The sequence below is a fragment of the Manis pentadactyla genome, chromosome 3 (genome assembly GCF_030020395.1).
Source record: "Manis pentadactyla isolate mManPen7 chromosome 3, mManPen7.hap1, whole genome shotgun sequence".
Lineage (NCBI taxonomy): Eukaryota > Metazoa > Chordata > Mammalia > Pholidota > Manidae > Manis > Manis pentadactyla.
In genome coordinates, this window is record NC_080021.1 from 96,577,196 (window position 1) to 96,649,284 (window position 72,089).

A 72,089-nucleotide genomic window follows, 5' to 3' on the forward strand; every position below is an offset into this window, starting at 1 on the left:
AAAGTTAAGTTCAATGATACAGTATAGCATTAGACAGTGTTCCATGAATATGCCTATCTTATAAAGTGATCTGTTTTAAGAAATAATATACAGAAAATATCTTTACAAGTGATGAATGAAATAGTTTTAAACCACAGTGGTAATCTAGAATACAGTTTGAGGCAATGTTACCAACCTGAATTTTATTTTGAACCAGAATTCCCCAATTATTGATCTTAATCAGAGAAATGAGAACAGATTTCATTGGCTATAATGTTAATAATTTATACTTTTTAAATATTTACAGTGTATTCAGAAACATTGTATCATTTAACAGATGTAAAGAAAACTATTGTAACTGGTCCACTGTCATAATTTTCTAATTACTGATATTCTTACTGAGAACTATAAAAACTTTTATCAAATACTCTGAGTGACAAATGTATGTAAGCTTCTGGTGTATTTAGATCATTATCATAGTTGTCAAGTAGAAAAATATCCAAAGCTTAAACGTATGCTAAACTGCTAGAAAACTCCCTGTTTTTCCTTCATCAAAACTCCTTCTACAATCCTATCCATGTCTGGTGTCCTCTATCAGAATCTGTGTGACAGCTCCTGAGAGCTGCCAAAATAACCTGTTGGCTGTAAATCACCTCTGGTCGAGGAAAAAAAGTGCAAAGGGGACTCATGGCTCTGTCTTTGGGTGCTAGAATCTTTCTAAAATGCTGAAGAATCAAACTATGCTGTAAAAATCATATGTTATAAATAGTGATAACTTGTAAAGATCCTGAGTAGGTCATCTCTCCTTTCCCACCTTTCCCTGTTTCCCCTGGAGAATACACAGGGCTCTCTGCTCAGTGATCTCCCCAACACATAAGGAAAGACAGGGTGCATGGCTTCCATTCAAAGAACAGTTGACGGGCATTGGGATAGTTTATGATTTCCAGTTACATCTTTGTAGCACACTTTCTATGTTTTTAATAAATCTGTTTTATGTTTCTGCTATGCTTTTCTCTGTCCTAGTGCCTATAGGGAAGTTTGCTACACAGAAAATCAGAGAATTTAAAACAATGAGATTACTGTATTTTTAGTTTTGAAATAGAGATCAGTCATAAAATGAAAATAATTGGAAGAGTAGTGTTTCTTCTTTCAGACTGGTTAGAGATTTCCCAGGTAGGGAAGAAGGAAGGGGAGATATGCATACTGAGGTAGATGCCAGGGTCTGAGAAGGGCTTTTGTGTCTATTCCTGTCCACTCAGCCAAGCTCAGCATGGCAAAGGAGTGAATAGTAGCATCCCAAGGGTATTAGTCAGGGTTTCCAGAGAAACAGAATAATAGGATATATATATATTAGAGGAGATTTATGATGGGAATTGGCTCCTGTGTTTATAGAGACTGCAATAATCCATGATATGTCATCTGCAGGCTGGAGATCAGGAGAGCCAGTGGTATAGTGACAATCAGGAGCTCTAAGGTGCCAGGACAAAAGATCGATGCCCAGCTCGAGAGAATATCTCCTTCCAAAATTTGAAATTATGGTTTGACCATGTGAGCTGCAGCAGCGATTTGTTTCTTGATGATGGGACCAGCCCCAGGGCAGAGAGGGACATACGGAGAGACATGGACCAAATGGATGGAGAGAATTTTGCTCTTGACTGACGCTACTCAGCTATCGCCTTTACCAGTGCTGGGAGCCTCCCTGACTCTGGATGCCTCCATGTGTGAGCTGAAGCATTTTCTTTATTGTTTAGTCCAGCTGAGTCAGGTGTTCTGTTCATTGTAGCCAAAGAGATGATAACTCGTACACACAGTCAGAGGAAGGATCTATTAGTCCATTAAATGTTCAGTGTGGTTTCGGGGCAATTAACTCTCTCAAGAGCCTTTGTATTTGAGATCAACTGTGAATGAAGTACATGTGCCTTGTTATAGGCATTGGAAGCATCAGAAGAGGAGTGGGTGATTATGTGGTAGCAACTGTATGTCCACTGATGTGCAGAGTGCAGGGAGGGGTGGCGTGCACTGGCCATTTGGGCAGTTCTAGAGCTATCACCTGGCTCAGAGACTTCTTAAACATGAACTCTACACGTAGGGCTCAAGCAGAAGCTTGTATTCCCAAGGCACCAAACTGTTTATCATGTTTCTTATTGAAAATAAAAGATAATTCAGTTGTTTGAAAAATGATTGTTCCTGTCATTTTGGCAGAAAAAGAGCAGAACAAAAAGCATGTGGAAGATTAACACCCTTCCAGGAAGAAAGCATTTAAAAAAATATCTTCATATATCATGGGAGTCAAACTGGGTGTCCCATTATACTGATCCAAGGCAGACTCAGAGGGACCACCCACTGACGGGAAGGTAAACATGACCCCCCACAGGAGTAAGGATGGATGAGCAAGACGGCACTGGTGGCAAGTGGTGTGTTTCCCTCAGCCCCAGGCAGGGGAGGCGGGAGCACTTAGAAGTGCTTGGCTCCCAGAAGAGGTCTGTGACAGCACAACATAATTTACAAAATAATTAGGCATATGTTTGGACTGGTATTTTGGGGAATATAAGTCTGTCACCTGTTGAAAAAAAGACACTTAAAAAAAATTTGTTAACTACAGAATAACCTAATTTTCTAGAAAGGGCATGGGCATATGTGCGGTTGGAAGATGCACCAGTGTTGCCTACTCCAGGTGCTGGGCACCGCTGGTCCCATATCCCAAGCAGTACAAATAAAGAACTTCTGACAAAAGGGACATGTTGTTGTCCTGTAGTTGCTCATAGCACAGAATAGTCAATAGTCAACATACTTTGGCGACTTAACTTTGTGAGCATTTCATCTCTTTCCTTACCTTCAGTCCAAACCTTGGACACTAAGAATTGATCCAAAATGTCCAGGACAGATTTAGAACTCTACCACCACTTTTAAAGGGCCAAATGCCTTGAGGATATTTGCAGATGATCTAAAATAAAGGCTTGAAAGGGATAAAGAAGTACAAACTTCAAATTATAAAATAAATTAGTCACAGGAATGGAAGTGCAGCATGGAGAATATTCCCAATAACACTGTACTATCACACTATGGTAACTGGCGTAACTACACTGACTGTGGTGAGCATGTAGTGATGTATATAATTATCAAATCACAATGTTGTACATTTGAAACCAATATAATATACTGTATATCAACTACAGCTCTGCAAAATTTCAAAATAAAATAAAGGCTTGTTTTCCTCTTAATACGTCTATCATCTGCTTTGCAACAATATTGCAAGTCTCTCTTTACTTGTTGCTCCAAGACTGTTACTACATCCCCCTGGGGGGGATGCCAATATATGGGGGGGCGCAGCATGCCAGTGGGTTTGCGCAGCTTCAGGGACAGACATGTTGGAGTTCTCGGAGCTTTCAATTTTTGTCAAATTTTGTCGAAAAACATCTTTAAGATGAATACAGATATTTTATAGAATAGCATATAAATTCTACATGAATTTTTAAAATAAAATATGAAACTTCCAAGATATAGCTTGGTTTCAGGTGGCTGAAGTACTTTTATGTCAGAATAAAACTCCTAATAGCTCATTCTTCTCTGCTCTGAGGAGTAGAAAACATTGAAAATACTTCTTCGGAGAACTGCATTCCATTAGCTAAGCATGGCCACAAGTGGGTCCGGATGGATTATCCCTGAAAAGCAGTTATGCACCCAGGATTCACTTAGTTATTTGCCCATGAACTTTTTGGCTTTTACATTTGCTTAACTCTTTAGTTGTGCTCCACCAGCTTTTTATGCAATTGTTTCTGGATTTCTCCACATTATTTTCTATAATTGCCTTCTTTCCTGTTTACATAACTATTCTTATCTTTGCCACTGTGCTTCACAGCCACTACTGCCATCTCCAAAACCATTTACAACCTAAGTTAACTTCTTTTTCACTTTGGTGATATTGAAGCAATCTTTTTACTGGTTTTACAATGTGCTGGGCATTGTGCTTTTTGCTTGATGCCCTGTATTTCATTTATTACTTATAACTAATCTGTGAGCAGGTCCTGGGAGACGTGTTTCAGGGCTCCAGAGCTAGGGAGTGGTAAATGAATAAGTGGAATCCAAGTCTTTCCAAAGCTGACCCTGAGGCCTAGTTATATGGGTTGATGGGGAGCAGAGGGGAAGGGTGGAAAAGAATACTGGTTAGTTTATTTACTGTGGTGAAGAAATGAAAACATGTCAAATTGACTGACATTGTATAAGTTCAACAAACTAATTGAATTTATCACTTTTAACAAGATGTCTGACATGCTAGGGAAACTTGACAGTGTGAGCTTGATGGGTCTCTGCCGTGATGCTAAAGCTAAAAGATGCTTGTGTACAATGTGCAAATGTCAACGGAAAGCTACAACTGGGCCCCTCTGTTCAGTGTGAAATTCCATTCCATATGACTTCGTGGTGATTTCAGAATAAGTGACCTTGAGCTAAGTCAACTGGGTGCAATGTTAGAGAAATCCAAATAATATGGTCATCACAATATTTGAACAAAGTAAGCTTCAGCTTTCCCTGCTCAGGAATAATAGTGACACTGGGGGCATTTGGACATTTTCTAAGCAATTAGGAAGAAAAATAGTTGCTTGTTTCATGTGTTATTTAACATTTTAAATATTTTGTATAAATTGAAGTCTTAGATCTGAATGTCTAGAACCTATCGTGATACAGATTAATAGAGTTGACCCCAATGTTGTCCAAACAAAACTTAATAAAATATTTCTTAAGCTCCAAGTGAGTGCTAAGTACCTGAGGCATACAAATCGTACAAGTCCTCTTCTTTACTTGACTGGATTATGTCAATTAGCCAGGTGTACACGCACAGTTGTGTGAGTGTCCAGAAGAGCATAACTCTAATTTAGGGGAGCACAAATGATGTTCCCAGAGCTTCTGTTGGTAAGTGGGGGAAGAAGTGGCCTGTCTTGTATGTATGGGATATTCACAAGAAGGATGTTCATAGTCAGAAGCTTAGCTCTATCATCATGTGTTAAGTTATGTAAAGCAATCACTAAATTCAGAGGGAAGAATCCAGTATCACTGTGAGTTATCTGGAGCTACCCATTGAAGTAGACTTTGTAGGATGGGCAAACTTCTGGTGGTTTTCCGTGTGATGATGATGATAATGAGAGTGAAGTGGCTACCTGTTTTTTTTGAGACTTGCCGTGTACCTCGGATACTTCTAATTACTTTATAGGCACTAACTCATTTACTTCTCACAAAAATCCTCCTTGACACACAAGGCAGCGTTTTGGTCACTAGTCCCAGAGATGGTAACTTCAGGCCCGAGGTCAGGATCATAGCCACTCAGATCGAGTTCTTTTTTAGGCTATGTGAAAATCCCTCAGACCTGTAAAACTGTTCTTGTTGCTTTCTTAACTTAAAAATCAACTCTATATCTGGACATTTTTCATGATTAGATAAGGGGAACTGTTCATGAATTTCATTTGGTAGACTCAGCATGGGAAGTATTTTATTTTTTATACAGTGAAAATGTTAAGATTGATTGGAAGTATTCATGATTCATAGACTTTTAAATACCCTGTACCAAAATATCCCAGGATTATTTGTAGTGTATTTTAGGAATAATAATACTGATAAAAATACAGGCACTCCCCTCGCCCAAGCTTTTTCTTCCAACATTGCTAGTGTCCCCATAATTTCTGCACTATGGAAATACAAATAAATTCACCACTGATTTCCACTGGGGTTTCTCTCCTCACTCCCCGACCCCAGAGCAAAAGGCTAATTTTGACTCTCGATCTTTTATCTGACCCCAGTGATAAAGTAAACAGTGGAAAAAGTTTTTAAATGTAATGAAATTCTGTTCCAATGCAAGAGCCCATATGCTTTAAGGAGAAGAGCAGGCTCTTTAGCTCTAAACTTTGTATTGCAAAAGGAACAATTTTACAGTAGTATCATATTGAGTAACAGGCAATAAGTCTAATTGAATTTCAGTCATTATGGGTTGAAAGAGGAACAGGGGGTAACTTGTTTTACCAAATGCTATGCAATTTACTCCATGTCTATTTAGACTTGATGTATAGACCTGGGTCAATTACTATGATTCTTAAGTGGCTTACAGCCTCCTCCTGGAGAAAAGGGTGCGCTCTGGAAATGGGACCTGTCTGGTTAACCAGATGTTGAACTTGTCTCTGGTAACATACTAATACAAAATAGTTAACTTCATCAATAACCATCTAACAGACATGTGAAACAAGGTGTATGTTTACTGTGAATATTTCTCTTTACCCGGGAATGTGCAGAGAAGTAGGAACATATTTCATAGCATATGTCTTTATTTTTCATAGATACACATTCAATGAAAGGGGAAGAAATAATGAGACCCCTGGTTGTGCAAGCACCTTTCTCTCAGAAATTAAAAAATAAAAATGATCATTTATGAAACCCAGCAAAGTCAAATGCTCCAAAAGAGAAAGAATGAAGTCTGAGAACTTTGTAGATGAACATGCTAACATACCAAAGAAAAACAGTCAAAAGCTACAACTTGATTGCATCATTAAACAAGAGTCTATACATTTTATCAAAAAGGAATAATTGGTTAAAGAAATAATCCAGACAGTGGATCAATATACAAAAAATCAAACAGTTTTTTGATTTTGTATAGTAAACCAGATATCCATTTGATTGGTTTATATTTATTGTTTATGTATTTTCATTTTCTAGGTTGTGCTAGCATCCTAAATAAGCACGGGCAGCCTTCCAGGAACAGGGCTGCCCCCCAAAAGTTTATTTGTAAGTCAGTGAGGTATTTGGGGTGATGAAGCCCAGAGAAACCATGTGATAAGCAGTAAGGAGCCCCCAGCATGGCCTGCAAGGGTTGTTTTGTGCAAGCACCTTTCTCTCAGAAATTAAAAAAGAAAAATAAAATGTTCCGGAAGAGAAAAAGAAGTCCAGCACTCCTGAGTTGCACTACAATCACTAATTTTGGTCTGGCTCCAGCTGTGAACACCTCTGACCCCAAGGTCCAGATTCTTTGGAGTCCCTGCTGCATGTCTCTGGGTCCCAAGGGTGGAAATGCCTTAAAAAGTTCTGGGGCTGGAGAGTAGGCAGGAAGAGTCTGGACAGTTTTGAGGCTGGAGAAGTGGAATGTGGGGCGAGGGCTACAGGGCACCCGAGGCTGTCACAGGAGGAAGGCAAGGGCCCATCACTCTGGGCTGCTCTGGCCACTCTGGCATCCAAGGAGACAGGAAAGGCATGCCGGGCATCCCTGCCGTGCACTTAGGAGAACAGCCTTGCACATTCTGAAACAGGTAGAAACAGTCACACAAGTTTTGCAGGAAAGAAATAAGGCTAGGTAGGAGGCTGTTTATTTGGGGATGGGTCAAGAGTCTATTTCGGGAATGTTCTGAGATCTTTAGTATCAATTAAATTTTTTAAAAAATGAAGAGGAAGGGGAAGAGGAGGGGGAAAGGAGGGAGAAAGGAGGGTAAACTTTTCAAAGGGTTGTATTATTTTAAAACTCATTGGGACCCAGGGAGGTTTCATTTGGGGAATCAGAGATGTAACTGAATTCCCCAAAGATGTTGGCAGGTCAGGATTTAAACCAGTGCCTCTGAGCAGTCTTTAATATGTGCAGTGCAGAGTTAAACATGATCAAAAGCCTTGGCTATGCCTTTTGACTATACCTGGAAATGTCAGTCCCAGAGCATCAACTGTTGAAAACTCATGGTGAGAAATCAGAACAAGCTGACATTTGCCACATCCAACTATGCCTGTGCTGATTAAACCATAGGGACAAAAAAAGAAAGTGTTTTTTTAATGTTATGTTTCTCATCATCAGCAAAAAGTACTTACTAAGTTCTAGTTGTGCAGTGCAAGATTTTAAGTGTTTTAACAAATAAGGTATCCAGTCTCTCCTGGTGAACCCTGAATCATAGACACAGGCACCTGTCTGAATGAAGCATGACATCTTCCTGACTGGCTTAAAACAAACAAACAAACAGAAATCTAAGGCATGGAATTAAAGAAATAAAAATAGCATATACGACATACATGTTGTGACCACAAGTCTCGGGTTTTTGGGGAAGAGTTCAATTTTCAAATTTTATGTTCCATTGTCCCCATAGTTACCTCGATCAGACCAAAGGGGCACATAAGTACGTCCCAAATAATGTCATATTAGCAAGGTTAGCATTACCTACATGCATATGTTTAAGTGCTGTAAGAAGGGCACTGTCTCTCAAAATAACTTCCCCCCAACTCTGCATCTCTAGAATAGACAATGTGGCAATGCTTTAATCTCAGGACTGTTAGGAGGACTGAATTCATGCTTAACTGTGGCACACAGTGCTCACCAACTCTCTTGTGTGAGAGGCCAAACCCTTCTAGGCTAAGAGGATCAGAAACCTACTTGGTCTTGGAGAGAAATGAACTGCCAAAAAAACTGAGCATGGGCAAAAATAAACCTCTGATGCAATTTAAAACACCTCTTGTGTCATCAAAGATCTTCAAAGTTGGAAGTGAATAGTCCTCAAAGAAGAACTGTCCTCCAGTTCTCACCTCATGTTGTAGCCAAGCTGGAAAATGGACAAGAAGCCCCAAAGGTGGCTGGTTTGCAGCAAGGGACCAGACAGGTACTTTTCAGCTCCCAGGGTGGGGGCCTTACAGGCTCAGCTGGCAGCGCTTCAGAGCTGCCTCAGCCCATGCTGCTGGCTGGCTTTGGGTCTTCCTCTTTCTGGATAGGAGTCTCCGTTGGTGTTTTTCTATCCTTGTTTCATTGTGGCTTCTGGGTGGGAGTGTGTGGGGAAAACATACATGTTTTATTCATAAGCCTCCAGATCAAGAAGAGTCATATCCAGTTTCATGAAGAAACCCCAGAGCATTGTCTTGACTTTGAGTCAGGAGCAGTGTCTGGCCAGGATTTGGGGTTATCTCCTCTGAGAAGAGGTTGGGTGTGTTTTCTAGGTAGGAAGAAGGGAGCAAAGGGCAGCCAAAGAAGCCGAGATCATTTTTGCTCAGCAAACAGCCACATGCTTTCCACATTTCCTGACTTTCCTGGTAATTGGGTCAAGCACCACGACTTGTCCTGGCCAATGGACTGGGAGGGGAAGGGGTGACTGTGGGGATGATATGAACCAGTGCCAATGTCTTTGTCCCTGTGTCACTGACGTTGGACACTCCATGGTCCAGATCTTGTAGCTACATGGTGAGAAGTCTTTGAAATTCTTTCCCAAGGACATATCCTTCCATTTAATGGTAAAGAGAAGGTTTACAAGACAAATTCCTTGGTGAGAGAATGCCAACTATCAATAACAAACACAGATTACTTCTTGGTATCAGGTTTTGTTCCTAGATGGGCGGTGGATATTTTAAAATGAGAAAGAAAGAATAGAGACAACATCAGAGAAGAAAGGAAAGGAAGCCAGCCGTGTTGATGGGACATTAGCACACATTTTGCCTATTTAACAGCTTTGGATGGTCCAGAGTGTGGGCCCAGTGGAAAGAAGTTCTAATTGGACTTGTTATAATTGGGAAGGAGAACAGCTATCATACACAAAAATGTCCTAAACCTCAGTAGGGATTTTTTTGAAATGAAGTACAGTTGATATACAACCTTATATTGGTTTCAAGTGTACAACACAGTGGTTCACCAGGTACCCACATTATTAAATCCTCACCCCCACTGGGGTAGTTTACTGTCTGTCAACATAGGAAGATGTTACAGAATCATTGACTACATTCTCCATGCTGTATTACCATCCCCATGACCAACTTATACCATGATTGAGAATTTCTGTGCCCCTTTATCCCCCTCCCCACCCATGCACCCACACCAAACCCTCCCCCATGGTAACCACCAGTCACCGTGCAGTGTCTTAGTAGGGTTATTTTTAAAGGATGATCTCAAATAGCCTTGTAAACTGCACACACAGTACTGAAGATCAGAATGCTTGCTTGACTAATTCTATCATGCTGTGTTAAATACATAGAGGAAATATCTAACATTTTATGGGGAAAAAGAAAATAAACATGAATCCAAAATTAAAATAATTGAGGTGTAGGTGGGAAAGTGAAAAATTACTGAGTTAGAGAACAGTGTTTAAGTTTGTTCTGTAAAAACAAACCTGACAAATGTGTAACTTTTGAACCTCTTAGGATGCATGCAGTTATTTTAGTATTGTGCATAATGAAAGTTTAGTTGCACAGAATTGAATATAGTGAAGTGTTAAGATATTTCACCAGGATTAAGCTAATCCTTCTCTAACACAAGGAAAAATAGTTGCCAATAAACTCTCTATTTTTAACAGCCACTTGAGAGAGAGACAAGATGAGACTTATAAAAATCCCTTTCAAGAAGTTTTCCAGTACAATAACAGTTTACACCCAACACACACATAAATACATTTCAAAACCTTTGCCAAGTTACAAAGTCTGACTTGTCAGAGTTACATCATGTTTTTAAAGCATGTTTGAAATTAAGTTTGCCATACATCAGACTTCAGTGAATCTAGAAAGGATTGTCCTTTTTTTAGAAACTTAATGGACTGCATTCCCTTTGGATTTTTCAAAGAATTGTTGTAGTATCAAAGTTCCACACATGGAATGGAAAGCAATGGATTTTGTTGCATTTTTTGGAATACACTCCTTTCCCTTACTTCTTAGGTATAATGGGGACCTCCTCTGCTAGTTCTTTTATGTTGATGTCAGTACCCAGAGATAAAACCACACACGGAGAAAACACTATGAATCTGCTCCCGTCAGAGTGGACCTTCTGTATTATAGGGGCAAAGCTGGGTCATGAACCAGCATGGCTATAGCAGGAGAATCTGACCCTGGGTTTCAGGATTTGCTTGTGGCAAAGAAATTCAAACAAATGAGGAAGGTCAAGGACAGGGATCAGAGACTAACAACTATGTAAGAGATGGCTTAAGAGTAAGAATTAGTTTGAAAATAAAAGAGCTGTGTGAAAACAGGCCGAAGTTGCATTCTGTGCACTTTTGCTTTGTGGACACGTACGTAATTTACAAAGGTGGGCTCTGGAGATAGAAGGGTTGGGATCACATTCCAGCCTGCTAAGAAGAGTGTGATCTTGAGGTGTCTGTCCAAACCTCCCTAAGCCCACTTCTTAATATTTTTTATAATCTCCTCAACAGTTCCTTCATTGATTTTATCAATTCCTATAATTATATGCCAGTTGAGGATTCAGTTACTGCTGATCATCCCTATTACAATGCAAGCTTAATGAATGTGGGTTCTGTCCTTTTAGCTCACCTCCATAGTATCACCCTTTTGCCCTGTATCTGAATTTTGTTGGCACTTAGTAGAAGGTTAACTAAATGAATGGGTGAATGATGAATGAGATTTTCTCATAGACCCATACCATTACAGTGGGAATCTACTTGACATTAGGGGGGGTCTTAACGGTTATGGCCCTGGTCTACCTAAGGGACCATTGTAAAGTGCAGTCTTTCCTGAAATCAAATCTTTTTTTTTTTTTTGCTTAAAACCTTGCCCAATTTGAAGGGACACTGCTCAGGTTTGCTTTTGTGAGTCACTTTCTTTTGCTTAGGAGCTAAGCAAGACCTGTCTGTCCATACATTCTCTCTACAAGCATATTAAGATATACAATCCATTTACTATCTAATCTTGCTGGCCTGAAATTAACTTTGTCCTTTTAAGGTGACTTTGCATGTTTTTTATTGGATTCATTGAATTTTAACTTTAAAGTTTGCTTCTCAAATGCCATTTCCAATAACTTAAGAGTAGAAATAGTTGTTTCAGTGTACTGCTATGGGCAAACAATACTAGTGCATCTATCTTTTTTATGACTGTTTGTAGTGAGAAATACAATAATTGAGTATAATTGCATAAATAATGTGTACTGTTATAGTAGGGGTTTATGAATGATGAAGAAATATTTTTTTAATTAAAGTATTATTGATATACAATCTGATGAAGATTTCACATGAACAATATTATGGTTACAATATTCACCTAAATTATCAAGTCCTCACCCCCCCATGCAGTCACTGTCTATCAGTGTAGTCAGATGCTATAGAGTCATTACTTGTGATGAAGGGGAATTTAAAGGGAGGTTTGTTTCACAAAAAGAGATACAATTTTATGTACTGGGTCATATTTCAGATATAATAAATGGCAAATTTCTAGATACTATAATCCTATACTAGATACTAGAATTAACTACATAAAGACTAACTTGAGACTGGTTGAAGTCTCTTAAATTAGCAAGAAAAGGATGGCCTGGTGAACGTTTTCATAGGCTCATCCTCTTTTGTCAACTTTTCAACACTTACCTTCCAATTCTTAAGCTCCAGAATTGACTGTCATTCCTGGATTACAAATTCTATGAGTGCACATGAATAAGCATGTTTATTATTTCAAAATTTCCTCCTATTGATAGGTATTTCTGTATGACCAATTTCTTAACCTTTACTGGTAAGCATATCAGGAAAACAAGATGGTTGGAACTCATGAATTCTGGTTTATCTTTACAAGATATCTGTAACAGATGCGGTTTAAGACTCACAATGCCTAAATTAGCCATGGTGATTACCACCCAGTGTTAGTAATGATTGGGTTTTTATGACAAATCAATTTGAAATCACAAAATGATTCTCTAGTGTTTGAAGATCTGTAACTTTTTTATGGGAATTCTCTGTAGTAGGCAAAGATTTTTCATTTTTAGTAAAAAGAAGATATTGAGGGAATCTTCACTTTGATTATCTTGGCAAACTTCAAAATATTATATTAATAGTGCAATTTTGACTTTATGACCTTCAAATCTGGAGTTCTGCTTTTGTTTATAGCCAAGTAAGCTCCAATTGAATTAGCCCTCTTACAGATAGCTACATACTTTGGATAAAACATAAAAAATAACTGTGTGAGGGCGCTGGAAGGAGATCCACAGCAGGGAGACCCAGGAGGTATGCTGTCAGGGGGAGAAGCATGATGAGGATTTCCTCTTTTTTATGGCTTTGACACTGTTGGCAGGCCCCAGTCTACACCATACTCAGCAGTTAAAACTCAATGCAAAACCTGCAGATGTTCTTACTTAAGAGTTTGGAGCAACCAGAGTTGCTGGAAAGTGAGAAGGTAAAGGAGAGAGCCAGATCTTTGTGTACAACTTTACAGTTTGTTGTAATGACTAATAGATGCCTAATAAATCAGTGTTGCATAAGACTTGAAGGAGGAGATATTTCAAATAACCCACCTCTCTTTTTCTTTGCATTCCTAATATTAATATACTGATTCTGGTTGAGAAACTTGGTTTACATTTCTATCACGATTTCCCTTAATGGGGTTTGAATTTTTCATCCACCCTCTAACTTGTCCAAAGGATTAGTCAGATGTCCCCTATCTCTCTAATTGAGCTGCTACTCTGTTTCACAACTTGACTTAATTGCCTTTCTGTCAAAGCTTCTCTGCTTCTCAATCAACTTGGAATTTATACCTTTGGTGTGATAAAGTCAGCCTCCTTTGTAGACTGCATCCTCATGGAGCTTAGTCCTGGTAGAGTCTAGTAGATGCTTATTGGTTGTTGATGAATGAATGAATGAACAAAGGCATAGTTAAATTTCCTTGAGAAAAGCAGGTCAGTGTTGAAGAGAACTGAAAGGACATTATCTCGTTGGTCAGAACTTCCTTTGCTAGACCCAGGCATCAGACTTAGCTTGGAGACAGTCTATCAGAAGAATCAAGGAGTATGGGGTTTCTCTCCTCGTGTTATCTGGAATACCATATTTTTTTGGCCTGCAGGGAAATAACAAACTGCAGTCCTTCTACCTTGCTGGATGGGAAACGGTTTGAGGGCAGAAAGGCTGGAGTTTAAATCGTGGTTCTGTAAGTTACTGACTTGCTGAGTCTGTCTCTCTCATCTGTAAAGTGAATGGACTTTCTGGGGGCTAACTGAGACAAAAATGAAACATTTTTAGAAAAATAATGCATGGTACACAATGATAATTATAACTTATTTTACCAAGTTTTCTTATGTGTTAGGCACTAAGCACACATTTAGATAATGCTCACAGCTGCTAGGCCCTATTTTTAGGTTCATTTTACAGAAAACAAACAAACAATGATTTAAAGAGCTGTTCTTTGCCAACTCTAAGTAGTTGGGATTCCCACCCCGACTTCTATAATGGGATTGCAAAGTCTTTGCTCATCACCACCTCTCCAAGCTGCCTTCTTAGAAGGTAGTTGAAAGCAGCCATCATCATCATCAATAACTAAATATCTTATTTATGAAACAGTATAGCACCATTTATTCTTGTTTTAAAAGGTGACTATAATCATCTTCATAGGATTTGGGAGATTGAGCATTGAGAAACTATAAGGGGTGCTATTAATCCAAAGTTTGTAATGATTTTCTTTGCAACTACATCTCCTTCATGGAGTCCACAAAAACTGCATTTTCAAAATACACAAATCAGAGGATTATTTTGTTATCCCCAGAGGGCTGTTTTTTAAACTGTCTGCTAACTCTATAATCAAAGAATATATATCTCTATGTGTCATAAAGATGTTGAGAATATGTTTAAATCAAGAAAGATAAACGTTTCCTGCAGTAACCATATTCATAACATGGCTTGTTTTTTAAGATCTCATCAAAAAAAAAAGAGAAAGAAAAGAAAAGAAAAAACTCATAGCGTTAACTACAGGGCACTGTCAACTTGGAAACCTTAGGGGTTGGGTCAATCATACTAATATTTGGGATCCTGGTTCCAGGAAGTCTAATTTTATCTGACAGACTGGCCGCTCCAATAAAGGGTTGCCCTCGTATGTCACCCTTGCTTGGCAAATGCATGTAAAAAGGGATATCCTGAAAAGTGGTATTTTTTAGGGACATAACAGTTCATTGGCTTTAAGGATTGCTGGATAGAATACAAGCCCATGCCCCTTGCCTCCACCTCCATGTTCCAAGGTTGCATCCATCGATTTTCTGTTTCTGTAAAGGTGCCTCAGCTGTCTCTAGAACTAATTTATACTTCTTATTTGGCAATTTACCTTCCTGGTTTAACATTCCAAACAAACAAAAACAGCTCTTCTGGAAATTCTTCACTATCCTTTATTCATACAATTTCTTAAGTTTACATTACAGTTCTAAATATTTCGTACTTCTTTATCGAGTGATCAAATGCTTTCTTAATTTTGAACATGCTGTGGGTGGAACATTTCCTGTTATTAAAAGCTCGGTAAGATTTTGTTTGAGTGTTAAATAGGGAAATTGAAAATAATAAAGTTAGAAAAGAAGACTTCAAAAGGCTTGGATTTCTAAAAATAAATACTATTAACTAAAATTCAGTAAATCATTTTCAAATGCAGAAGGAAGTTTGTGACTGATTTCTGAGAGGTAGGGTTCTATTTTCACTATATTGGTGATTATGTTCTCCCCATCCCTATATGTTAACTTTACAGTATTAGTTACCTACTCGTGTTTAGTACCAGCTAGTCCAGGGAAGTAAAAAATGTAAAAAATTTCTGAATTGTAATTTTACAATTTGCATCTGACATGGTTAAAAATGTGAGAAAGTTAAGCAATGTTTTCATTGTTCTAGTTTTTACCTCTGCAGCATGATTTTATTGTAGTATAGACACGCCTTAATAGGTTGTTATGAAGAAAGTGTATAAATTAAACTATTGCAAACATTAAAATGAATACACCCTGAGGTTTACTTCTAAGGCATTTTATTTTATTTGACTATGGAAGAATTATTTTAGACTTTATTTGTTAGATTTTAGGATGTTGACCTCCATGTCCTAAGGCTAACAACAGGATGTATCTAGCAGTCTTTGTGGATAAAAGAAGGTTTCTTTATTTCTTCCCTCAGTCTGACTGAAATTGTGAGGAAGGCTTATTGCCAAGGCTGAAAGACATGCAAAGTGATGTAATAGGCCAGGTTTCCTAAAACAGTGGAGACCAGGTTTGGCACAGGGAGGATTTATGAACCTGGACCCTTACCATCCATTTCTTGGGAATCCACTCTTTTCACTACTTGTCTTCCTAAATAACATGGAAACTGTATATCCTTGGCTGTAGTTGACTGGCCTAGCACTGGACCCTGACTTTAGCTAGTCCAACTAGCATCTTTCCTTAGCTTTGTCCCAACTGGTATCAATGAAAAGGACCCACTCTTCTCCAGCTGCAGGAGCTAAAAGGTGTACAGTTCTCAGGCTGTTAGAGGCTGTGGTGGACAGACTTCAAGGTGGTCCCACAACCCTAGTTCCAGTGCTCATATGCATGTATAATTCCCTTTGAGAGTGAGGATTTGTGGCTTGCTGTTAACTCATGGAGTACTAGCAAAGGTGACAGACATCACCCTTGAGATTATATTAATTATATAAGATTCCATCTTGGGTTGTCCATAATCCCTCAAGTTGGCTACTCACAATTATACTGGTTTAGCCAGGCTTATTAGAGTCTTTCCCTAGTTTAATTGATGTTTTGATGTCAAATACAGACTGAATTTAAAAGTTACTACAAAACATAGGCTGCACCCATTTGACTTAATGTCGTTTAATTTCATTACTTTTGGTAATTAACATATGGCAGAATCATGGAAAGCCCTGTGGCCCTTTTTGTTTTCTTTGCCCAGATCTTTCTTCTATTTTCTAAAGTTTTAGTTGAACAAAATTCACCTCAATTATTGAAATTACTGCATCCTCCCCACTGAACATACAGCAGTAATTCTTTGGTTAAAAAACTCCTGAAAGTCTTTCCATACACAGTGAATAAAAGAAATATTGTGAAACACAAAGTCATAATACCAGCATAAACTGTGAATTTAGCTTGATTCTCTGAGATTACTGCTAACATTATAAGTTTGTATTAAATGTTATTAAAAAAAGACAAGTCTTGGTGGAAAACGAAGAAATGAACAAAATCTCATCCACAAGTGTGTCATATGGAGTGCACCAGGGTGGCAGATGTAAGACCAGGAAGGGTGGAGCAGGGAAGGCTTCCCAAGTGTGTCCTTCATTGGGGTGCACTTTCTGTTGTGAGGTTTGGTCTTAAAGGCAGTGAGAGAAAGACATAACTCATTGAAGATCGTCATCTATTCATTTCAAGATTGTTTTCTTAACTATTAAACACAGATATATGAGTCACATGCTTAGTAAATACTATTTGATGACAAACAAATGGGAATCTGGAAATTTGTAGAAGAATTGAATTTCCCTTCCTTCATTCAAGAACTATTTCCCCTCCGTGTAGTGTCAGGCAAGCCCTTACCGTGCAACAGATGGATGAGACCCACAGAGACAGATTTAGAATAACGTATTTGTAGCTCCTATCAGATCATCGCAGACAATTTTTATTCCCGTTGTATGGATGTAGAGATAAGTGTAACATCACAGAGAGGGTTTACCCAGGACACATCCCAATCGCATTCCCTGAGCACACAGATCTACACCTTAGCAGGTACTCTAAGAATAAAATGTCCAATGAGCCAATAAGCTGAGAAAACGCCCTTCATGGAATTTAATGATAAACGTTAGCCTAAGTTAACAGGCTTCAGGAAGCTCTAATACACAACATTAGGCAAAGAAAGGATAAAGGAGAAAAGGCGGAGGAAAGAAACTTGTGTCAAGATTAAATGATTAAACTTAATTGTAGCAAGGACATCTCCTGATATGCTTTGGCCCTTGCCTGCAAACTTGCCATCTCTACCCCTCCCCAAAGCTTTGCCCTGGACAGCACTATGAGAAGCCAGGCCTAGAGTAATTCACCAGCAAAGCCAGTATCTACCAGGCTCATGCTCTGTGCCAGTCACTGCGGTAGGTATTTAACAGTGATGCTGAACTGGAACGGTGGCTCCTGCCTACCCTCTATGAAAAGAGATTAGCAGAGAAATGAGCAAGCAGCTGAAATGAAATATGAGTCAGATGACAATCAGGGAAAAGTAAAGGATATTGAGAGAGTCCATCGGTAGTGAGTAATCTAAGACAGTTAGGGGAGGGGTCATGGAAGGCTCCCTGGAAGAGGAGATATTTAAGCTAAAACTTGAATGGTAGGTTTCTGTTTATCAGGTAAAGAGACAGAGAATAGGCGTCTATTAGAAAAAAGTGATCTCATGCTGGAGAGAAAGCCTGGGGGAGAGTCTTCCAGCACGGCTGTCGCTGTGGCTGTTGCTGTCACTGAGAGTATTATTGGACAGACTTGAGAGATTGGCAGGAACCAAATTTTGAAGGGCCTTGAAGAAATATTTTTTTTAATAAGAATTATTTTTTCCTTGTGTTTCCTTGTTTTCCTGTAGATGAGAATTATGCATGTGCATAATTAATGGACCTATTAACATCAGAGACTTGGGACAGCCTCAGTGGTATTCAATATTCCAAATGGGCTTGGAGCCACTGGAAGGTTGACACTGCCTGGTTCTACTGAGGAGGGGATCATCAGGTTATTTTTAATGGTTCCATTTCCTCCCAAAATTTTACAAAACTTTTACTAATTATCTTTGCATTTAAAACAACTGGTAGGTTTCAGTGTTACCAAACACCAGAGCCTGAGATGCCCTAACGTTTGCTAGACTTGCAAATATAATATGATAGGTCATTTAGCAGCAGTCTCTAAATAAGAAAATATTGCAACACATGCTTGAGTTTTTTTCAATTAAATTTTAAATGAATGCAGAAATCTGGGTGCTTACTCCCTTTAAATGGTTTAAATTTTAACAATACATTTTGCACTGTGCAATAAAGAACCAGTTGTAAATGCAATGAATATTTGTTTATGATGTCTTGATGGTAATTGAGTTGAGCAAGGCATGCAAAGAGCAGTTTTCTTCAAGTGACTTATTGGAAATGTTAAAGGAGGACAAGTTTCCTTTCTATGGGCAAGCTTCCTTTTTCCAATCCCAGTGATGGTGTTATGAATAAATTGTAGTGCAGATTTAATACCAGGCATAAAAGACCCTTGTCCCAGATGCATGGACATAACTTATAATCACTATACTATGTAAAGTATGCTATTACTATTTGACTTACATTTGCTATAATTACTGGGTATTATTCTCCAAGTAGCTAGGAATAAATGATCATTAACAGATGATGTCCTCTGTAATTCTGATATATGATAACCAGCACAAATTTATTCTTCCCTCTGGACATAAAATGCTTAGCTTATAATAACAATTTAAGAATTGGGGGCACAGGGGGAGTTGGAACTGGCTTCCTGAAGCATCACTGAAAATGTCTTACTGTTTCTATAAAATTCCACCCATTTATTTATTTTCCTTTAACATGTTTATTTTCAACCAGTCTCTGTTTCTCTAGTTAAGAATCATGGTCCGTCAGAACCTACTCTGTCCCAGCTGTGGTTCAGCTATTTGTTATTGCTGGGGAGAGGCATTCACAAGATGACACACAATTGTCTTTAAGGTTAGAGACTTCATCCATGACAACTGGGGTGCCTTTTTTTCCAGTCACTGAATTTTCACCTTCAAATCCCAGAGGTCACACAAAGGTAATGTTTTCCTTAAAACATACCTATTAAAGGGACCTAAGCCTTAACATAAACAAAATCTTAAAATGCAGACACCCGAAAAATCCAGGATTTCAATCCTGGCTCCAATGTTTGAATATGAAAAGGAGAACAAGGCATAATGCAATTCCTTTTGAATCAAGACTTCTCATCCTGATGTTAAAGCAGCAGCATGATTTAATCATGTTCTCACCTCCCCATCACCAAATGTATCCTCTGCCTGGGCTTTCTTCTTCTATCAGGAAAAAAATAATCACTAGTCAAGTATAAACACTAACTCTTATCATATCTTATCTTTCCATATTGTCCCATGTGATGTTTCTTCCATGTTGACCATTATAGGTCATTAAGAAGGAAAAAAATCCCAACCTTCCACAGCCTACACTTTCCCCAACACTGTTACAGAGGCAGTGAAACCATACCTTCCATTCTTCTGACAATTTGACGCAGCTATGAAAGTTTATAGATTCATGTTGTTTTAAAATATGATTAAAATAAATAAGGAAGGAGCATAGCAACTTATGTTTATTAAATGCCTACTATGTGCTGAGCATGTTTATAGACATAGCTTACTTAGCTCTTAGTCACTAAGCTTTTAAAAAGAAGGTTTAGCTGTCACTCTTTTCTCAGCCCTGTTTCTTATGTGACTTGTGGTTTCCTGAACTTTGCAAGGTTCTCACAATCCACCTTGTAAATTCACTGAAGGGCTATTTGTCTCTTGAGCTGGAACTGCCCAGACATGATGGACATGGAACCGTAAAAGCTGCATGGCCTGATTCATTGCTGGTTATCTTAGAGGCGGATCCTGTGCTTCCAGTTTCTGGATATGAGACCAACCAAGAAATGGAGTTAACTCAATCTTATCATGCAAAATAATTCTGCTATACTGTCCTAGCATGGGCTTTGATCCACAAACAAGAACTCATACTCTGAAGACACTTGAGGGAGGTGTCCAGTGTAAGGAAATATCACAGTTATTTATTCTAATGCCATTTGAAAGAAGGGCAACAGATTATGTGGGATAGGTTGCCTTTATTCTTGCTCTTATTTCATTTCCCCAAATTTTTTTTTTCTGGTTATAAAAACAAAACCTGGACATTTTTAGAAAACATAGACATATAAACAAGAAAATACAAATGGAATGCAATGCTGCCACCAGGAATAACCACATTCATTTAGGCACAGCTGTAATATGTCTTTAAAACTGGAATACTATCACATGTATTTTGAAAATGGGGGTCATAACATAAGCAGGACTACTTAAAAACTTACTTGGCCTGAATGTCTCTTAGATTTTTTAGTCCCACTGCAATTAGAGAAGCCCTAAATTGGACCTGGCAAGCTACACACACCCAGAGGGAAAGATTTGTTTTTTGCTGTATATTACTATGAACGTTCTCCCAGTGCTCTTACATATACTTGAAAACATGATTTTTCATGGCTGCTTAGTGTTCAGTCCTGTGGACATAAAATAGTTTATTTAAACATTTATTTAAGCATTCCCCCATTGTTGGACATTGAGTTTGAAACCAAATTGTTACCATGAGAAATGCTTCAATGAACAGTCTCGGAAACTCCAGCGGGACTTCCTGGTGTGGCTCACTGTCATGACACGGGGCCTAGAGCCCTGGCCAGCACACATAATTGCTCAGTAAACATGTATCCATAATGTTCTTCCTGAATTTCTTCTTATTTCTTTGGGAAAGATTTCTAGAAAGGGAGTTACAGGGTCAAAGTTAATGAATTTTAGTAAGGCTCCGTACAGGAAACTACATTGCCCACTTCCATTAACATCCATGGCAAGTGTGACTTACTTCCATTGAAGCTGTTTATTAAATGGAAGTGTATACATTGTATAATATAAACATGACCTCCAGATCCTCTGTACAACACCGGAAACCTTTCTGATCTTCCAATTCTACATGCCAGACAAAAACGGACTCAATTTTACCACTCTTGTTTAAAATGTAGTTCAATGATTTTTAAAAATTTTCTTCCTTGAACTCCTCAAAAATCTTTGTAATGGCAAAGCTATACTTCCCTTCCAGTATATTATTTAGTAGTTATGTTGTTTTTTTTCTTTATGTGTTCATGTTTTGTTTAGGGGGCTTTTTTCATGTGGCAAAAATTATTTCTTCAGCTAGACTGTAGAGACATAGAAGACAGTTTTGCCTTTGAGAACGCAAGTGTTAGGGCTCTAATGCTTAACGGCTGTGTCTCTGTGCAAGTAACTTAACTGTTTCCTCACCTGTCAATGGGACAAATGATACTTCCCTCTCATTAGCATTGCAAGGATTAAATGCAAAGATGTATGTAAAGTGCATAACACAAAGCCCAGCATATATTAAGGGCTCAATAAATCCTGGGTGTGTTATAATCTTGTGCTTGTCTGGAAGTACTTGGACATCATTTTGGAGATTATTGCTCCACCTAATGAACTGGAAATATCATCTCTGGAATCAGCATTTGTTGTCCTGTCAGGACAAACTGTACACAAGAGGATGATTAAATGATTCCTGGGTTATGTGTTTGTACCTCTACGATGTGCACTGCTACGATGGACACACTATTTCATGATTCTTTTAGGGGCCTCAGTACTGTTGTGTAGTCAGAAAAATTGGAAGACAGGATAGCGTTTTCAATTAAGTTCTCACAGTATCTTGACTGAAAACTTCAGATCAAAGATCCTACCTGAAACAAAGCTGAATAATGAGACCATTTTTGTTGGGGGAAATAGTGTGTTGGCATTTCACCTGGCATTTTTAAAAAACCATTGGTAATAACATATTTCCTCACATTGTATTCTGGTGATATTTATGGCTTAATCCTGTTTGCCAAGATCCCTTTTGATGAAATGTTTGGGAAAGATTTATTAAGCAAGAATATCCTGTTTTCCACTCTGCATTTGCTGTCAAAGTATACTACTGCTGAAGAACCATGTCTTCTTTAAAAGCTCACTTAGCTGGGATCCTGTCAGGCTTTTATCCCCGCCCCAATCACAGAAGCCCAAGGTGTGACTTGGAGAGCCACACAGATGTCTAGGGAAAGACTACAGTTCTCCTGGTCTCATTGATTTTTCAGTGACATTTGGGAGGTGGAAGAGTTTTTTGATACAATAAAACAGGTGGTTCTTTGGAAGTCTTCAAGAATTGTACTTTAATCATAAAAATAGTAATTTTAGGAAAAGTCTGCAGAAAGCTTTGACACAAAAATGATAGGAAACAAGGGATAGAGAAACAATAAAAGCATCTATAAGTAAGTTCTTACAATTAGGATCCATATGATAATAAAGATTTAGAGGTCAAACCTTGGATTTTACATTTTTGTAGTTTGCCTTAGAGCAAGAACAGAAAGCTTGAACTAGAAAATGTTTCCAACAGGCTTGATTCAACTGATTCCACTGATTCAATTTGATTCAACTAATAGGAAAATTTAGTTTCAAGAAATTGTTTGCCAGTGGAAAATTTGTGAATGAACAGGAGTATGTATCTGTTCAACATTCATACGATGGAGCAACTGTTAAAATCTCTAAGATTTACAGATTGAAAGATGTAGGAGGTCGCTTAAGAGCCCCTGGAGAAAAACACACATAGACCTTTAAGATGCAGTGTTCAGAGTGCCATCAGCGACCCTCTTGTGGTTCCTGTATTCCCCATTCCACCCCTTTTAATTTTATTCTTCTTCTATGAAAAGTGGCATCACAAGGCAAACAGGTTTGTTAGGAACAGGCCGGACACTATTGGGAACAACAAAGGTGGGAATGCAGAATGGCAAGGAAAACTTCAAACTTGCTCTTTTTAAAAATGGGTAGGCTGGCTATTGTTGACAAAAGGCTGTTTTCCAGAAGGAGAAATTTGGGGCCTTTTTAAAACAGCTATGGGAACAGGCACTGTGTGACTACCCTTCCTTCTGTTTGGAGAGTCATTTCGTAAGTACGCAGATAAAAGGAGGGTGTGTTGTGTAGTCTTCTTGAGCCTTGTGTGCAGGGACACAGCTTCCACCTAGTTTATGGCCAAGTTTAAAATTCTAGGCATTAGAATGTTATAAGCAGCAGTGACAATGATTGCATATAATGTTTGACCCCACTCAGTGATTAAATGGTTCCTTTGCTGATACTTGGAAGAACTTTGGGGTAGTGGTTCTCTACTTGCACCTACTTTTCAGTTAGGACTCGAGGCCTACAGATGCAAAGACTACCACCAGAAGTTGACTGTTCTTAGTGATGGAGGATTAATCTGGGTTCTCTGCAAACCTGCTTTGGAGTTTGAGGGGTCTAGGCTGGAACCCCTTCTCTGCCACTTCTCTGTGCGACCCTATGCAAGTCACTGAAGGCTGCAAACCTGTTCCCTTTTCTGTAAGATGAAGATAGTAGTGCTTCCCATAAGAGTCAAGGAGTGAATGAAGCATACTGGAAATGTATGTAAGGTGTTTATCCAAGTGCCAAGTATGTGATGGACACTTAGAGAGATGGTGGCAATGAGTGTATCTCCCTGACAGAGGCCTTTCCTCCGGATAAATGGGCCGGTTGGTGGGTTGCAAGCCTCAGGAAACATGTTCTTGTTCCTTCCATTATATCAAGTTTTTGGAAAACAGGACATCTTTATTACAATATTAAGCATCCTAGCATGACCTTCAGAATCTGCAGCCATTTTTTTGCATTTTGATCATGAAGAATTTGCTCATGTAGGAGCTGAAATGAGACCTTTGTGGTGGTATTGGCTGATCCCGAGTCCTGGGGGGATGGGTGATGTATGATAATCACAGCTACTGCTGTGGTTATGGAACCTGTCTGCACAGTATTTATCAAAAAGACTTCTGTGAATGCAGCATGCTGATCAGAGGGCCAGGAATCATAGATTATACTACTTGGGATGCTCAATTTGCAACTCATGGATAGAGAGGCTAGACACTGCTAAAATCAACTCAAAATGGTGTTCATTTGAAATAGCAGGGATATCTGCTTATACAATTGTCAAAAGGGAAAGCTGCAGACAGAGCTTTTGGTGAGAAACCAGGAGAGGACCCTCAGGGGGTGATTTCTATGTGGCTTTGGCTCAGTTAGAGACACTGACTGACAGCCTAACTCTTGGTTTTCATTCTACACTTCCTTTAAAATTTTCATTTGGTAAAACATAATAGAAACAGAAGTATCTTATTTTCCTGGGCTTTGTTATTATTATTTTGTGAAATCACAGGAATTGTTTATACTGAGACACTGAATCAATTTCTCTATCACTTTACTCTTAGGCTTTTTAATTGACTTTGATTATTGTGAACACTCATAGAGTTAATATTTTAAGTGGACATTTTTTATCTTGTTTAGTTTACAACTTCAAATAAAGCTTAGGAAGACTCTAACAGCTGCTATTTATTTTGCAGGGTAGAAATAATATCACTTGAACTAGTGTGATGAAAAGTCAATGGCATTTATTTTCTCTGCATCATGGACGAGAGAAAAAGGAGATTGGCCTTTCTGGGTTAGAGACTTACCATTGTCCATGGGATTAAGTACACATTTCCTGAACCTTCTCTTGCTCCATAGAATTGACTATATTGTCCTTTATAACTACATCACACCCTGCAAAGATGTTTATATTGCATATGTGCAATTTTATCATGCTTATTTGCTTGTCTATTTCTATCACCTATTTACCTGTTTATCATCTATCTGTATCTATCTGTCATCTATCTATCATCTACCTACCTGTTCATCCACTCTTACAGAAGCCTATATATTCCTGTGTCCTAAATGCTTTCATATCTTTAGAGAAAAGTACGATGTCTGGTTCTTGATCAGGGTGGAAATCATTATGTGCCCAGTGAATGAATTCTCTGGCTCTCACCACACTGTGAGTCTGTTGAGGATAGGGACTGAATAGTACCCCTCTTTATGCTCCACAGGTCTAGCATAGCACTGATACACAGTAGGTCCAGAATGTGCATTTGGGCTAAATAAATAAGTAAATACGTTCAAAAATAGAAATGAAGCACAGAACTGAATTGTCATAACAGCTTTTGGAAGCTTTTAATCTTTCAATATTTCTAGTTCTTCTTTTTCTGATTATTATTATTGTTCTGAGTGTGTCTGATGCAATGTTGGAGTTGGTGGAATGACAGACATCTATGTGCATGAGTTCATTTCCAAGGTGGACTTTTGTTGCTGTTATTTGGATAAAAGGGAGCAGGATTTTGCACTGGTATTTGAGGAGAAGACAGAAACAATACTTTAAAAATGGGATATGATGCTATCTGGTCCCTTGTCAAAGACTATTGAGCACCAATGTAAGGATTTATTTCTGGACTCTCAATTCTACTCCATTGATCTATATCCTATCTTTCTGCCAGTACCAGTGTAATAATTGGTAATTTTAGCTTTTGTGTTACAATTTTTTATTTTTCTTAATTTCATTTTTGGATTGTATATTGCTACTGCATAGAAATGCAATTGAATTTTGTATATTGATCTTGCATTCTGCAACCTCGCCGAGCTGATGTATTAGCTCTAATAGCTTTGGATGGATTCTTAAGAATAATCTGGAGACATAAATGTATACATACATCAGTGAACAGATAGTTTTACTTTTCCCTTTGCAATCTGTGTTCCTTTCATTTTCTAGTCTAATTACTAGAAATAACTTAGAAAAGTATGCTCAGTGTTGAAAACTTTTCATGCTTTGTTCTCTGAACACATCGAAAACAACTCATTTATTTATTTATTTAAAGGTAAGACATTATCTTAATTTAAACAATGTCCAGTCCTGAAGAATATTTTTATGTGCCTATTTGTACTTCTGTAGTAAATTCCTTTTTATATCATTTCTCCACTTGTTATTATATTTTTGTATTAACTTGTTAGAATTTATATATTAAGAATAACAACTATTCTGTGGTGACATAATTTAAACATGTATTTCCTCCATTTGTTGTAATTTCATTTAAATTGTTTTCTGATATGTAGATGTGTCTACGTAATCATATGTGTCAGTCATTGGATCTTTAGATTCTGCTTTGGTGTCAGGCCTAGAAAAGCCCCTGAACCTCCAAAATTATGTAAATTATTCATCCATTTTTAATGACCTTTTGTTAAATATGTTACTTTTCAGAATGTGTATTTGAGCACTAAGAAGATATTTCTGCTATTTGAGTTTGTCAGCCATTATGGTAAATGCAATGGACTGGTACTGTTCAGGAAGACGCATGGTGGGGTGACTCCCTAGGCAGTCTTCCCTGAGGTGTCTTTTGTGGGAACTTTCTCCTAGATGGGGTCTCAGCAGTTAGCTTCGCAGTCCATTTGCTTTGAGACAGGCCACCATTGCTGACTCTATCGCAGATACAATCCAATTAGAAGCTATTATGTTAATGTGAATAGAGAGGGAGATAAAACAAGACAGTGAAGTGTTTCGTTTAGATCCAAACGAGCTGCCTTCTCAGGGCATAAAGAGTCCCCGTTAAGGTGGTTGCTGCAGCGACATGAGAAACACACAAAACCAAGCTGCTGATAAAAATCTGGGAAAGAGAGATAAAAGATTTATCAATGTGATGAGGGCTGCTTGATGGACTATAAGATGACACATTTGTCTGTTTGCTTTAAAACCTTTTGGCTTCTGTCACACATTGTCATTGAAAAAACTGCTCTTTCCTGTTAAGTTCATATAAGCGCTTATCTGGAAAACAAAACTGATGCACAGCTCTGGGAAGAAGACAGCATCATTTCTCTGTGCACATAACATTTTGTATGTTTGATGTAGGTGGCCTAATGGAGGAGGTTATAACAATAAACGAAGTTGATTCCTTTCCCAGCATTACTGAGCTCAGTGCTGTAATATTAGTTGTGGAGAGTAAAAATCTGCATTGAAGAAGAAATGGACTTTAGAAGATAACTTTTTTTTCCTATAAATTTCGTATCACAGAGCTATTGGTTTGGAAGAAACATTCAAGGTTTTTCATAACCAAGGCCTATGGGTAAAAATTAAAATGGATTATGTAAATTCTTAAATGGTCTGTTTTTTAGGCTGTATATCATGTTAATTCCATATAAGATTATAATTTCCGGGAGGTTAATGATTTGTCATGTGAAATTTATTTTATTATTTTCTATTTGTTTTCATCTTCTTATCTGCTCTTCAGAGTAAGATAAGTATCATAAGATACCATAAGTATGGCAGTTCTGGCGGGGACTCCAAATGCCAACCAAATCCAATTTACTTTCCCATGTGAAACAGAAGGGGCAGGCAAGGCAAGAATATGCTTTCCAGCTTTCCTTGATTCAAGTGAGATCACATGAAACTAGACCGTCCAAGGGTAAAGGGAAGGATGTGGTAAGAGCTGGTGATCCTGGGAATTCTGTTGAAGAAAAGGACTGATAATGATTTCTGACTAGAGGTAAAGGAACAAAATCAGAAACATACTGAAGAAGGACAAGAATTGATTATAATAAGAGCAACAAGGACAGGTACACAGTGACGATTGTTAAAGAGTTATATCACACAAACATAACTCATTTAAAAAATACATTTTCCATCAAAGGCTATTGTGTAGTTTGTTTCTACATTACAGATTGAATGAAAATGAGAAATGCTTCCTGTTGATTGATAGATGAGCGATAGCTAAAAAGGTTTTTATTTAAAGACACTACTCATTTTGTGTTTCAAAGTCACATAGGACCTTCAGGAAAACAAAACACCCTCAAGTCTTACATATTATAGGAAGATCTCACTGCCCTTGAGTTTCTTGCTATTCTTGTACTTTAATTAATTTTGAAAGGTAAAGCCAAATTGGCAGGTGGCATTTCTACTTGAAGCATCACAGAGTGGCCCCAGAGAATGGAGTCCTTTTATTTCTCATTTCCAGAGTCTACCCAAACCTTTAGACCTTCTGCTAGAATGAAGATGTTGTCATACACCTTTTGGGTTTGAAATAAAAATTTCATTTACTGTAAAAAACCTGTGAGTACTGGTTTCTTTTAAGAACCTTAGGGATTTGGAGTGTATTCAATCCTGTGAGTTTCTCTTGTGGACCTGGGACAGAGGACAGTGTATGTCTGATGTTTTCTCAGCACTGAGCTCATGTCTGTCATAGAGAAGACACTGAAAAGATTTTTCTTGACCAACTGCTTTAATATATAAAACAACAAAACCATCATCTGATCTTGCCTTTCTCCATAGTCATGGGAGAATAAGCCAAATACTGAAGAGAAAAACCCAGAAGAGGCAACCTCATATTTGAAGGGGATGAATGGGACTTTAGATTTGCCTTCAGTGTGCTGTCAGAAATGAGCAGCTTTGCGAGAGTTTGCTGGGAAAGGCACGAGTACTAATTCTAAGGTGGATGCCCCCTATCAGAAACGGCCACCCAGCTTCTGCTTTTGATTTAGGTTTGACGATACCCACTCTTTCCACTACGATTTAAAACACACACCTGCGTTGTGTACTAGCACACTGATGGATCCACGCTGAGGGCTCCTTAGCATAAAATGCAGGACAAAGCAGAGAGGGGTCTAGCACGCATCCAACCTACTGAAGTGTCACCTGGGAGCATTTGTCTTTAGCTTTGTTGGCATATTAGCTGTCGGTGTTCGACATGAGGACTTCAGGTGTGGGAGCCAGCCACAGACACATTGAGTGAAGCACAGTAACAGCTGGAGTAAAGCTCACTGGGTAGTTCTGGTCTCCATGTCAGCTCATTCATTCATTAACCTGCTCATTCAAAAATAGTTATTGGGCAAGAAATGCTTGCAATGAATTTTGTTAGACACACTACATTGAAAAATATTCGCTAAGTTGAAGAGTCAAATGTCATTGCACTCAAGTTGCTTCCAACCAGGTAGAGGAATAGCTCTACTACTAGAGGGAATTCCTAAGGGCCAGAAAATCTGTATAAAAAGGAGCCAAAGAGGTCTGGAGAAGAGAAGTAGTATACAGTTTACTGTAATTATAGTCACTATTTATTGCATAAACCATACCCTAAGGTGCTGGTGGATGCTGTAGGTACTGGTCATGGTGATGCTCTGTATTGCACCACTGGGCCCTTTCTAACTGATTATCTTGAGGAACTGCTACCATTTCAGAACCACATGCAAAGCCTGATTTGTGATGTCCTAAAAAAAATATGAGCTAGGTAAAAGTACAGCTGCTGTTGACTCTACTAATCACATAATAACAGGGCATAGGAAGTTTTAAGTGTGCAATGCGATACTTGCAAATTGCTTCACAAAAGGCCAATTGTCTCTTTTGGGATTTGGGCCACTGTTTTAACAAGTTTGAGTGGATCTGCATTCCTAACACCCTGCCACAAAGTGGTAATTCCACTTCATCATGAAAGAATATGCAGTTTAGTAATTTGTATCAAAAATGGGAAGGTACCACGTGTCTGTAAGTCATCTTTATGTGACTCACTGCACTGCCAAAGGAATGGGGGAGTAGGTGGATTTCCTTAAGAAGCTAGGTGTGGAAAAAAAAAGTGAAAGCTTCAAACTGCCAACTAAGGAGTGTTGCAATATACTGGATGTCAGTATAAAGGATAAAACACAGGGCATGCAGGTAAAGAAATCTACACCATTAAATCCCCATGGTGTGTTTCAGACAAGAAGTGAACAGCTAAGAGCCACCGCAGGGTGCTGCATGCCATGGAATTGAAGAGGAGGATCTGATCTTTGTCTTAGCCACCCAGCTTTAACTTTTGGTTCCATTTTAGACCTTGCTGAGCATGTCTGTTGTGGAGTCATGGAATAGACCCAGCACAGGCTTTGGGGATCACCTGGAGACAAAAGGCTAGTAAGTCCTTGGATGCAGCGAGTCCCGTTTTCCTTTGTGCATGAAATATTTGGGGAGCTTTAAATTATCCAGGAAACGTGGGATTCTCTCAGGTGCATGCTTGTTTCTGCTCTCCTGCTGCCGCATCACACAGATGGGGAGAGCCTCTATTGGACATTTTCCCCTCCCTCTCCCCTCCCCCAAAGATCATCCTAGGCAGTGAATCACAGCTGGATTTCTGCTTGTTCCAAAACCTCTTGGGGAAGCCTAGTATTTGCTTCTCTTGGTTGGAGACCCTGCTTGGGGAGGGGGCAGCTCAAAGCACTTTTGGCACTTCAGCTGCATGCTCTTTGTTGACTATCTCCTGAGATCATGAAATAATTATGGCTAGGGCAGAAAAACTGGCTCTTCTGTCCTCAAATATAATTCCCACATCTATTATTTCTAGCATAAACATCAGTTTTCATGCTAAAATAAAATCCAGGAAATTTTGATTCATAATACTGACCCTCAAATTACTGTTCTTGCCATTAAGTTTTTGAAAGCTCAGGTTGACATTTAATTGCTGAGAATTGGCTCTTTTTCTGTGCTGCTCTGAGACAGGAAGTCCAGGATGCCTTGACTAAAATGGGGAGACCAAAAGCACATGGGCTCAGGTTTCACAATCTTATCTACCAGGATTTATTGTGTCATACAAATGGTTAAAGCACATACTCTCTTCCTTCCATACAGAAGACTATATTGGCTCTAGGGGTAAAGGCAGGGAAGGGATGCAGACTGGAAGGCTTCATTCCCTAAGTTGATCAAATATTTGCCTGCACCACTTATTGCCTATCCACTCTGGATTGATTTTCTATTGCTGCATAAGAAATCAGCACAAATCTTAGCAGATCATAACAACACAAATTTATTACTTCAAAGTTTCCATTGCTCTGGAGTCTAGGTACAGCTTAGCTGGATCCTCTCTACACTATCCCAAGGGGTGAAATCAAGGTATCAGCCTGGGCCATGGTCTTAAATTGAGAGTGGAGTCCTCTTTTAAGCTTGGAAAATCCAATTCCTTGTAGCTATAAGACTGAGGCTCTTGGCAATTAGAGTTCACCCATATTCCCTGCCCTGTGACCCTCCCCACGATATGGCAGATTGCTTCTTCCAGGCCAGCAACTCTGCTGCTTCAGATATTTCTGACTTCTTCTATCTTTGGCCTTTGGATCCCCTAGATCCCCTGATTAAGTCAGGCCCACCCAGGATAACCTTCCATTTGATTAATGTAAACTCAACTGATTAGGGACTTTAGTTATACCTGAAAAGTTTCTTCCCCTTCGTCATGTAACATAAACTAATCCTGGGCATTATGATGGTTTATTTTAGGCATCATGTTGACTGGACTAAGGGAGGCCCCAATAGCTGGTAAAACATTTCTGGGTGGACTTTGAGGCTGTTTGTGGAAGAGATCAGCTTTTGATTTGGTAGACTGAGTAAAAATAAGATCTGCCCTCATCAATGTGGGTGGGCCTCAGCCAATCCCTGGGGGTCTGAATAGAACAAAAAAACAAGCAAATATGAATTATCTCTCTCTTCCAGAGCTGAGGCATCTATCTTCTCCTGCCCTGACATCAAAGCTCCCGGTTCTTGGGTCTTTGCACTCTGGGACTTATATCATTGGTGCCCATGGTTCTCAGGCTTTTGGACTCAGATGGAATTCCCCTGGTTCTCCAGCTTGCAGACAGTACATTGTGAGACTTCCTAGCCTCCATTATCACATAAGCCAATTCCCAGAACAAATCTCCTATTACACCCATACCTATGTCTATGTCTACATCTATGTCTATGTCTGAGTCTATGTCTATCCTATTGGTTCTGTTTCTGGAGGGCTCCAATATAGAAGTTATATCTCATACTCACAGGTCCTGCCCATACTCCCAAAGGAGGAAAGTATACAGGATGTGTTTATCAGGGGCAGAAATCTTGAAGGACATCTTAAAAAAAAAGTCCTATCCTTTCTGGAGGCATTTTAATTCTGTACTTCATCTTCCTCCTTAACATCCATCCCACCCATGGCTCAGCAGAAAAAGCTGTATAGGAAACTCTTCCTTGGAGACACCTAAATGTGACTGATTCTTTTCTTGATTACATATATTCCCTATCTAGAGAACTGTAATAAAATGAGAGAAAGTGTTTCACTGCTTTTGTGGATACCAGTTCTTGAGATTAGAGAAGAGACTGTATTTAGCTAAACGCCTGACCTGAACTTCAAAAGTGAGGAAGGACGTTAACTTACAAAAGATAAAATAGTTTTGCATATGATCTTGTTTTACTTCACATGGGCAATTGCATTAAGCTTAGTTGGCATTATATTTTTCCTTTATTTGTTCATTTTCAGTTGCATAGTGACTAAGCTAATGAGAGCATGTCAGAAAGTCAGCCTGTTCACCACCCTTGGAGGTCAAGCTCTTCACACTGTTCAAAGTTCATGACCTATTCTCAGCAAAAATTTCCCAGTAGAAACCTTCTGAACTCATGAAACTAATTCTTGAGAAATGTAAATGTTTTGTAAAATAGCTTTGGATTGGGTCATGGTTGTCGATGGCTATTGAAATTCATCCAGTATGGTTATTTTATAACATTCTCTGCTTCACCTGTTTCTGACTAAAATGGTTTAGGATGGTGTCACAGAGAGATCTGATACATCTTAAAGCTGGAAAACAATACATTCTCATAGAACTGAGTGTGTGGATAAATGAGATTAACCTTACATTTCTTTTGAGACCTAACAGTTTTAGAGTTATGCCCTTGCAGATAGAAAACTGTTTGTATCCTGAAAGAAATTATGGTTGTGTCATGTCACACTAAGCCATCTGGTGTAGAAAAAAAATAAGTTAATTGTCTGTTGAATATTCTACTTACTTGGCAGCAAATACCTAAATATTGCAAGATATCTTTAGCTACATGTACATCTGTATCTGTATCTATCTATCGATCTAAAATGTCTTATAGACAAAGCATCTCTTGAGTTGCAGTTTGGATGGCAACTAGCAGTTTGTTCAGGGCCAAGAAGATTTCAAGGAAAATAATGGCTCCTAATGCTCACATGTGGTCTCCCAAACATATTTTTTCCTTTATCAGCTAAGAACATGATTACTGCCAGAAAAAGGGCTCTTTGCTGCCAAGGTAAGTTCAACAAATGTAGTTACTCTGCTCATTCTTTCCTTTGAGATTACACTGGTGGTGAAATATATGAATGTAACATCTATTAATTCTCCAGCCTTAAAATAGTCACTTACCTACTTTCAAGATTAATATGTTTCCTTTTTTCAATGCAAAAGAACTTGGATATTGTGACTGTGTGTGGCTGACATGGAAACCAAACAAATGATCAACAAAAATCCCAACCCTCTGAACAAGATGTTCTTGTCTTTGTTAACAAGAATGTGACCTGGACAATACCTAAAACCTGGACCAAATTCTCACCATTAAAATTATTAACTCAGATTTTTAAAGATTTCTAAACTTCCCTCTAATACCCATGAAGGGTGATAGATATTTTTTCAAAGCATGATTTTTCAAATATGGTGATACATTTTTCAAAATATTATATTTATCTATGTCTGTAGATTCACGAATGATTTTGTTACTATAAAAACAATGCATGCTCAAGAAAAAATTTTCAAATAGTAAGATGCAAAATAAAAATGTTCTTTACCTCTCAGAATCCTCTATCCACTACCTAGAGACATAATGGTTAGCATATTTTATGTTTCCTTGAAGAAATAAATGTCTCTCTCGCATATTCAAACACCATACACATAAATAGGATTATATTTTTATATGTCAAAACTCATCAGATAAGTTGTCCCTATATACAGTCTTTTGTATGTGTCACAAAATTAGATTCTACAAAATCCTAGGACTTCTCAATTTCATTCTATCATGGTCTAGAGTATATATTTGCTCATTACAAAAAAAGAAAATCATTGGAAGATATACCCTTCAGGCTGAGGTATTACAAAGCACATTTGTAAACCTTCAAAGATTAATAGTGTATCCAGTTTAGTTCTGAACACCTATCTCTTCCTGTTTACAAATATTATTATCAATAATTGCAGTTTGCTAAAATCTTCAGAAGTTGAATTATTTTGTTGCTCTATTGCTTAAAGATTTCCAACTGATTTTGGACAACATGCAACCAAAATTTGGACAACTCATTTACAAAAAGTTCAGTATAATTGTAGAGCCCTTATGTTGATTTATAAAGTGGTTCTTCAAAGATATAAACACTTTGAGAATCCTATGATGAGGGAAGCCAGAAAGATCAAGAGTTTACAACCATCGTAAATTGTGTGTGTGTGTGTGTGTGTCTGTGTGTAACATCATCTTCATCAGAAAAAATTATAGTATGATAAAAGTACTTGCCAATGTTAGGAAACATGGCTTACATTTGCTAGAATAGATTTTTTATTAGTAAGGGCATTACTTTTGCTATGTTTATGTGCTTCACCCAAATTTATTTTGTATTACCACCTTAAAACAAATAACTTGATCTTTGGTGTTGAACTTTTCAATGGAATTTGGGATATCATGTATAATATCCAATGTTGTGTCATAAATAAAAGAAACTTCCCTCTATAAGTGGGATGAAAATTTGAATTAATTTTGGAAGTAGCTGACTTTTTAACTTTTTAATTTTGGTATCATTAATATACAATCACATGAGCAACACTGTGGTTACTAGATTCCCCCCATTATCAAGTCCCCCCGACATGCCCCATTACAGTCACTGTCCATCAGTGCAGTAAGATGCTATAGAGTCACTACTTGTCTGCTCTGTGCTATACTGCCTTCCCCGTGCCCCCACCGCATGTTATGTGTGCTAATCATAATACCCCTTATTCCCCTTCTCCCTCCCTTCCCACCCAGCCTCCCCAGTCCCTTTCCCCTTGGTAACTGTTAGTCCATTCTTGGGTTCTGTGAGTCTGCTGCTGTTTTGTTCCTTCAGTTTTTTCTTTGTTCTTATACTCCACAGATGAGTGAAATCATTTGGTATTTGTCTTTCTCCGCTTGGCTTATTTCACTGAACATAATACCCTCTAGCTCCATCTATGTTGTTGCAAATGGTAGGATTTCTTTCTTTCTTATGGCTGAATAATATTCCATTGTGTATATGTACCACATCTTCTTTATCCATTCATCTACTGATGGACACTTAGGTTGCTTCCATATCTTGGCTATTGTAAATAGTGCAGTGATAAACATAGATAAACATAGGAGTGCATCTGTCTTTTTCAAACTGGGCTCCTGCATTCTTAGGGTAAATTCCTAGGAGTGGAATACTTGGGTCAAATGGTATTTCTATTTTTAGATTTTTAAGGAACCTCCACACTGCTTTCCACAATGGTTGAACTAGTTTACATTACATCCAGCAGTGTAGGAGGATTGAAAGTAGCTGACTTTCATATGAATCACTTGATGGCATCAGTATAAAGTTTTTATCACTTAACTTTTTTTCAAATTTCCTTTTAGTTTTTTTGCAAACAGAGCCAAAATATGAACAGTTATCACTTTTACATGTGTACAAGAAAACTTGGCATTCAGAGCATAATTTAGAAAAAATAGTTATTTGATCTAAATGAAAAGTCATGTTGCTCAGGCAGATTTAAACACACAGTTTTTGCAATAGCACATTTAAAGCTTCTCTCCTTAGGCACAATCTTTTGCACATAACTGTTCCACATAACTGTTTCTACTTCTGAAAGATGAGATTATGGGTGATTTTTGTTTTGGGGATTACCGCTTTTATATATTTCAAATTTTCCATAATAATAAGAAAAACAAATATTTATAAATTATCTCATGAAGTCTTGTTAAATGTCTCTAAAGAAGAGTACTTAATTATCTTCTTCAGAGCTCATTCCAAGTGCCTTACAATACTTTGATACTTCTATGCCAGTGGGTAGGAGGCAACAGGAAATTTCAGAATATTTTTAAATGCAAAATGAAGAGACAAATCAAGACCATACTGAGGATTAATCAGGCTACAAATGGTTACTATCTGAGTTATGGAGCACATTGCCACTTAAAGTGTGATTCAGGGACCAGTAGCATTGGTCTCACCTGGGAGCCTGTTAGAAATGCTGAAACTCTGGTCCTGTTTTAGACATGATGAATTAGAATCTGCAGTTTAACATGGTTCCTAGGTGATTTGTGAAACATTACAGTTTGAGACCACTGATGGAGAACTTTGGATTATGGAAATTTCACTTGGTTTGTTTTAGGCTGCATTGTTGGGGTGGGCACTGAAAGTCAGAGCTGTTTTATTTTTCTGTATCCATTAATGAAGATTTTTAAAAATGACCGTTTCTCAGTCTTTTCTGTGTTTTGAGTTATTCCCAATTGAATGTTCATAACTTCGGATTACAAAGCTTCAAATGTTACATAAGAGAAGAATTTTGCTTGTCATTTACAGTCTTCATTCCAAACACATCTTTTATCTTTCTAGTTTTAATGTACTAAATAAAAACTTCATTTAAAGCAAAGCAAAGCAACAAAACTGATTGCAAAATTAGTTTGTTTCTAGCTATTGTTGTGGCTAGTCTCGGAGAACTGAAATTCCTGTGGTGCTGTCTTCATCATTTTGTGTGTACAGGGGCATGCCATTTTTGCTTTTTGTTTTGTTTTGTTTTGTTTTGTTTTTGCTCCAACCTAAACACAAGGTCAGGTTATATTGGCAATTGGTATAATAGCTAATTACACCCCTATTTGGCCAAGGATGCGGGTTGTGGAATAAATCAAGGTCTTGATGGTTCAGTTCAAGCCACTCCTGGTTATTAGATGTGTGTCAGTGAGCAAAGTTCTGATCAAAGCCGGTGGTGAGGCAGTGAGGGGTCACGGAGCATGCCCATGCCTAATTGCTGGGCTGCGTACTAAAGGAAGTTTGTAATAAAAGGCCATTAACTACTAGCTTTTCCGATCAGTGGAGCAAAAATGCAGAGAAATTATGTTGATCAACTGACAGTTTGAAGGAAAAGCCTCAATGTAAATGTTTTGTTCCCTCTCCCCAGTTTTTACCTTAAAAAGAAAAAAGGGATCAACAGGATATGCAATCTTATCTTAAATTAGATAGTATAGAATTCACAAAACATACTTTGTAGAGGGGAGGGAGAAGGGTATTGTTTTCTCTGAATCATTAAAATTTTCTTCCCTAAAGGACCTTATATAGCTCACCTAATTTCTTCAAAACACAAATTTGTGGAGGAAAATTTGTTGTTGTATAAAATATATGTATTATAGAAGAAATTAATTCTATAAATCAACTCTCACAAACCATTTAATGTGTGAAATATCTCCAAAATAGTTCTCTTTTTCAACATCCTCACTCTATTGATTACCAGCCACCCTCCACTCCCCCTAACTGTTTGGAGCAAAAATAGATAGAATCTTAGCTTCAGACAATCTTGTATCTATTGTCATAGTTATTAAATGTGAGCTCACTGCTATCACAGATATGAACTCAGGCCCATTATGTAGGCAGCTCAGCTCTGTGTGGTCATCTGCAGGTGGAGTAAAGGCACCTCTTACAGAAGCTCGATTAAATGGTGGCTGTCATTTTGTCCTTTGACATAAGAAAGGTCTACGTTATAACTCACTCATGGGTTAATCTTACTAACGATTTTATTAATTTTATTAATACTTATTAGCCTTAATACTCTTATAATAATTTTATTTATCAATTACCCAAATTATAGTAGTTATTTTTTTCTGTCAATGTTTATTAGTGAATTATAATAGGGTTTTGTGTGATGGATTAAAATTATAGGCCTCCTTCCTAAAAAAGGAAAAATTTGAGAGCACAGACCTGCCAAGTTTTATTTTCAATTCTAGGGCTTGCCCTCCTAGAGCCCTCCTGTGACCTTCCGGGGGTCCGTGAACTGGAGGGGAACAGCCTCTCCGCTGAAGGGAAGGACAAATGGGACTTGGGGTCCTAGGAAGAGTACCTGCAGACATATTTTCCTATTCATACAACTCCATTTTGAAGGACATAGTTTTTGAAAATTATTACCACTTAAAAATAAGTAACTGATTCATATTGATTTTTAGCCAATTTAACACTTAGCCTCTGTTAAGAGAGCATCCTAGGACTTTGACATCAGATGATGAGAACATCATCCTAGGACATTGTATCCTAGGATACAATGACGGGCGTCTAACAAACCTGAAACATTTGCCTTAATTGCAATCCTAGTTTGATTTTACAGAGATGATTTATTACAGGACATTTAACCAATAACACCAGCATCTGAAAAGTTAAAGCATTGCTCAGCAGTGAAAGCAGTTTGACACAAGTATGTACACAATCTAAAAACACTTAATTCCTTTCTGCCTTAATTCTTTTCACTGATGTTAGTTTTGAGTACTTACATGATGGATGCACTGAAAGAGTCTTTTCTCATTTGGAAATTAACTTGCATCCCCACCATGTGAGACCGTAGAAGGTAAGAAACTTTATGGACACATTGGCCGGAATATCATTAGCATACTTATAAAATGTAATGTGTATGATTGCTTCAAAATAAGTTCTTATTACAAGTCAATCAAACTAACCTCACTGATACTTCTTCTCCTGCTTTGTTTACATTTCTTTCCAAGCCTCAAATTAGAAAGGAAAGAGCACCAAAGAAGAAATAGGAAAACTATTTTGGTCTTCAGGAGGTGTTCTGCTCATCTCTTTTAGGAGTGTTACGGACATTTAAACATTTGTATAAATGAATGAATCTCTCACTTTGATCCAGAAAGAATTTCTGGTGACAGTTTATAGATATATGTGTCTTCAAGAAAGTAACTATATTTTTCAATTGAAGAGAAGAATTATCATGGATACATGTTAAATAATAATTAAAAGAAAACCATTTCTATTCTATAGATAACAACAACAGAGAGTACTTACTGAGAACCACACACTGAATACTTGATGTACATAGTACAGCAAATGCAAACTGAGAGTCAGCCCATCAAATACAAAGGAATGTTGGCTTTCAGAAAGGGAGGTGTTCAGGGGAGAACATCAGATCTTGCTGGGCCTTGCAAATCAAATCAAAGAATCTGAACTTAATCTTGGCAATTCTGGAAGTATTTTAAGTAGGGAAGTGAAGTGAGAGTCTGGGTCTGGCAGAAGGGAGAGGAAAGTGTGGATGGAGGAAAAGTAATTCAGGTGTGGGTGTTGTGCTGTTATTTTTCACTTCCAGCTTGTTCATTTGCAGATAATCGTTATGAATCCACTTTGGAACACTTTGCCTGAGGGCCACCAGAAACAATTAGAGAATGTGGCAAGGATGTTGGATTTATATTGACCAGGGTTCAGGCCAGCACTGTGCTTTACTAGCTACATGGTCTTGAGCAAGACACTTAAATGTGGTAGGTCTTGATCGTCATCTAGTAATGAGATTAATCATGCCACCTCACAGGGTTGTAGAGACTAGAGTTTAGAAACAGTGAGTGTGCATGGCTTAAAACATCAGTCATGATCAGCTAATGATACTCATCCCTATTATTGTCGTCTTTAAGATCTAGAGACTGTCCCTTTAGATGCCCATTAAACACTTTCTTGGTAATTAATATATTGTATCTGACAGGTGCTTCTGTGAATGGTTTTCAGAATTTACAACTCTAAGAACCATCTTTAAAAATAAGAGATACGGCTTTTGCGTGTTTTTGTATCTTGATTTTTTGTTGTTTTATTTGTTCTGTTTACTTTTATGTATTAGGTTTTTTAAATAACTGCACAAGTTGTAAGATCAAAGAACTGGTCCCTCTTTTGTGGACATGTGAGTCTGACTGTTAACAAGCATGGGAGTGGACATAGAGATTAAATCTCCATTTTACTGTTTCACAGGTGACTTATAAGAAGGTTACATTACTGAGGAAACCAACAGGGTGAGAAAGAGCCTCCCAACACTTGCAAAAGTGAAGAGAAAGGTTGGTTTTCATCCTACTGGAAAATATGTAAATTGTGATCTCTCCAAATCCATACTATTCTACTTTCTATACATTTGCTTCAACAACTTTATATGTAACATGATTTCAGTCAAATCATGTCAAATATTTATGCTAATATTTGATTATTCAAAGGAGGGATATTTGCTCATGTACCGAAAAGCTAATTACTAGTTTAAAAAGACAGTTATTTTTTACTTAAATGGTACACAGAATAATAAAGTTCATATGTGCAAAACTATAGTCAATTACAGTGTCAGAACCATCTGGTTTAAATAAAGAGTAATTAGAGATACTTTTCTATTTCTACAAATTGGCATCCATGTATTTAATTTCTCACATTCTTAACTGACATTTCTACATAGGCTACTGATGCTCTATTGCCACACTTAACAATGTGCAACAAGTTACACTATTGTGGTTATTTGTAAGCAACTTCTGGGTCAAAGCTTGACCTCAGTTTCTCCCAGATGACTCCCTAGAGAATTTTACTATCTGAGGGTAGCATCATTTTGGCCTTGGAGCAACATCAAACTAAGTGTGTTTTATTATAGCATGAAAGGTATGTCTTTATACTTCAAGAATACATACTCTAACAGAGTCAGTGGTAAAGACGAATTACTTATTCTGGATCTCCTTTCTTCTGAGAAGATAGCATTTCAGAAAAACTGAAATAAGTGATAGCAAATTTCTTGATTTTGACTTCATTATAATTAACTCAGTTGATTACATGGCAGCTTCCATTGACTTATCAAAGAAGCAACCTGAAAAAGGAAAATTCTATTTTAAATGAAATTCATAGATATAGCATTAAAATATCCTAGATTTGTTTTTCTTTATTGGTATCCAAATGAGAATACTTAATGTATATGATCATATTTTTGTGAACTCACAGGTATTAAATTCATAGTTAGAATTTAATTCTATGGATAAATTTTAAAATAGTTTTCTACCGTGAGTTTTCAGTAATAGAATGAAGAAGGAAAAAAGAAAGAGAGGAAGGAAGGAAAGAATGAAGAAAAGACTAGTCTTATTTTAATCATTCAGTCATGCATTATCATTAGATAATTTCAAATTATCTAATGGGTCATTTCAAATAAATTAGGCATTTCAAATAAAAAAGTCATTTAGTGGAATTACCTAGAGACACATGCACAGGGTTGAAAGGAAGGAAACTGGACAATATGGGCAGGTTAATACTGTTATTGCAAATTATTTTTTAGCCTTTATAAGTTTCAAATGATTTATTAGTATTATTTTTAAATGAATAACTCAGAAGGGCATTTTCTCTGAAATGAAAAATTTTTGTTGAAGTATTATAGTAAATAATTCTTATAGTCCATGTTTGAAAATGCTCTGAAATAATGCAAATAACAAATTTATGTGTACTATAAATGTTACTTTATAATTGATAGCTGTAGTTATTATCTTCTGGGCATTTAATATAAAGGTGTGAGTGTATATATGCGTTATAAATGTTCATTAGCTTTGTGTCTAGTAGGGCTTGTGGGAAAGTATGGTACATACAATAAGACACATTTAATTCAGGTTTAGAAGTGGTTTCAGCACCTGGGGCAGAAAGTGACCTAAAAAAGAAAGGAAAAAAAAATCAGCAAAAGTTAAAAAAACCAAAACATGAATTAACTAAGGCTGGGAGCAAGCAGAGAGTACTAGTAACTGCTAGTTAATAGGAGAGCTAGCAGAAATTTCCACAAGGGGACCACCCAGAGAGTGTTTCTCCTCAGAGGTCTGGAGTCTGCAAAAGGTGAGACTTTCTTCTATTCCTCGCTTGAGGAATGCCCTAAGGAAACTAGGAAGAAAAGATTTTCATGGCAAGAGAGCAGAGAGATAATCAGTGATTTCTGAGGAACCACTTAAAGAAGGGCGAGAAAGAGCTGGAAAGTGGGGAGCTCTCTAGAAAATGATGCCCAGCATCAAGTGCATGCCTGACTTTAATTACTGAGGTGGAGTCTGCTCCCTAAACTGTCCTCTTACATGTCCCTGTAACTGGCCTGGCAGTAGCTCCAAGTCACTCTCGCTGAAGCTAGTTTTCACATGCCTTTTGCAATGAAGTTGCTGTCTTAACTGTGCAGAAGTGGTGCACAGGAGATCAGGGGTAAAAATTTATCTCAAAGTCAGTTTTAAGAGATGCTTCTGCCTTGCCACCTGGCAGCAGCAGAAATGACGCATGGCAAAAAGCCTTTTTCCCTGGGGGCATCTGTGATTTTTTTCTTACAGGAATAACTATTTAGCAAGGCTGGTTAAATTAATGATTGACTTACATTCTGTGACTGGTGCTTTCTGAGGCTTGATTTTATAGTGCTTATTTTTTTATTAGGGCTTAGAAAACCAATGGGGATATCTATGACTTACAATACCAGTTAAGTTTGTAAAGTACTATTGGGAGGTTTTCTAGCTTTTTGCTATGAATTACCTTTATTATTTATTTTGTGTAACATATCTGGGATCTAGTTTCTCATATATAAAATGGGAATAATATTTAACTTGTAGAGATGCAGGAATTAGTGAGATAAGCAATGTGTCTGTCTTAATTTCTAGCATATGGTGGATAGACAGCCTATAAATGATACTAATGATTATTATCCAGCATTGAGTAAACAACAAATGATTGATTTTTCTCCCATTCATCCTGTACTCATAAATAAATTGTTTAATTGGGAATATCAGATAAATTTATCTGTATATAATCCAGAAGCTTCTCTGTAACAGGACATCATCCTATACTGGATAGATACCAAAATTTTTAAAAGATGAAAAGTAACATCTTAGAAAGTACATATAGTCTACTGGTGACATTCATGGTTGTTGTCTTATTTAGAAATGATCTGTTACTACAAATAGGGCTTGTAACACTGCTCAACATGAAAGTATACGGAAGACAGGGCAGATTTTAATAAATTAAAAATGGAGTTTGGAAGCCATTTTGAAACAAAGGAAAAAAGAATTGTCCAGGAATATAAAGTTGAGATTCTTACTATAACTAAAAACTAAAGAAAATTCAAATTTTCCACATTATGGTTATTTTGTGAAGCATCGGAGAACTTCTCTTTGAAATATGTAGGCACTGAGATCTGGCTGCAAACTTCATTCTGCCCTTCTCTATAATAATGTCAAATAGCATGTGGCCGAGGTGCCTATGGATTACATATACATGGAGTCTGAAGACCAATGTTGGTTTAGATTATTTTTCTGCTGTTGTTAAGATAACTGTCTCTCAGAAGGAGAGCCCGCCATCACCCTCTTCCCACTTGGCTGCTGGCGTGAGCTCAGAGGGACTCAAGTACCACCACGCAGTTTACCTTGGAAGTTCCTGCTCAAAGTCACTGGGCACAGGCCTTACAGATAGCAGATGGCTGAAAAAATGTGTTTAACTGAATTGAAAAATGTGAGAAAATGTGATTAAATGATTCAATGCTACTTAGAAATATTTTTGTTGATGTGGCCTCAGGAACTGCAAGTTCTCATAGTGATAACAAAAGTTTCCCTTTGAGAGCTCAGACCCTGGAGTAATGGAAGCATATGCAGACTTTGCCTCTGTGAAGTACAAGCTGTGTGACCTTGGGAAAGTTCCTGAATGTTGCTAAGTCTAGTTTCCTCATCTGTAAGACCTGAAAAATAGTATTACCTTCCTCAGAGTCAAGTTAGGAGCCTGAATTCCTAGTTTGTGCTCTAAACACACATGGCACTTGATGCCATGGGAACATGGAAATCACCAGGGGTAAGGGGCAATTATTATGAAATGAGGGCTCAAAAGGAAAAATTAGGAAATATGCACAGTTAAGACAAACTTAGTGGAAGAGAAGTCAACCAAAGAACCTGGGGGTAAGAAGGAAGCAGTGTCAGGAAACTAAAAACGTGAATGTCCAAGGTTGCAGAAAGGTCTAGCAAAATACAGAATTAAGAACAAATCCAGTGATTTAACAGCTGGAGGATTATCAGGGAATTCCGGAGAGAAGTGGAGCAGCAGCCATGTTTGTAGAGGTTAAGCAGGGCTGATGATAGGGAAGGAGACGCCTCTGCACCGAAGGAAAAGAGATGGGCTGGAAACCAGAGGGGCTGAAGTCAAGATTTCTATTTGTTTTTCTAATAGAGGAGGACTTGAGAATGCATTTAGATTATAGAGCAGGAGACAGGAGACAGGGAGGCTGAAGGTAAAGACAGGGCAGGGACAGAGAAAAGGGTGGAGAGCTGCAGAGTCACCTGAGTCTATTAAATAGCTCCTCTGCTGGAGCACGCTGAGATCAACTTGTTCAGGCCACTTTCAGGATTCTGTGTTGGGTGCTCAGGGCTCCTGGAGCAGCCTTGTGATCAGAACAGGAGCAGCCATGAAGCAGGGAGCAGGTCACACAGGGAGACAATGTATAGTGTCTCCTACAGATGGACAGGAGTGACAGAAAGATGGTAGAAAATACACACTTACACTCAGGTAGCGTAACAAAGCATTACTTTGTGCATTAGTAAAGCATTCAATTTTATCCATTTAAACCTGAATGTAAGCCTGCAATTATGGGAATTAATGCAACTTTTCTCTATTTTACAAGCACCAACCCCTTGTTTAGAAATAATTATGATGAAACTGGGTCAAAAGTCATGTTCACACATGATCAGACACTCAGTACTTTCATCACAAATCTATGTGAATTTTTTGACCACCTGTTCTTTCTGGTAATGAGATGATGTGAAAAGGTGTCATAGGAACAACATTTCTTTCCATATTTCAATCTAAACCACCTTTGAGAATAGGCTAAAATGATCCATATTGCTGCCGAAAACTAATTTTGCCAGATTAACTCAAGACACAGTTAAATTTGAATTTCAATTTTTTTTAGTTTAAGCATGCCCCAAATATTGTATAAGACATGCTTATACTAAGATATATTTGTTCTTTATCTTAAATGCAAATTTGAATGGTTAGCATGTATATTTGTCAGCTAAATATGGCAACCCTAGAATCATTGTTGCTCACAGACTGGGTTTCATGGATTCAGAGCTGTTGTTGAGAAGTGTTTGGCCAAAGTGGTAATACTAATGTCTAACTGAACATTTTCCTGAAAGCAAAGTGTGACAGTTTTATCGGCTTACTGATACATGAACCCATCACAGTGACTTTCCTTTTCAAAAGATTCCACTGTGAGCAGAGCATTGAATTGGAATATTTCAGATTCCCATTCTGTTTCTGAGGTTACTACCAGCATTTGTTTGGACCATCTCCAACCTGAGATACCCAAGGAAACTGATTCTGTCAAATGGAGAATTCACAGCATCAGTGGCAAACATGGTCATCTGCTCAGATGTTTTGTTGTGCCACCACTCAAGCCACAGACACCTATTAAGAGGAATGTTCAGTCCTCTTTTCTTGCCTTTCTACTCAAGAACATGCTTGTTTTAAAGTGAGAGCGTTCTAGGAGTTTATGTTCTGCTAGCCCCTCCTTGCCTTGCCCCACAGCATGCACACACAAAGTCACAGAGCTGGAGGACTCTGACTTGTTGGAATCCATTTTTGGGGGGTATATAATCTAGGCCTATGTCCTAGAGGAATATGCCCCCAAGATTTACAGATGCAGGGAGTCCTACTTACAATCATAGGTCGGCATGGCCAGGGCTTGCCTGACCTTTGCTAGTGTCATGTGAGTGGGCAGGACTTTCCCTTTCCAAAGACGACGTGTGAAATGCGTTTTTATGCATTTTTATCATTCATGTTCTGTTCTTCCTTCCAGTTCAATGGAAATCATGCCCCTCACTGTAATGTCCATCCAAACCAAAGCTTCTCACCTTCTTCCTCATGTCATCATGTGGTCTAGGGAGAGGCTACACATTCCTTCCCTCAAAGGTGTGTAAGGACTTAAAATGGCAATGTATTTCTATACTTCTCCCAAACTGGCCTAACAGGAGAAAGCTCCAACTCTGAAGAAGGCTTCTGCTAGAGGAGCATGGGGAGGGATGATGGAAGGGAATGTCTTCTGAGGACTCAATAAATATTTAAGTGACTGAATAATCTTTCCCAATAAAACACTGGTTGAACCAAAGAGATTCTTTAGTAAAGACCTATGTTCAGCTGCTTATATTTTTGACCTGTTCTATTGTTCTTTCATCAGCCATATCATGGCTGGGGGATGAAATGCCTGATGAACAGGTGGCTACTTCTAATACTCAAGTTCTACACACACCTAATGATGACAGAAGGTACTGGAGTAGCTTTAGACAGTCAAGCGCCCATGCATGCAAGACTTGCGGAGATGAACACAATTACTCCTAGGGTCACAGAGTTGGAAGAAACCTCTTTAATTTACAAAGGAGGTAACCAGGATCTAGAGACAATAAGTAACTTGTCTAAAGTCATACAACTAGTGACAGAAATGAAAACAAAATACAGATTTCCTAATATTCCTGTTTAGTTCTCATTTTAAAGACATACCTATTTCATTTGTACCTGAGAGCTTACCTCAAAGCATAGCTAGCTAAAAAGTCATTTTTAAAATAGTGAGGATATAAAAAGTTAAAATATTTTTTGAGGGAATAAAATGAAATCCTTTCGAGTCATATTCATGTTTCTATTCAATAGAAACATAACTATTTTAAACACTACATTTAATTACAGATAATTTTACAATTAAAATTTATCTTTGCTCTGAATAAATAATAGCCAAATGTTGCTAACACAGATTAAGGCCCAGGCAATTGGACTTGTATTTAAAGAAATGTCCAGATTTGTCATTAATTAAGTTGAAATTATTACAAACTCTTTTTTCTTTAATTTAGTAATGATTACGAATGGCATGTCGCTCAAAGCTAAGGATGGAAGAGCAGGTATGCTGTCTTATGATTAGAGAGAAGGACTGGAAGCCAGAACGTGAGAGCCTAATTAGAGAATTTTGTAAAGCACTTTGAAGATGAAAAGAGCTACAAAGTCCCAAAGAATATTGATATTGCCAGTCTTACTCCCAGTTCTGTCACTAACTTGCTATGTGGTCCTAACGGAGAGAAAAAAAGCAATCACTAATCATTAACTTAGGACATAAGGATGCCAAGATATATTTTACTTCATTTTGTTTGTTTTACTTTTGTTTCAACATAAATTTAACAGGTGTGCCAAATAGAGCTAGAATAGTTTTAAAAAGTGTACTGTAGTAGGTTCTATTACATACACATTTATCTGGAAAATCCCAGCTAAAATTTCACTTTGCTTCCACTTCCTAATTTTTTAAAAATATAAGCAGGTGTCACTTTTTGCCAGAAGAGGTTTTCTGAGCTGACCCTTACATTTTAGCATTTCATAAGAAGTATCTGATGACTTATTAAAAATACAGATTTCAGAGCTTCTAACTCAATGATTCTGATTCAGGAGCTCTGAAAATCAGCCCAGTCATTCTCACTGAAATAGAAACATCTTGGGGGATTCTAGTATAGGTATTCCGGTACCCCTGCTTGAGAAATAATGTGAAGATATATCTGCAAGTCAATTGTCAAAGCAACCGCATGGCTACTATTGCAATTCAAATGTGCAGGTTGTCTTCCCCTGGCTGAAGGGCACTTGAGTTTTAATGTTTGAACAAAGGCATTGTGATGATTACCATTAGTTTTTCACCAACTGGTGAAATAGAGATTTTACAAGTAGGGATTGTTCCAGAAAAAGGCCTTTTTTCCTTTAAAATCTCCAAGCAATTAGAAATAATTTAAATTCCTTTAAACTGTATAGACACCTCAAACATTTGAAGGCATATTTTCTTATATTTCTTACTCACTCTTCACCTATTTCTAATGACACTATGTTAGCAGGTCTGATATGTGACAGAAAAAATTCACCCTCAGACTTTGGCCAGCTCTTTCAGACAACTTCCACCTTTTTCAGAGAGTGGATCCAGAAATTGATATGGAATTTAAAGGAAATTTTAAAGGGCAATTTAAGAAGAGGCTTTCTTTTGGAAATGACTGTTTCAAAGATCTTATCCTATTGGTGGTGGGTCAGAAGCATCAGTGTATAAAAATTATAACTCCTCAGCTAGTTGCAACAGAAATGTCAGATATTAATTCACCAGGACTGGGAACTGGCTTTGAAACTACAAGTGAAGATTTAAATTTCAAAGACAAACCCACTCCTCAGTATATATAGCATACCTAACATGGAAACTGAGGGGTGTGGAGTTCACAAGCTGCACAGAAAGCAACCATACCTGGTATTCTGGTGCAGCCTGACTAGAGGAATCCAACTGCACAAGTTGTAATCTTTGCAAGAGCAATAGGCTGATATCAAACACTTTTCAGTGAAGCAGGGAATTGCGACAGTACTTCAAGGAGTGGGATGCAATTAACTTTTACACACAGATTGAGGGAATGCCCTGCATAGTCGCCGTAGGCTTTGGTTGTGCTTCGGAGATGACTGAAGATAAAGCACAGAACATGCAGAGATGACAACCTGCTAGGCTGCAGGAAGTGTGGGAAGGGTGGAGAATCACGAATTGATGACAACGTACACATTGTAATCACTTTGGAAATATTTTACACAATATGATAAATGAAGCACTTTGTTTTCCAATTCTATTGACAGTGATAATAAAGGTTTAAAAAGCCTCCTGGTATTATTGTTTGTCTGTATAGTATGTACGCATGTGAAGTGTGTATGGAGAGAAGGAGAAGTGCCTCTGTTTTGGGGGGGTGAAGCAAGGTATCAATAAACATTACCCAGTGCGGAGCTCTGTTAGTAAGCGTGGATAAATGGCAGAATTTCCAGAATCTCCCACCTGGCCTTAGTCCATTTACACATCAATAGGTGTTTACTGCTGCAGCCTCCTGCAGCCTCCGGGAGCAATGGGTGGAGAAATAACTGGTCATTCCCTCCTCCCCTCTTTTCCTAGTATATAACTGGTCTGGCGTCTGCCAGTCACCAAGGACCTGCCAATGGAGTTCCTCCCAGAAGGCGTGGGCGGGAAGTAGAGAGCAGCAGAGGCGGCAGAGCGTGAGTGGGAGCGGGAGGAGAAGGAGGGGGCCCGGCCTAGTTAGGGAACTCAAGCAAGCTGTGAGCAATAAAAACGGTTTCTCCCAATCTACCCTTTCCCTTGACTTATTTTGGTTTCATAGGGGATTCTCCCAAGGCTGGGAAAACCCTTCCCCCTGGAGCTAATGGAACTTTCATTAGTATGGCGTGGCAATAGTGGCAGAAGGTTAGGGGACCGTAGAGCAGTAAGATACAGGAGAAAGTAAGGAAAATATTGCATTAAGTAAGAGGAAATGCATTCCCTCACCTCTTAGCTTCTTGGGGACAGGTGATGACAATAACACAATAGCATTACTCTTCCATGAAGAGCACTTTTCCAAACCCGTGGCAGGGATGAAACCTATTGAGAAAACAGACTTGACTGCATATAATCCTCGAACTTCCTACTTAGTAATGGATTAGAAAAGCAACTGAGTGGATAGAAACAACTATGTAATGTCATTTTGTCTCTCTCATCACTTATAGTTTTCAGGCATGACAACATCATCCCATCCACTGCAGTTGTCTTGTGTTCCCCTGTCTACTGAAGTCTGGCCAGAAGTGGGAGGTTATTAAAGATGAAATCTTCAAGGGTACTTGGTCCTTGTGCAAGGGATGTGGCACCAATCAGTGGATTTTGGTACTTTTCTGTGTCCAGGCTCTTGTTTCTCATCTTAGCTGGGAATCTCAGGTTAAGGACATTCTGTATGTTAGTGTGTATCTATGGATCTGCCATGCCGTTGAGAGCAAACGCTCCGCAGTCATTCTGCTAACATATTTAGGCAAGTGAAAACAAAAATAAATCCAATCTAGAGGCAAAAAAACAATTCTATAACTAAAAGTCATCTTGCATTCTGAATGGCATGTAGGGATTGTGAGCATGTTTTTCTAACTGGCATGGACAGTCAGAATAGATCTTATGACTTTATGATCACTGTGTAAAAAAGGGAGCATTTCCAAGCATCTCATTTAGATTTTCCCTGTTTCAAGTTTATGGGAGAATTTTATGAGAATCCTTAACTGTGGCAGCTGGCAAGACTGCCTCTTTTCCTCTGTATTTTGGTTGCGTTTTTGCAGTCCAGCAACTGGTGGCTGAAGCACCCATCTTCCCATGGAATCTACTCTGCCTTCTGTCTTAAATTAATCAATTAATCATGACACTGATTGTTTCCTGGGGAGTGTGTTCTGACCCTCACTGTGTTTGTTAGGGTTAAGCTTGGCTTCATAGTAACAGATATCCAAGGAAAGTGGATTAAATCACATCTAAGTTTATTTCTCACTCAAAATAAGTCCAGAAAGGTTAATGATATAAATGCCTGCAAAGGAGTAACCATTCTATATGTAACAATTTAAAACATTTAATAAAATATAAAGGAAAACAACTCTCTGAAGGTATTGGATAGACCCCAAAAGCAGGCAGAAACTCAAAGGGATTCAACTTTTAAAAGTAGGAAGCCACACTGGGATATAAACATGTTTATAGAGCTTTTTCCCTAAAGACACTCTCCCTTCCTTAAGATGCTGCACCTAGAATTCAACCAGAAAGTTCAGTCTTACAATTTCAGAAGTCTGGAGGATAGGGTTCAGGACATCCATAATGTCTGGAAATGAAGGGAGGAACCCTTCAATAGGAGAGAAACACAGAGGAGAGGAGCTCCAAAATTTGTATTAAAGTACTCAGTACTTCTTTGGCTGGCACTGTGCATTTATGAGGAGAATAGAAGGAGGCCAGTGAAGAAAAATAACTGGATGACTAAAAGAAAGACAGCAGAGATTTCAGCTCTTGCCCGCCATAGAAGAGACTAAGTTTGGAATTTGAGTCCTGCCAAGTTAGAATGGCTTGGTAAACACCTTAGGACCTCACTGAAATCCAGGCTGTCTCAGTACTAAGAGATTCACATTAGAAAATGGAAAAAAATATAGAACCACAGGAGCAAAGTTAAAACCATCCTTCCCCAAGTACAAGTGACCAACCAGAAATCTAATTGCCTGCTAGACCAAAATTCAACATGCTTCTGGGGAATGAATAGTTTCTAAAATTTAGAGTCCTAAAAAGTATCATTCACAATTTCCAGTATGAAATTATAATTTTTAGACATATGGAGAAACAGGAAAATGCAATTCATATTCAAGGGAAAAATCAGCCAAAAGAAATAGACTCAAGTATACCAAGATGTTGGCTGGGTTCAGCAGATAGGACTTTCAAGAAATTAAATGGAAAAATGATCATAATGAGTGAACAGATGGGGACTCTCATACTAAGATAAAAACTATAAAAAAGAACTATATAAAAACTCAAAAAATGAAGAAAATTTGGAATAAAATTATTGTATGGGTTTAAAAGCCCTAGGAAACTAATACAAGCCCCTGAACAATTGCTTCTAAAGTCAAGATTCTAGGACCAAATAAAGTTGTTCAACTTAGTATTTAATGGTCTTTTTATCATTAAAATGCTTTATTTTTTTAGTGCTAGAAACCAATTTATTCGTTGAGTCTAAATGCTTTCATGCAACCTTCTTCACTAGACATGTTTCTGAATGATTGCATGCAATAAAAATTATATATTAAATTGTATCTTAAAAAATTATTTATTGACTTTCCATAACATTTAAGAAATGTAGTTGAGTAGAAGAAAACTAGCATAACATCTGCAGTTATATGAATGTGACTATTGTACTTGTCAATGTATATTCAAATTTTGCTGATTTTTCTAATCATTACTCACATGGAAATTTAAGGATATCCTTATATTTAGTAGTTTAATGTATTAAACAGCAGAATGAAAAATCAACCCACATAATAGTATTACTTTTTGAGAGGGTAATTAAAACTCAACACAAGCTGAGTCTAAGTATATGGGAATTTTTTCAACTGAGTCAAATATTTAAAATCAGGCAGAATAGGACTGGTAGGAAGGGGAGAGCATTTTGCAAGCATTTTTATAGTATTACTATAAAGAAACTTTCTGGTTGCATTGGTGTTATTTCATGTTTTTCAGCAGAAATAGCATTGCCTTGCTTCCTTTTTTCAAGGATATCTGATCATGAAGCAGCCGAGTAAGTACTGCTTACTTACTGCTTTCAAACTAAGGAGTAGTCCTTAGTTTGAAAAGGCTATAAATGTGACTCCTCACTTATGTATATATTGGAAATAGAGGAGGGAAAAAAATGAAAGAAAACAGTTTGAGACTTTAATTATGATACTAATGTCAAATGGGTATTGGAATTAAAAATCAGGACAATTGTCTCATCATGTGAACTAGAAATGACACACAGCAATCCAACAGATAATTGGAGGGGATGTAAAATCACATGGTTTAATATCTTTATTTTCTCTGAAAACAAAAGAATTGTAAACAAGTGGCCAGATAACCTATTTTAACTTTAATTCTAATCCTGTTAATAACTAACTGCACGACCCTGGGCAACAACCTTAACCTTTTTTGTCCTTTGTCTTCTCATCTATAAAATGAAGCAAGTAGATTTATTAGATCATCCCAAGGTCCTTTCAATGTCCTGTGATCTCATGAATTTCCAAAAATGAGCAACTTTCCAAGGACGGTTTCTAGATAAGGATTAGTGCACTCTTTCTGTTTGCTTTATATAAAAATGTAGTTAAGGATATTTCCAGTAATATTCAAAGCAATGAAGTAGTTTGAGCTCATTCTTCACTAATGCCACTTCCTGACTGTAAATTCACAAAGCTGGTAGCACAAATATTGAGTACGGAACTCAGTACATTCAGATAAAGACTGTGGTTGATTTATATTACACTTTGACCCAATAAGAAAAAGTAATCTACTTATAATGCTTTGTGGTTCTATATCTGCTCTGATGCTCATGAGATTCAATGATGTAAGTATAAATATTTCTAACTCTTGCAATTGTGATTCCTCACCTCCACAATTTTTCTGCTTTGTTTTTTTTGGGTGTATTTGAGGTCTATACATTATTCAAAATAACCTGATTAACTCATGGAACTAGATTAATCCACTAAAGCACAGTACATTTTATATTTTATGTTTTATTTAGTAGTAATGCCACTAAAGTTATTAAAGTGACATTTTTTACATTATTACTTTCAGGGAGTTCACATTTTCATGGAGTTTACAAGGCAGAGAGCTTATTAGGAGTTAGGTTCTATTTGGAATATCTTCTTTGCTAAGCATTGGTTATGAAGTGCCATCTCAAATACATTGTTAACTTTCCTAGATATAGATAAAGAGATAGAAAAGCAACCTCGTTTACTTTAAAGACATTGGGGGAGGATTGCTAAGATGAATAATTGGTTCTAATATCCATTTTGAGCTGTTGTTGGTCATGGTGTTTTAACTTCAAACCTTTTGCCTACCTTATGTAGGAATGACTCACTTGGATGCAATGCAGGAACCAACTGTACCATTGCAAAATTAGGTCATGGTAGTTTGTTCATGGGAAATCATTATGCAAGTTGAGAAAATGTAATTTGCAGGTGAACAATTGTTTCTTGTTGGGTGGATATGAGTGTGTTTGGAGGTTACACTGGGATTTTCCATTTTACTACTTGGGCTTTTCCCAGCATGTTCTTTTTATTCACAATTAAAAAATAACTTGCTCTTTTCAAAGTCCATTATTCTATCGAGTTGAGAAAAAATTTTTTTCTCAGTATCCCACTGACCTAAGTGGTAGAAATGTTGGACCAGAAATTCTTGCAGAATCTGAGCAATACATTTAACTTTAATACTTGAAAAGATATAACCTCTCCAAAAATATATATATATGTATAGTGGTCAGAGCATTTATTGATTCCTTCATTACCTTCATGGCAATAACATGCTGTTTAAAAGAGAGGTAGATTTCCACTTCCTGGGATGAAGCATTCTAGGATCCCTGACTTGCTTGGTTTCTTGCTGAAAACAACGAAACATGCCGAAGTAATATTAAAATAATTTTCTTAAGTGTCTCAATCATTTGGCAAGAAAATGCAGAACACAACAGTCAAAAGACAAACACTGAAGATGGCTTATGCCTTCGGGCACAGGTAAACTGAAACTTTAGTTTTTATGGTTGTTTAGGGGCTTGAGGGACATCAGAAAAACACAGGGGGCTTTCAATGAGAAAAAGTTAAAGAGAGTCCTCCTAAAGTAGGTACTCAAATCATACACTCTCAGTTTATTTAACACTCTTCTCATCACCGTGTCTGAAATGAAAAACACTGTATCAGCATTTGATCTAGGGTAAAAAAACGAAACAAAACCTTCCTTAAGAATTTATTATTACAAGCTATAGCTCACACTACAGGTCTATAACTTGTATTTATACCAGTTAGTTGGTCCAAAAAAACTTAAGTGGCTCTGGGCCTTAACACTCTCCCAGGTTCCTTGCTGAAGTTAAGTACAAATCCTCTCCACAGAAACACACAACTTCATCTCAAGACTCAAAGAATTTCACAGATAAATTCCAAAAAACATGACCTCTTGGGCAAAATTTATGAACCCCTTCTCTCCAAAACAGGACCATGAATGAGAGGCAACATCAAAAGAGAGAGAAAAATTATATACAGAAAGATGTCAGAAGTTGTAATTATGAGAACTTCATAACTCCATAATATAAACTAAACATATGAAATATAATTAAAGAATCAAAAAGGGATTGGCTATTTAGTGCCAATTAGTAAAAAGTTATGTGTATGAAAATGACCAAGCAGATTTTATAAAGAACTTAAGAGAACTTTAAGAAATGAAAAATATAATAATTAAATATAAAAACCTCAGTACAAATATTTGACAGGAAATTATTTTAGTAAAGAGAAAATTAGCAAAAGAAGGTTAGAGCTGAGGAAATTATCCAGGATGCAGTACTGAGAGAAAATGGAAAGTAGGAACAAGGTAAAACACAAGTTTTAATTGGTGCTCCAGAATGGGAAGAGAGAGGATGAACCCAAGAGCAGTCACTGAAAAACCATGACAGAGGCAGTCATAGTGCTTGGGACTTTCTGAGAACGAATGAATGACACCACCTATATAGGAACTCTAATGACATCAGGACCATCTTAATACATTTTCCTGGATATTCTCAGCCTTCTTTTTGATGCTCATCCTTTGCTCTGCTTTAGCTACTGCCACAGTGGACAGATGCTGGGTGGACCTATGCAGATGCATTGCCTGTGTTACCAGTTGATTGCTGGCAGCCATGATCCCCACACTTTTGGCTGACACTGCATAGCCAGACTGATTTTGAAGCCTCTGGCTCAGTCTGCCACTCTTGAGACTTGTACGAACTGCTACATTGAAGGAGAGAGATCTGACTGTTTAAGCTATTGCCAAAAAGGCTGGATGATTTAACTTGCAAGCTTTGACCAAAGGGATACAAGAATTATGAGCAATCTGTACACTAACACTTCCTCCCCTCTTCTCTCAAGGTATTGCTCTGAGGCACTGTTTGGGAAAAACAGCCAGTCTGGAGATGTCTTGAGTAGCTGAGCTGTCATACCTGCTGGACCACTAGCTGCCTCACATTGCAACGCCATGTGAACCTGTCACCAGAATAGTGACACATCACCTTGCATTGTTACCCATCTTACTCTGCCTCACTTTGCTTTTCCCTGACTCTTTCTATGCTGGGGTCTTGTTTCCCAAATAAAGTATGACTACTTAGTATGTGTTTCAGCAACAGGCTCTTTCACTAGGGCCCTGGGACAAAGATATCACTGATTCCAGGTCAGAGTGAAAAATAAAGACACACCTGGACGCATCAAAGTGAAACTCCAGATACCAAAGACAAAGACAAAAATCTTAAAAACAACCAGAGAGAAAGGATAGATCAGCTTTAGAGAAGTGACAATTGCAATAACAACTGAGTTCTCAGAAGAAATAAAGACATAAGAAATTAAATTCAATGCCCAATGTCCTGCACTAAATAACTGAAAATTAAGAGTATATTTCAAGAAAAAAGTCAAACTAAAACTTTTAAAACAAATACAAAACTCAGACGGATTACTATAAACAAACTTCAGCAGAGAAAGTTCCTGTTTATCATTAGCAGAAGGAAAAGGATCCCAAATGGGTCTGTGATGCAAGAAAGAATAAAAAATAAACAAACTGAGAAATATATAGGTAAGTCTAGATAAATATTGAATTCATAAAACAATACTAATGGCATGAGAAATAAAAATAATACATAAGATAGCAGTAAATACACAATAGCTTTATCATATTCACAAGCAATGATGGAAATTAGAAAGAGTGGGAGTATCTAATATTTTGGAAGGAGGGTAAAGAAGATGTTGATTAAATTTCTACTCATACACATTACACAGAGAGGAACCCAGATAAATATGATTACAGCTTTCTTGTCTGAAATCTATGAGTAAGAAAGCAATGGAAGAATTTCTTTAAAAAGCTGAAACAAGTCAAGAGAATGGTCAACCAAGAGAGTTGTTTATCAAAAACATTTTTTAAATAAAGATGCAACAAAAACATTTTAAGAAAACTAAAGCTGAATTTGACACTAGCAGCTCTTCACTGTAAGATATGTTAAAATTAGTTCTTCAGGCAGAAGAAGAAGGATACTAATGTGTAACTCCGGGCAGAAGAAATCCTGGGGCAAAATACCTCTAAGATGGAAATCAGTCAATGGGAGAAATAAAGTTTAAAACCCATTTATCGCTTACAAACTGTGGTCCGGGGCCGTTTCTGTCTCCTGCTCTGGCAGAAGCAAGCGAGACCTCACCCCAACCTCTCAGGTTCAGATAGGCCTTCAGTCGCCCAGGTAATTAAGTACCCATTGACATGGAGATGAACTACTTCTCTCCACCCCCTGGGAATGCCTATTCTTACGGAGATGTACTCAAGCCTGGCGACAGATGCTGTAAATCCTTCAATTTTACCCACAAATGATAACACAGATCTATACAAAGAAATAAGTAACACAGTAAATAGTATGTATGTGGATTCATATAAAGTACAATTTTTCTCATTTTCAAAATTTCTTCAGAAGATAATTGTTTAAAGCAAAAACCATAACAGTTGTTATGGAATAAAATGTAATACAGCAACAGCACTAAGAGCTTATATTTGACATGAAGTGATAATGTTTTATAAGATATATATTGTAAACCTGACAACGAGCACTAAAACAAAGAGTTGTAGCCAATAATCCAATAGAGTGGGAGCATTTATTTGCTATTGCTGCTGCTGTAACAAATTATGTTATTCAGCTTGGCAGAGTCCTCCCTATGGCTCCCAAAATTCATACCCATCCACAAGCCAAACACATTCACCCTATCCCAACACTGGTTCCTAAAATTCCCAACCCATTTCATTGTTAACTCAAGCTCCCCAAAATCTCATTTGGGTCTCATCAGCTCAGAAGTCCTAAATTTCACCCCCCCAGAAATAAGATCCTGATTTAAACACAAAAATGCAGGAGGACAAGAGGAATGAATCAAGAAAACTGACTATCGACCATATAAACATAATCGTTAACATCTTACTGGGTTTAGAACATTTTAAACCAATCTCTGTCTTATAAAAAGATGTAAAAATCCTATAAAAGTATGGGTAGCTAGTCAAATCAAGATTAGTATTTGAAACATAATATATCTAGTTTGGATCATTTATCAATAAAAGATAGGCTGAAAATTAGAAAATCAATTAAGATGAGTCATCTCAGCTAGCAGGATGGTTAGTTTCTCACTGAATTTGCACTTATTTCTTAGAACAAAACTAGAAAGTATAGCCTATGTAGCTGAGTTTTATCCAAGACAATGTAGGAAGTGTTAATGTAAGTCTGGCCAGTTAAGTGTAAATTCCAAGTCTGTCCTGCAAACCCTCTCATGTGAACTTCTGAATGTTGCTTGCTTCTTTCTGTAGATTGCACTGAGAATTACTAGCATCATACTCAATTTGGAAGCCGTATATTGAAGATTAAAGGATTGCTGCCAGATTGTCTCTTAGGGTCTTTGGAGGAGCTAAGAGCCTCCGGCAACCCAATTATCAGCCCTGACTTTAACTTCTTTTGTGTTTAGACTCTCATATGCTTGGCTAACTAGCAATTAATATGGGAAAATTCATCACATTTTCAGATTAAAGGAAAAAAATCAAATGCAGAGATGGAATTTCATAAAAATTTCAACATCAGTATGATAACAAAACCAAAAACATTGACAAACTAAAAAAAGGAAAGTTACTTTCCTACTTGTATAAATGATACAGAGATACCACAGCCCCCCATAAAACTAGAAGAAATATCATACTTCATAATAATAACATTGCCCTAGAAAGCAGAGTAAGAAAAGGAAATAAATGATGTAAGGTGTTGAAAGGATGAAATAAAATGAGATTATTTTCCAAACTGTAAAAAATTTATGGATAGATTATTAGAATTTATAAAAGCCTTTTTTTGTGATTAGATACAAAATTAATACACAAAAGTAAATGGCATTTCTATGCACTAAAAAGTAGAAAATATATTTGCTACCTTTTCTGATAACTTTTTAGATATTAGGTATTAAATCTGGGAATAGATATGTAGAATATTTTTGAAATACCGTATTTAAAAGATTTTATTGAAAGTCATTGTGATAAAGTCTTAGAAGCATTATAGTTTCCACCAAACTGTGGAAATGTAAATATTCAGTGCAAACTTAATCAATATCCCAACAGATATGTGTATCCTGTGTGTGTATATACGCATTTGACAAGCAGATTCTAAAACTGATAGGGAAGAGCATAAGACCAAGAGTAGCATAGAGAGTCTTGAAGAACTAAATGGTGGGGGTAATTTACCCTCTGGATATCAAGACCAATTAAGCCTTAGTAATAAAGTCTGTATGAAATTAATTAAGGGATAAATTAATTGACCACTAAGACAAAGTATAGAATTCTAATACAGACCCATTTAACATGGAAACTTGATTTAGGACAGAGCTATTATAGATCAATGCAGATAACAGCCCTGTCATTAAACAAGACTGGAAGACTTGGTTATTAACTTAAAAAAATAGACCCTAACTCACATTTCACAAAAAATTAATTCCAGGGAAGTGAAAGCTAAAATGTGAAAGATAAAACTACACTTTTACAAGAAAATATATTTGGATAATATTTATGACCTTGAGGTAGGAAAGGATTTATTAAACAAGATGCAGAAAGTATAATCAATAAAAGAAAATGATAATTTAAAAATATTAAAAAAGAACATCTGTATCAAAAGTTACCAGAAAGTTAAAGATAAGCCACCACTTGGGAAATAATATTTATAACACATAAACTTCACAAAGGATGAGAATTCAAAATATATATTTATACACTTAAATGTGTATATATTTCTATATGTATATACACACATAGATACACATACTATTTCTATATATTCTTTAAATTAACAAGGAAAAGGGAAATAATCTTTAGAAAAATTGGATAAAAACTGCATCAGACACTTCACAAGAAAAGAATCCAAACAAGAGTGGCTAATTAATAGGGGGGAAAATCATCCTAATTAGTAATCTAAGTAGAAAATTAAAACATTTTCATTTAATATTAAAAATCATTTAAATTAAAAAATATTTTAATAATTCAGACAATATCAAATCCTAGTGAAGATGTGGATTGCTACAACACTTTTGATCTGTTGGTGGGCTTGTAAATTGATCAATTATTTTGGAAAACTTTTCGACATAATTAACAAATTTGAGTATTATACTTTTTGACCTAGCCATTCCATTCTGAAGCATATACCCAGAAGAAAACTGTTTTCGTAAGTGCACCAAAAGATACAAACAAAAAGGTCTATAGCAGAATATTTTTTAAGAGAAAACTGGAAATAAATCAATTTATCCACAGCAGTAGGATAGAAAAACTGGAGTGTATTCACACAATGGGATACTACATAGCAATGAAACTAGACAAGTTATAGCTACACATAACATCATGAATGAATCTCAGAATCATAAAAAAGCATATCAAAGAAGAATGTCAAGAGCCTGTTAAGAGGAATATATTCTATTTGCCTATAGTTAGAAAATGTGCAAAGTCTAATAACATGGCTTCAGGGGATGTTGTTTCAAATGGTCTCCACCAGGACTGACAATACCAGAGCCATCTGGGCCAAGGACATTTTGCCTCTGTAGTTTCTCTTTAATTTTCTAATTTCTCCCTGGAAAGATGCATTTCCATTTTTTCTCCCTCACCTCGCCCCACTTACAACCAATTATAATCATAGCAGAATCTTCTATAAATTTACTGCCAACAAGGAGAACACAGAATTATGTGGAGTTGTCCAAGCATTGATGTTAGCATTTACGTTCATAGGTCTGTACTCTTATAGCAGAGTTTCTCAACCTGGGGACTATTGACATTTGTGTTGGGATAATTCTTTGTCTGGAAGGGCTATTCTGTACAAGTAGGATATTTAGCAAGCAGCATTTCTGATATTTTCAAATTCAAATTTCTTGTTAATAGTAAAACACTCATGGTCTAGGATAGTGTGTTTTTAGCTTGCCTTCCTTCCTTCCTCCCCATTTTCTGCCCCTCTGATGCCTCTTCTTCTCTCTCTTCCTTGTCTCTCTCTCTCTCTCTCATCTTCTCATTTTTTTCTTTCTCCTTCTCCTCTCTCTCTTTTCACCAACCTTTTAAAAAATTGATCTCGTATGTATATTGTCAATATGTAAAAGCTGAAATAGCCAAAGTCTCCCATGGTCAGTCCCCCACAGATGATCTTCCACAGTGTTCCCTAAAGTAACTTTGATAAACATGTAGGGCTCTATGGTTGCTACTTTGAAAACATGGAAATAGAAGAGAAAGCTCAAGAGAAGTGAATATATACATAAGATACACACACATAATGAGAAATCTCAAGAATATTAAAAATGAATGAAAGACATAGGGTTCTGCTTGGTCAGAAATGGAGACAGATGGTGAGAGGTAAATTTATTTACATACAAACATATAAGAACTCAGTGAAAATAGAATTTTCAATATTCTGATATCTGATTTACATAGCCTCTTATTCTTAGAATTAATCAGGGTGAACTACATATTACAGAAAGTCAATGTTGTGAAAAGAACTGAGTACCAGAATATCTGGCTTGGCTTGAGTGAATCTCTGTTCCATGTTTCTAGGAGATTCAACCATCATCTCAGTGCCCTTGTCTTCAAACTGGAGCTGAGAGTCAAGCATACCTCCGAGAACAGTTCAGAAAAATTGCATGAGGTGAGATACCTGAAAGTCATTTGTAAAGTACTGTGCCAGAGAGTACAGAATACAATAAATTTTGTCTATTCTCATTTTATCCCCTCTAGAAACTCTTCAGGAAGGCAGTGGTTAAGTCTCTTTTTTCTAGATTAAGATGTATTAAGATGAAAGTTTAAAATTGTAATGGCTTTAAAAAGAATGAACTCCAATGCTCCTCATGTAATTATAGATTAAGGATACCAAAATAATTAAAAAAAAAAAAAAAGAATGAACTCCTCTTCCCAAATAGAGTACCAAACTAAAGGCAAAAGTGGAGACATAAGTGTATTTTGCTATGACAGTAGCCCAGATTTGAATGAGCCTTTTTTCAATTTTTGCTTAGGTGTTAATCCGCAGTATTGTGACATGCCCAGGGTCCCTCATTAGCAGGTGGAAACCAGCAGGATTCTGTGGAAATGATTTATAAACAAATTGTGGCTGCTCTGAAAGTAGGGCAACTGATATCTTGGGCTTCATCTTTTTCATACTTCAGACCTGGTCCTGATGTTTCTGTTTATGTATTAAAGATTGACTTTGGGCCTTCCGAATGTCAATGCATGTGGATGGGTGGCCTTAGGTCCTCAGCCATAAATGTTAATGCTAAAATGATGATTTCTTCTTTTGGTAACTAGATACCCTGAAATTGAAAACAGCATGAAGGTATAAACAAGATATGTTTACTTTCTTTTCCCCCTTTGAGACAGAGAAGGTTTGAAATGCAAATGAAAAGATTGAGGCAATGTTGCATTTTGAACTGGTGGAAACTTACTTTCCTAAGTCTTGGAGTAGTTCCTCCTTGGTAAAATGAATCTGATCTTTTCTTAAAATAAAGTTCAAGGGAATTTAGAACAAATATAAGTGTTCTTTAAGGAAAATAGCTTCTCAATAACTTTGATTTTCAAATGGTTTCAGATTAGTTGACAGATCATATTCTTTTTTAAAATGTGAAATTCAGTATTCATTAAAGATTAGTAAATAGACTATTGAAATTTTTTTCTTTTGAATTCTAATATTGTTTGTTCTATCAGTCTAAATGTGTGAGAATGTTGCTGAGAAATTTATAAAACCTCCAGATGCAATAGATGTTATTATATGGAAGACATTTTTTTCCTTGTCTGAATGTAATACCTGCTGTTGTATTATGCATGCTCTGACAAACTGTTGGTGGTTAAGAATTACATTACTATTACTATTCTTACAGAAGAAAATGAATAAAATGTATATTTTCTATTTTCACCTTAATTCCCTAATTTTAAATTATTACTTAACATATGGGAGTAGAATAAAGAATTATCTTATGATATGTTCAGCTGGAAACATTTGAATTTAGGAAAAAGTAAACTTGTGATAATTTTTAAACTGTGTCTCTATCTTCATAAATTGTTATACTTTAGATTGACAAAAACAGCATATAAAAAAAGGATGAAAACTAAATAGTATCTGATTTTTTCTAACGTTAACATTTCAAAGTATTGCAATTGCCCCTCAATATAACACGCGGTTTTTTATTATATTAATCCAAGCTAACAAAAAAGAAATAAATGATGTGGGAATGGCACCATAAACATGTAAGCTTTAAGTTCCTTTTAGTTTGCTTTAACCATTTAACTATGAGGTCATCTAGGGGCCAAAGTCAGGAAATTCCTTACTAAATGCCTATACAACATGCCTTCATTTGATGCAATTCTAAAGCTATTTTGTCAACATTCACTGAAGATGAATTATATTGCTTTTAAAACCAGTATATCCTATCACTCACCTTCCCCATTTGTTACAAAATTACCATGAATAATTTTATCTTGCCTTTTTCCATTGTATTTTGGAATCATTCAAATTTTTATTCATAAGTTGTTCATTGAAAGGCAATTTTTCTGAAATGAGATTTAGTGTATTATAGGTTGTGATAGAATAACCTATTTATCTCCTCTTTAGAACTTGAAATCAGTCATCATTGTAATTTTTCCTGTCACTGACAACATTCTTTTTTGTACTAAGCTTACTCTACAGGTTTTTTTTGCCTTTAAGTCAGATATAGTTGCTGATATTTGCAAATGCTGTTTCTCACATTAACCAACAGATTCATCACCACAGAAAGTCTTAACTTCTTAGCAATTACATGCTAGTAACAATTCTCCTCATTTACATAGTCTCTTTCATTCAATTGGATATAGACCTCTTTGCTTTCCTACTGTTGGGAAGGAATGTTTACAGAGTCTCAAGTCTATATTCTCAATCTATACAGGAGTTTTTTTTTCTGCACAATTACATAGGATCAGATTCTAGGCTGGAAATCAACCTGATGCCCTAAAAATCTTGGGGTGTTAAGATAGGAGAAGCCCTGAATCATAAAGAATCATAAAGCCAATGTCTGCCTGTAGCTGTAAGGTGTAGCTGGCTAGGAAGGCACCGTGTAAGTTCACACCCAGTGAACACTCTTCAAATTTAACCAAATAAAGCTTCGGTGTTGGCTCAGGCTACTGGCCACTAATATGACACTAATGATCCCCATTCAGCCTGTTCTGTGAGGAATTTGGGGCCCAAAGAAAAATGGCATGTCCAATATCATACTATTGCTTCATGCCAAGATTAATTATGTCTTCCTGCTCATAATTGATTTTTGTAAGGCAGAGTAAGGTTTTGTAAGTTTACTGTTACATGGACTTATGGCATATTCATATTCATAATTCACCACACACTGTGTGGGTGCTGGAGGAGATGGACCATCTAATTATCTTAAATATAAAGATGAATGAGTCAATGAATGAAGTAGTCCTTAAGGTCTGGTGAGATTTCTCTTTTGAGGGATGGAGACATATTCTTACTTTTCTCCATTTTAAGCATAGTCGGAAATATAGACCTGCCATCCATTTAAATAAAAGTGATTTATAATCACTAAAACACAAAATGTTTCCAAAGTGGTTTCAGAGAGAATGAACCTCATCTCTCAAAAAATCAGATGTGATTTTTTATACTAGATAACATTTAGGAAATTTGAATTAATATATTTCCAGCATAAAAACTTTGTGTAGTTTTAGAAGTCCACAAAAGTACGTAAAATATATATTGACTTTTATTTATTTCAATGCATGTAGCACTTTATGTTACTGGAGTCAGTATGTCTTACATAGATCATTTCTCAAGGATTTACCTACAATCTAAAGAGTTAACAAAACAGTGCTCATATATAATTTTATGTTATGAAATATACCCTTAATGTACATTATCTACATAAGTCATTTAGCTAGGGGCACCTCTGAGTTAAAAAAGAAAAAAACCTCCTGAATTCTCAATTTAGGAAAATAAAATATCTAAAGTAAATGTCCTAACTGTTAAATTTCTACAGAGGTTAAAAGAAAGAAAGAAAAGAAGCTGTGATCACTTGGCAAGAAACTACACAGAACACTCACTTTGATGAAACTTTATGAACCTGAAAGCCTGGCTTCCTTACCTCGGTTTGCTTGTAAGCAAATCTCCGGGAATAAGAAGAGAGATGAGGTTTTGCTGTAATTGATCCAAGGCTCTGATAAGTCATGAAACACCATTTGTAATCCATACGCATTCGAGTTTACAGGCATAGTGTAAAAGAAAAAAGATCATATTGTAAGGTTGATACTATCCACATTTGCAGAGGCCAAAATGTGAACTCTAATGTCCATAATTTCATAATTAAAAATTAAACTAAAAATTCATAATTTCCAGAATATGCACTGTACAATTTGCATAGAGAATGAAATATGTTATGTCAAACCAAACTTGTTCTGGATGCACCTATCTCGCTTATGTTGTCATATAATAGTATATTCTAAAATTGCCTCAACAAACAAACACACATCATTTCAGTAAAGGAAGAACTTTAGCGTGACGTTGGTTTATAGGAGCCTGTCAATCAACTGTGTAAATGAAAGAGTCCTGAATGGTAGAAGGAACTCTAAGAGTCTGGCTGTCAGCCATCCACACTGTGATGGTAAAAATATCACCAGCCAACACTACTATCACTTGGTGTTTTACTTTTCCAGACATGCCAAGCTCATTCTGCCAGGTGGAATTTTCTCAGCAATGTAAATAAGCTTGGACAAGCCTTGTGGCTATTCCTCATCAGTCCTAAAAGTTTCAAACCAAATGTGTGAGTGAGAAGCAGTTAGCTTTACCTTTGAAAGCAAGGTTAAGTTTAAAGCACCTAGCATAGTGCCTAGCTTATAGCAAGGGCTTACTATTCAACAGTCAGTAATACTGATGCTCGTATTTCAGTATTGTCTCATTTTTAACAGTGTGGCTGGTGGAAAAGAGAGTCACAGAAGAAGCTTAGTTAAGGTCAGATTTCTGGAAATGCTTTTTTCTCTTATATCTTTCCACTTTCATAGTTTTTATTAAAGAGTATTTAGTTTTATTTTGCTGAGTTCCTTTGCACATGTAATGCAAACTGATGCTCATATTCCTAAAACTTCTCAACTACCTGTACAAATTAGTACAGTCTCCCAATTTCAGAATCATACATTGAAATGAAATTATATTGTACAAAGTACAAAATGGTATTCAATATTCTAATCTGTCTGTTGTTTGCTAACTAAATTCTCATGCTGTTAGTAGAGCAGAGTTGATAAACATGATATAAACTAGTAATCAAACTTAAAATTGTCAATTATTTCCTTACTGTTCAGTAAGGAAAATTTATTTTGTAATAGATAATTTCAAAAAAACCCCAACATAAACATATAATCCAAATATAAATGTTGATATATATTAGGAAAACAATTTAGGTAGTTGCAGTTTTCTTTTGCACACTCGATTGTTTTGGTATTATTTCTAAATTAAACCATTTTCAATGATGTTGCTTCCAATAGCCACCAATTAGTCAGAAGGTTTTTTTCCTTGGAAAAATAAAAGAACATGTATTTTAAGAAGAAAGCATTTTTTTTGTCTTTGTTTTCTTTGAGCTTGACCCAAATATATGTTTGGAGCTAAATCTAAAAGTGGTGAAATTAATCTCTTATTTGTTAGATATAGAAAAACAGATTTTTCAAAATAAGCATAACACATAAAAAGGGACACAATTTAGTTTAGCCTTAGAAATTGCAAGGTCTATATAGTACCTACTACTGTTATACCAAATGTGCTAAATAAATAAACGTATTTTGATCCCTAATGTCTGACAGCATGTATCTGTAAATAACTGTATTTTTAAATCAGAGTATTTGCAAAGTTGTTCTTTGCTTATCTGTCAGGAATCAAATTTAATGTTCTTTTTGCTCCACTGGATAACATCCAAGGCAACAAAGCCATTGAAAGGAATTTAACTTCCTTTGCTGGTTGAGGTGAGAGTGACCTCATCAACTCCAGCAGGGGAAACTGGATAGCTCTAAAATCAGCTGTTTCCAGGAGGAAAAAAAAAAATCAATTTCCAGTCACTGCATGGTAATTTCCTTTTTAAGTATTTCTCATTTTTACTTTTCAAAAATTAAAGTACAGGTTTGAAAAGGGCGATGGGATTTTGTAGTCAGTAGCATGTCTATTTCACAAGAAAGTATAAGTCACAGGAAAATGTAATGATTAATATTTGTGAGTAAGAATTGTGTTTGCTTTATTTGGTTTTTATGGTCTAATAAAAAGGTGCATACAATGGAAAGTAGTCTTTTATCTATGGAATTCTTTGTTCTGGTCTTAACATATTAGAATTTCTCATAATCTGGGTGAAAAAAGACTGTATCTGTTCAAAGGAAGAGAATTTGTGATTTGTGCATACACCCGCGCTGCGCTGGATGGTAGCGTCGTGCTGGATGAATGGTGAGGCACAGAGGCCCACAGACAGGCAGACGAGACAAGCCACGTCAGCAAGCACTCCAGATCTTTCCAGAACACAGAACCTGCCTCCCCCCAACCTCCCACCACAATCATTTGGTAAAAATTCTGTTCAAAATATTAATATCTGACTTTAGAAATATAGCATATAGATATTAATATAAAATATTAATATCTGACTTTAGAAATATCTGACTTTAGAAACATTGCTTGTGGAATTTGCTTTATTTTTAAATTTTGAATAGGAATTAAATCCTATCTTACTGGATTCTACATTAATGAAATCAATGATGGATTCTTAACATTTGCAACCTGGTTAATTGAGTGCCCAACTGTTGAAGTTGTTATGGATGACAGTTGTTTTTACATAGCCCTTATGTCTTCATCAGCACAGAGGGAGAGGGACTAAATAAAGCAATAAAGCTAAATTTTACTTCTCTGCTAACAGTTACGAGATCAGGAATTGATTCCCACATCTTGAACTTGGAAAAGCATTTCTAAACCTTCTGTCAGTCGTTCTGAATAATGGAAGCAGGCTATTTCCCAGGTGTTGGGCTTGGGAAACATCCCAGGCCCTGATAGAAGAGATTGCTGAGAACTTTCCACAAGTGAATCTTTACTTCCAAGGTGATGTGCTTTCTGCAAGAAGCAAACAGCTTAGAGATGACAAAAGGCATCCTCGATATTTAGGAGACATTTAGAAGAAGAGCCACATGACAGCACCTGAAACTGAAGTGGAGGGTGAAAAAGCAGGGAATGGCCACTTCTGAGTGATTCTGGATCCCTTCCTACAAAAAGGTCTATCAACTTGATTCTCGGATATAGGAGAACAGCTGTGTTCGTGCTACTTGGCAAAGGAGGAATTAACATTCCTGTGTTCTCTGGCAGCTTGGTGAAGGATGCAACTCTGGGGAAGTAACGTCTCTTTATTCTTTTGTGTGGGCATCATTTAGCGTGTGTGGGGAATAGGGATAACAACCCTGTTTGAACATCACTTTGAAAACTCGTATGTAAGTATGAAGTACAGTCACATTAGGATGATGTAGGTTTTGGCAAATACACCATGAACTATCGTAAAGAAGTGATCCTATGCAGGTACATACATAAATCTGCTTCCACAGAAAACTCCTCTGTACATTTATTAAAATGCAATCCCCTATTATATTAAATTTCATGTTGGGAAGCTTTCCTTTTAACTCTGGAACTCTGTTGTCTGTTTCCCTGTGCTTCTGAGAAGGCTTCTCTTATTTATTGGCTTGTCTTGCCTATGAAACTCAACAGATGTGAAAACCAATTCTGTGTACTATATGTGATACAATAATTATAATTTAAAAATAAAAAACAAGGAAACTAAAAACACATTCATTTTTAAAATATATTATCGTTTTCTCAATACTACTAAGAAATTTTTAATGTTTATTAGGTTTGTTCTACACTCTGAGAATTTTCATAACTAAACAGAAAGTAAATACATTTTTTTGTATAGTTGAGTATGTTTAAAGTAATTCCTCACATTTAAATGGTAAAATTATAAGCTATTTTATATTAATTATATTGCAAATTCATGTTTTATATACATTATTAATTCAAATATCACATGATACTGTTTTGAAAGAAACATTTAACTGCAGATTTAAATTCTGCGAGTTCTGTCAAGGATCTCAACCTTAAAACTAGAGAATTATTTGTCCTTTTTATTTATTTTTGTCTTTCTTTCTTATTTGAAATTGCAATATTTTTACTATTTAGGGGTATTGAAGATGTTTATATTCCTTGATTCAAAGTTGTGGTCTTACATTTCATGAATAACATGAATTCAAATACTTATATATTTAAGGATTTTATTTTTCTACAAGGAGGTAATTTTTTCAATGGTAAAATGTGAAACCAGCTTAGGTAAAATTTCTAACTTTTCTCTAAGCCAGTATTATTTATTTATTTATTTATTTTGTATCATTAATATAGACTTACACGAACAACACTGTGGTTACTAGACTCCCCCCATTATCAAGTCCCCACCACATACCCCATTACAGTCACTGTCCATCAGCATAGTAAGATGCCACAGAATCACTACTTGTCTTCTCTGTGTTGAGCAGCCTTCCCGGTGCACCCCGCACCCCACCCATACACTACGTGTGCTAATCACAATGCCCCTTATTCTCCTTATCCTTCCCTTCCCATCCATCCTCCCCAGTCCCTTTCCCTTTGGTAACTGTTAATCCATTCTTGGGTCCTGTGAGTCGGCTGTTGTTTTGTTACTTCAGTTATTTCTTTGCTCTTATACTCCACAGATGAGTGAAATCATTTGTTACTTGTCTTTCTCCACCTGTCTAAGCCAGTATTTTAAAATGGGACTAATGCTTGGTCTATTCCTTGCTTTGGGAACACAGTTTTTTTGTTTTTTTCATTCTTAATGCATTTTTCCAAACAAAATCCTATTCTCCAGCTAATAAAAACTAAGTTTTACTTATTTGTGGGCTTACTAAGTACTTACTGGGTATCATGCTAAGTACCTACATAATCTAACTCAGTGACTCTTTACATGAACTCTACTAGGCATTTGTTACATTCATTTTAGTGATAAGGAAACTAAGACATCGAGAGCTTAAATCATTTGTCCAAGAACAGCTAATGCATAAAAAGCAGACTTTAATTCATTTGTTTGACTCTATAATAAAAAGTTAAATGAATTATTCTGTCTCTAATGACATGAGAGATGTCCCTGACTGCAGTTCTGTAAGGGGTTACTCTAACTCCCTCAAGTAACCACAGAAAACATTTAAAATAAATAATTTTATGTTTGTTGAATATTGGTAAAACAATGGATATTAGCAAGGGAGAAGAAACTGCAAATTAATCTTGCCAAAATGAATACTTTATTTTAATGAAGAGAAAGTATCTTTCTTCTAGTTATTAATTCCTAGTGATAAGGGATGATTCTTTAAATTTCCCAAAATGTATTTGAAATGAATATATTTTACAATTCATAGGAGAGACATAAGGTAGTCAAGTCTTTGGCGGTAGTTGTAGAGTCAATCCACACCAATTTACTCAAGCCAGCAAATAACTTTGATGCCAGTAAATAGCTTAAGTTAAATTCTAGCTCATGAATTTGCTAGTCTTTCTTGTAGGTATTACATACCACTAAACATAAATGGTCAGCAAGTTATCAAATTCTGAGGATCACATCAAAGAGTGACTCATTCTAGCTAGTGTCTTTGCCCAGTTCATCCTCCACATTGTTTTCAGCTAAATTTCTTATCAATTTTTATGCTTTTGTCTTAAATTCTCGATTTGTTCCTAATTGATCTTAGTGCACAGTTTAGAATTACAAGGAGCCCTTAATATTCTGGCATCAGCATGCATTTCTAACAGGTCTCTCATCATATTTCTACAAACTATCTAGTCCAGCCCTTCTGGTTACAGTTTTGAACGACAGGTTCTCTGTGCATTTGTTTAGGATAAACTGATTTCCCAGGATGACTCCTTTAAGTTCTGTTTCAAGAGTCACCTCCTTTTGGAAGTTCTAAGTGTCCTTTTCTAAACATTTGCTTTGAACTTCCTTAATATTTGGGCATATTTGTGATATGATTGTATCACATAATATTATGATTATTGTTTTATTTCTCTGTTTTCTCTAGAATTTTCTGATATGTTTTAGGTCCAGGTCTCTTGTTCTGATATTGATTGATTTGAGAAATGTGCTCAACTCCATGATTTTCCAAATGCTTTGTATAAACTACAAGTAGCCACAAGAATAGACTCTACTGAATTTAATGTGTCTTTTAAGACAAGTCTGATCATTTTATTTTTTGCTCACCTTGCACAATTTTATTTCTTTTTATTTTTCAGTGTTTTCACCTATAGTCACCATGTTACACATTAGATCCTCAAACTTTAGTCATCTTATAAGTCAGATTTTGTACTCTTTTATCAACCTTTCCTTATTTGCCACCAATTTTAATATCTAGAAATTTTTCAATAAATATTTGAGGACTATAATAAATGTTTTTATAAGAATAGGCAAAAAATGTAAAATTCACATTTACCCCCTGAAGGAATAAAATTTAAATCTCTACATTATTTGCCATTTGTTCCTTTTACAATATTTTTAATATGTGAAAAATAGTTTGAACAGTATATTGGTATGGAAATCTACTATATTATATTAACAAAAAACAAATACATATAATAGGAATAATTTTATCCAATCTGAGTTTTACCTATATTCACTTACTGTCTTTTTCTTTTACAAATAATCATTCAAGTTTAGTTTAAAGGCAAGCCCACACATTTACTAGGTGTCTCCTCCATGTAAAACACTGCTTCAGAGGCTGCTGCAAAGGGTCTTCATATAAAATGAAGTGTTCCGTATCTTATTATGAAATTGTGGGACGTCCTGTTCTTTCAGTAAATGTTGTGTTCTGGGGGCTCCCTCAAAAATTTTCGTGGTTAATGTCTAATCTATTAATTCCCTCAGCATGACAGTAGAAAACAAGTTTTCAAGGGCTTCCTGAGTATAACATCTGGACCCAAATCTCTAGCTATATAATTTCATCAGCAGGAAGTGCCTTTTTGCAGACCTTACTGCTGGTCTGATAAAACCACTGATTCTGCCACTGTTGATAAACTTCCTACATTAAAGTCTTCAACCTTCAACAATTTTCAATTCCAAGCAAAACCTAACAATTTTATTTTCTGTGTACTTCTCATTTACCCAGAGTAATATGCTGTCCTTTCCCAGAGCGTATAAGGTTAGCTCAGCTCACAGTGGTGAGAGAAATTTCCCAGGTTCATTTTACAGAACACTAGCTGCTTAGCATCGACTGAATTGAAACTCTTTTTTCCCCAAACAAAAAATGAAGGTGCATCTACATTTTCACCCATGGTGGAAAGAA

At 36.8% G+C, this 72,089-nt stretch overlaps 1 long non-coding RNA gene across 1 annotated transcript; it reads left to right on the top strand.

Moving 5' to 3' along the window:
• Positions 1-29,980: 29,980 nt before the first annotated feature.
• Positions 29,981-55,999, top strand: LOC130683163 (uncharacterized). The gene is made up of 3 exons (XR_008996776.1): positions 29,981-30,222; positions 40,088-40,170; positions 55,580-55,999. It is a non-coding gene; the product is annotated as an uncharacterized LOC130683163 (long non-coding RNA).
• Positions 56,000-72,089: the final 16,090 nt, after the last annotated feature.